General features: G+C 36.4%; 2 protein-coding genes and 1 non-coding gene across 4 annotated transcripts in view; 1 reads left to right on the forward strand and 2 right to left on the reverse strand.

Moving 5' to 3' along the window:
- Window positions 1-15199: 15199 nt before the first annotated feature.
- LOC149414151 (uncharacterized) lies at window positions 15200-48963 on the reverse strand. Of its 2 annotated transcripts, none has more exons than XM_089644050.1 (3): window positions 48558-48963; window positions 17999-18073; window positions 15200-15488 (listed from the first exon to the last, which is right to left on the reverse strand). In XM_089644050.1, the coding sequence occupies exons 1-3, from the start codon at window positions 48640-48642 to the stop codon at window positions 15343-15345; spliced, it is 306 nt and encodes a 101-aa protein (XP_089500176.1). In that variant the 5' UTR covers window positions 48643-48963; the 3' UTR covers window positions 15200-15342. The 2 variants fall into 2 exon arrangements, with proteins under 2 accessions (XP_089500176.1, XP_089500177.1); XM_089644051.1 differs by lacking the exon at window positions 48558-48963 and adding an exon at window positions 22725-22855.
- A 7513-nt stretch (window positions 48964-56476) lies between these two features.
- TRNAK-CUU (transfer RNA lysine (anticodon CUU)) lies at window positions 56477-56549 on the forward strand. The gene has a single exon. It is a non-coding gene; the product is annotated as a tRNA-Lys (tRNA).
- Window positions 56550-59023: 2474 nt separating this feature from the next.
- The window catches only part of LOC149414153 (pickpocket protein 11-like), a 17268-nt gene continuing 4202 nt past the window's right edge, over window positions 59024-72089 (reverse strand). The window contains exons 4-10 of the mRNA XM_089644112.1: window positions 70815-71093; window positions 69868-70012; window positions 66609-66797; window positions 64106-64196; window positions 61781-61931; window positions 59754-59866; window positions 59024-59193 (exon numbers count right to left, since the gene is read on the reverse strand). Of these exons, the coding sequence (XP_089500238.1) occupies window positions 59024-59193; window positions 59754-59866; window positions 61781-61931; window positions 64106-64196; window positions 66609-66797; window positions 69868-70012; window positions 70815-71093 (1138 nt within the window). The remainder of the gene's footprint in view (window positions 59194-59753; window positions 59867-61780; window positions 61932-64105; window positions 64197-66608; window positions 66798-69867; window positions 70013-70814; window positions 71094-72089) is intronic.

Here is a 72089-nt window from a genome sequence, read left to right on the forward strand (position 1 = left end):
GGCTTATTTATTCGTGTGTCGTCATGTAGCTCTTGAGGTGCTAGCAAAATATATAATTTGTACGAATACACGAGTGCATTAAAAAAAGTTTAAGCTTACCGAATTGATATGCATCAGCAGAAATAGTCAAAACCAGCAAACTAACTATTTTATACATTTTTGGATGGTTCTAGAAAGAAAAAATAAAATAATTTAACATTATTGGTTGTAAATTAAACATAGGCAAGCTGAGGTCAACATGTTTCTGTGGGCGAATGTGTTTGCACACTTCTGTGCGAAACTGTGTAGATGTGAAGGCGAAGCTTAATGCCAAATCACTATTTTGATTAAACTTTATAACGAATTGGTGCACATTATGAATACAAAAAAATATGCTTTAGATAGATTGTAGGCTTTCCTATCGCGTCGCTTGAGTAGAATACAAATAAATATATAAATTACTCAATAAAAAATATAAATGCAAACTACTAAAAAAAAAACTTTTCAATAGAAATGTATAAACGCGTAAAGGAAACAACTTTAAAAAAATACAGTATTATAGCTAAGATTATCTGTGACAGTTTCACTTGATTAAATCACTTAAATTCAGACTTAAAGTACCTACCTAATATTTAGAACAGAAAATGATTACAAATTCCATTTTCAAAATTGGAACTGAATTTACGAGAATTCATACTACCCCGTGATTTTAATAAAATTTAGCAGTATTTCGTGACCAGATCTGAATAGTCTAGTACTTTTCCCCATCCCACCCTCCTCTTTCAAATCTCCTTCACCTCCCAACTGCTTAACAACATACCCCAATTGTAATGCCATAGTCTCACTGGCTCCAGACGATTGGCAGTTGGGACTCTTATGCGATATTCACATAAAACGAATAAAAGTCAGTACCCTGGAATATTGAAAAAAAAACTGAGTTAATTTACGAACTTACCGATCTCGCTTAGGAACTATAAAAAGTGGGAATAACTTAGAATAACTTTCTCGATAATTTTCCGTCAAATTGGATATCGAATTTAATCGAACGGTATATAAAATAATATTTTACGACACTTTGAATAAATTACATTGAGAAATCGTAGTTTTGCGAGCAGCGCACAAAGGAACTAATCACAGCTTTATCTGGCCAAGAAATATATGTTAAAAACGAGGATTATTTAAAGTCGAGAGTAAAATAAAATAAATTTTATAGAGAAATTAAAAATTTAAGAATTTACCATAACAGATTAACGCCGATTTAAAAAAAAAATCAAAAATTCAGATGTGAGGATGTGTTTGATCCTCAAATTTGATAGTTTGGCATTTGATAGCAGCATCTTAAACATAACGCAAAATGTTATCGTTGGATTATTTTTTTAAAAACAATTTTTAATTGAACATCTAATAAATGTGTATGATTTGAGATTTCTAAAGTATTATAGTGATTTATTTTTGACCATCGACAGCAGTGCAGTGTCCATCGACAGCATTGCAGTGTCCATCAACAGCAGTGCAGTTTCCATCGACAGCATTGCAGTGTCCATCGACAGCAGTGCAGTTTCCATCGACAGCATTGCAGTGTCCATCGACAGCAGTGCAGTTTCCATCGACAGCATTGCAGTGTCCATCAACAGCAGTGCAGTTTCCATCGACAGCATTGCAGTGTCCATCGACAGCAGTGCAGTTTCCATCGACAGCATTGCAGTGTCCATCGACAGCAGTGCAGTTTCCATCGACAGCAGTGCAGTGTCCATCGACAGCATTGCAGTGTCCATCGACAGCAGTGCAGTGTCCATCGACAGCATTGCAGTGTCCATCGACAGCAGTGCAGTTTCCATCGACAGCATTGCAGTGTCCATTGACAGCAGTGCAGTTTCCATCGACAGCAGTGCAGTGTCCATCGACAGCATTGCAGTGTCCATCGACAGCAGTGCAGTGTCCATTTAATTTTAATTGAACATCTAATAAATGGGTATGATTTGAGATTGCCAAAAGTATTATAGTGATTTATTTTTGACCATCGACAGCAGTGCAGTGTCCATCGACAGCATTGCAGTGTCCATCGACAGCAGTGCAGTGTCCATCATCATGGCAGATGATGGACACTGCACTTCTAGCGCAACACGGCATAATACCCCAAAAACAAATCACTATAAATCTAAATGGTTTTCTTAGGAGACCGGATAACTCATCAAAATAACAATTCAACCCACTTTTAAAAAGTGATTAGAAGTGATGAAAAGTGTTGAAACAAAAACTAGATTATATTGGTTAGGTTTATATGTTTGTTTTTTCATCGCTTTTAATGATTTTATATCACTTTTTCAAAGGTTTGTTGAAATATCGTGAAACCGTTTCCTTGAAATGAACATTAAAAATATTATTTTCCCTTTAATTTATTATATTGTTGTGTAAACCTTACATATTTTTTTTTAAATATCGTGCACTAAATCAATTAAAATATATATATCTTGTAAAACACCACCAATAATTAATAAATAAATAAATAAAATTATCTTGCTGAGGTACCGTAAAAAATAACATATTCGAATATAAAATTGCTAACGCATGCAAATAATAATAAACTCCGTTCGAAAAGTACCACCAATTTCTAAACACCATGTATAAAAAATATGCACTTGCAACACTGAGTCTTAATAAAGTTTTTTTTAATATGAGTCCCAACTGCTCCCAAGCGTCTGGAGCAAGTGGGATCATGGCAGCCCCAATTTGGGTATGTTGCGAGGCTGGAGGTAGTAGGGAGGAGAAGGAGATGGGAAAGAGGAAGGTGAGGAAGTACCTGGCTGCTCAGATCTGGTCACCGAACGCGGCTGAGGCCATTTCAAGCAACGCTTTAATACTGAATGGTGGTCTTTCACTAGGGTGATACTGAGAGTATATTCCACTCTTGGACGTGTCGCAAACGATTTGAACCCTCGACCTCCGAATTGCCCTTCGCCACTTGCCACGGAGGCCGTCATATAATTTTTATCTTAAACCATCTGGGTGGTACTATTTTTTATGTTACTTGTCAAACATGTGAAAATTTTAATAACAATTGACAAAAATAGTGTTTTGGCCATCTCGTATTTAATTCGGAACGTATGTTTAAATGTTTAAATATATTTCTAAATTGACAACGTTCACATTACGCCGCACAACGCACCGCGCCGCTCAATTCGTGACATCGAAACCCACGTGACTGGTACACGGTTGGGCAGAGCTGTTTCTGAAGATATTCCCAATGACGTGACTGGTACACGGTTGGTCAGAGCTGTTTCAGAAGATATTTCCAATGACGTGACTGGTACACGGTTGGTCAGAGCTGTTTCAGAAGATATTTCCAATGACGTGACTGGTACACGGTTGGTCAGAGCTGTTTCAGAAGATATTTCCAATGACGTGACTGGTACACGGTTGGTCAGAGCTGTTTCTGAAGATATTCCGAATGACGTGACTGGTACACGGTTGGTCAGAGCTGTTTCTGAAGATATTCCCAATGACGTGACTGGTACACGGTTGGTCAAAGCTGTTTCTGAAGATATTCCCAATGACGTGACTGGCACACGGTTGGTCAGAGCTGTTTCTGAAGATATTCCCAATGACGTGACTGGTACACGGTTGGTCAGAGCTGTTTCTGAAGATATTCCCAATGACGTGATTGGTACACGGTTGGTCAGAGCTGTTTCTGAAGATATTCCCAATGACGTGACTGGTACACGGTTGATCAGAGCTGTTTCTGAAGATATTCCCAATGACGTGACTAGTACACGGTTAGTTAGAGCTGTTTCTGAAGATATTCCCAATGACGTGACTGGTACACGGTTAGTTAGAGCTGTTTTTGAAGATATTCCCAATGACGTGACTGGTACACGGTTAGTCAGAGCTGTTTCTGAAGATATTCCCAATGACGTGACTGGTACACGGTTGGTCAAAGCTGTTTCTGAAGATATTCCCAATGACGTGACTGGTACACGGTTGGTCAAAGCTGTTTCTGAAGATATTCCCAATGACGTGACTGGTACACGGTTGGTCTGAGCTGCTTCTGAAGATATTCCCAATGACGTGACTGGTACACGGTTGATCAGAGCTGTTTCTGAAGATATTCCCAATGACGTGACTGGTACACGGTTAGTTAGAGCTGTTTCTGAAGATATTCCAAATGACGTGACTGGTACACGGTTGGTCAGAGCTGTTTCTGAAGATATTCCCAATGACGTGGGAATTGTTCTTGCCGACGCGACTTAACAACAAATTGATAGCAGAGGCGAGAACCTTTCATAAACAATATCACCTAACCTCCACAGGTGGCACTAATGGTATCTAATTGATTCAGTATACTGCGATCAAAATAATACACTAAACACAACACCAGAAAAGACGAAGAAAAATTAAAAGGTAACGGTCTCAACTGGAAATCGAACCCAGGATCTCTGTATTACCAAAACAACGCCTTTAACCTTTCGGTTATTGGGACCTAATACACCATTTTTGTCGATTTCATATTTAAAATTCATAATTAACATTTTTTTTCATATTTTTGATAGCTTTATGAATAATTACAAAGTTTAAACCTAAATAGTGTCACATATAAATATATCCAGTTTGTTTTTATGTGTGACACCTATTGACCTTTTCTAAAAATTTAAAAGTTATTTTCTATTTTATATTACATTGATGGTAAAACATTATGATATTTTTGAGTGACACACTGTTAGCGAACAGGTGAAGCAATACGTCAAAACAATAATGAAAACAGAAAATCAACATTAAAAAGATACATCAGCTACTTCTGCACATGTTTACCAATGTCATGCAGTCTGGGCAGTAACTAGAAACTGAACGACACCGTTCTGGTTTAACATGCATTAGTAATGATTCAAGAGATATGCTTGCCTCCTTGATGCACATAGATGCACTACTTCTGCACATGTTTACCTATGTCATGCAGTCTGGGCAGAAACTAGCAACTGAACGACATCGTTCTGGTTTAAAATTCATTAGTAACTATTGATGCACGTACATGCATCCGCTACTTCTGCACATGTTTACCAATGTCATGCAGTCATTTTTTTGTGCAACAATCTCAGTAACACGCTATTAAATTGGCTCCAGTTTAAAACTAAACAAAAAAACATCCTTTTTGCGCAATAATAATACTATTATATACATGAAATTACAGCAATAGTGCAATTAACGAGTTATTCCAAAGTATCTGAGTTAACTTAAATCTCAATTTAAAAACCAGTTCTCTCTTCATTATAATTAATTATGTAACGTATGTGTGAAACCTCATGAATATATGGAGTCTGCAAAAAGGGCTGTAGATCAATTTATCAATTGTATTCATGATAAATCCAACTAGTTTAACAAGTAACAAATTCACTTAATAACAATTAAAATATATGGTATCATGTATTGGATGGGACAACAATGGAATACAGAAAAATAAGTGAAAACCGAAATATTATATTAAAAAATTTATTCAAATTATTTTTGACATCGAGCAAAATTGAGAACACATCAGATAATGTACAAAACAAAAATTAGCAGAAGACTAACTTACGTAAGGAAGGTGTTTAAGTGATCGGTCCTAATAAAACATCAAAAAACTGATTTCAAAGGACAAAGATGGAAACTGAAAATTCCAAACTTTATGTTCTTAGTTCAAAGATAAAGGCTCAGAGTTCAAAGATCAACTTTCAAATCTAAAAATCCCTAAGGACAAAGACGAAAGCTCAAATTTTAAAGCTTTATGCTATTCGCTCAGAGGTAAAAGCTAAGAGTTCAAAGATCAACTCTCAAATCTCAAATTCCAAAACTAAAAACTCAATGCTGAAAGGAATAAGCTCAAAGCTGAATGCTCAGAGCTCAAAGCTCAAAGCTAAAAGCTCAAAGCTCGACGCATTCAACTCAAAATACCTTAAAAACTCAGAGGTCGAAGCTTAGAGCTCATAGTCCAATGCCAAAAGCTTAAAGCGTAACGCTCAAAGTGATTTACGTGAACATGAAAAATCACAATAAGAACGTGAGAATGGTTTATCTTTATTATGAGTGCAAATATGTGTCATAAACCCTCGACCTCCAGCCTGCTAGTCAAAATTCTTACCCCTCGACAACGAAGGCCGTCAATTGCACATTCGTCATTGCTTCTGTGTTTACACGGAGTGACCTTCAGTATTTCACAGATTATGATTATTGCACAGAATGTCTTTCATTATTTTTTATGTTTGGACCTAATGTCCTTAATTGTTTCCTCATTTGCACGAAATGTCTTTAATTATTTTTTTTATGATTTTCAGTTTCTATGTTTGCACGAAATTTCCCACTGAATGTCCCTCATTGTTTTTATATTGCACTAAGTGTCATCAATCTTTCTGTCTGCACGGAAATGTCCATCGATTTTATGTTGATATTGAGTATCGTTAATTTGTATCTAATTTGGCGTTAAATATGTCCTTGATTCTATGTATATTTGCCCATTGTGTGCTTTATTTGGTTATGTTCGGCTGGATTGTTATTGGTCGTATTTGTTATTATTTGTTATCGATTGTTATTAGTTATTGGGAAGCATTTTATGAAAATATCCTTAATTTTTTCTATGTTAGCACAACATTGTTACCTTCATTTTAGGTATAGAACATATTTGCAAGCAATGTCTCTACTTTTGTAGGCATGTATTTACACACAGTATCCTTCATTTTCTATGTTTGCAAAGACGCCCTTCATCAATTACTGTGCCTATGTTTGAAAATGATGTGTGAATATTAAATTTTCTATACATTTGCAAGTACGTAATGTAGGCTATAGATATTTCCAAATAATATTCTTCCTTTTATTGTCCACGTCTTCACCTGTGCTGATCACATCCACGAGTCCGGTCTCCACCAACGCGGTGTCGACTCCCTGACCACCGTCTCGACAACTACATCGCCGTCTACACCTGGTGTCATCCTCATCGGTCCAGAGTCATCTCCCTGACTCAGAATAAATGCTGTGACACAACAACCATCATCTTTCATTGCCTCCTTACCTTACAACATGAACTCATGAATGAAAAGCCCATTTGTTCAAAAACAATAAAATATTCACATTTTATGTAAATTAGCGTACAAGAATTGATCTTAAAATATAGGCTATGATTAAGTCAAGTTACAGAGAGTTTATTTTTATTTAATTTTATTTTATTTTATTAGGAACATTAACAGGTTTATAACATAACATGCATAGAAAGAGAGAAAAAATAAGTAAAAGAATTAGGTTACAACCCAATAACCAATGTTCACATCATGCAATAAAGATAAAGAAGGTTAAAAAGCAAAAAACAAACAAAGAAAACAAAGAAAGGTTAAAAACAAAGAAATGTTAAAAACAAGGAAATAATAAGAGAAAATGTATATATATATATATATATACACGTATAAACACATACATACATATATATACATACACATGCATATACACTTATAAATACATACGTACACACATACATATACATAGTTGCATACATACATACGCATACGTTAATACGTTTAATTTTATTACTGATGGACTTTATATTACGCAAAATAAAAACACTCGACTTAAAGAAAAAGCGGGTCCTTTACAAAATTAGTCCTGCCTTTCTAATTAACTGTGCATCAATAATAGCCAATCCACTATGTCATATATTTAACCAATCATTAAATTCTGGCTGCTTCCCCGACCTATGGAAAAATTGCTATCTAACACCTGTATTTAAAAAAGGCGATATTCATGATGTCACTAATTACCGACCCATTTGCATGCTCTCAACTATCCCCAAACTGTTTGAAAAACTTATCCTCGATAAAATCTCCATACATATTAACAATATCATTGTAACTAATCAACATGGATTTATGCCAGGCAGATCCACACTAACAAATCTCTCCTTATATGAAAATTTTATAGCACGTTCACTCGAAAACAAAACCCAAGTCGACTCAATATATACAGACTTTGTAAAAGCGTTTGACAAAGTCGACCACAAAATTCTTCTCAATAAACTTAGTCAAATCGGAATTGAGGGTAAACTATTGGAATGGATAAATAGCTACTTAACAAATAGAAATCTTCAAGTAAAAAATAATTCTAACCTTTCACACAAATTCATAGCTACTAGCGGTGTACCCCAAGGGTCACATTTAGGCCCAATACTGTTTCTCCTTTTCATAAACGATATTGTTACTGTATTTGACAAAAATGTTGAAGTGCTACTTTTTGCCGATGACCTTAAACTATTTAAAATTATAAAAACAATAAATGACTGTATTCACATTCAAATAAATTTAAATAAACTTCAAGATTGGTGCAAAACTAACAAACTTTATCTCAATATTAGTAAATGCCACATTATAAGATTTTTCAGAACAAAACAACCCCTTAACTATCAATACAAAATTAACAATGTTTCTCTCGCCTCTGTAAGTGAAATTAACGATCTCGGCATTATTTTCGATTCAAAATTTAACTTTCTTTCACATGTAGAAACAGTCACCAACAAAGGATCAAAAATGCTCGGCTTCATTCTCCGAAATGGCAGAGACTTTAAAAATATTTCAACACTAAAAATCTTATATTCCTCACTTGTTCGAAGTCAAATCGAATATAATTCTCCTATTTGGTGTCCTTACTTTAAAATCCACTCCGATTCTATTGAAAAAATTCAGCATAAATTCCTAAGATACATTAACTATAAACTCGGTCTACCTATAGAATCAATAAATTACAATCACTTGATGAAAGAATTAAACTTACTTAAACTCTCAGATAGAAGACTTATTTCCGATTTGACTTTTATTTTTAAAATTGTCAATGGTATTATAGACAGCCCTGAAATATTAAGCCTAATTACCTTCCATATACCCACTAGAACCACTCGATCCAAAATTCTTTTTAATTTTAATAACAATATCAGGACTGCTTCATTTAGAAACTCCCTTATACCTAGATTGCATGCAGTTGGCAATGCTTTCTCAGAAGTAGTAGATGTGTTCAACTGCACGGAATATAGCTATAAGAAGGCTATAATAACATACCTCTGTCGTAATTATCAATGTTATTAGGCATAAAACCATTCTATTCATAAGTTATCACAGAACCTAAACTATGCACTTACATCAGATATCAGACAGAAGTGTGTTATCTAATAATTTTATATACTTAATTAAAACTATAATTTTTCCCAAAATTGTTATGAGATGTCTTACTGACAGCCCTGATTCAATAGAGCTAACTCTTAGTTCTCAGCAAATTCAACCAAATTCAATATTGAAGGTAAAAATAACCTCAATACTAAACTACTGTATGGATTAAAAATAAAAATGCTAATGTACCTATGTATACCAGATGTTATTTTTGTTTAATTTTCAACATAATTTCTCAGTAATTATTCTGTTTAACATAATACTGTTTCGCTCCTGTGAACCACTGTAAACATAAATCATGTATATTGTAAAAGCCTTTTACGGTGTCTAAATAAATAAATAAATATTAACATACGCAATTTAGTAAAGTTCGCAGGGCGATTGAATACTTCGATGGTGTGCTGTCGGATTCAGATTGACACCGAAATCAATCGTCAGACTTCTAGTGTGTTGCTACGAACGATACCGTTCTTGTAATTGTGGAATCCATCAAATTTGCTTCGTCACGCTTTTCAAAATACTCTGGACAGATTGGTTGACTAATCTAGACATTCTTCAAATTGTGCTTGATCAGTTTTTCTTAATCGTATTGAAAGAATAGCCCACTTTACCACATTAAAATTATCCCCCCCCCCCATTATTTTATATGTATTTATTTTTTTAATTATTTGTTTAACACTCATTATATATAAATCTTGTTTAACACTCATTATCTAATTATTTGTTTAACACTCATTATATCTAATTCTTTGCTTAACACTGATTATATCTAATTCATTAAGCATTTTCTGTATTGATTTATATTTATTACACTTCAAAATTAGTCTCATGGCTATATTCTGGATTATTTGTAGTATTTTTATGTGTGGTTTAACAATTAATTTATAAATTAGTTAATTTGTTTTTTAGTCGAAGTTTTTCCTAATTCTTCCAATGGAAGATACCTTCTTGGACATTTTTGTCAATAAAATCGACATTTTCTTTAAGAGATATCTTTTTAGTATGGAATTATTCCCAAGTACTTCATGTTATCAATCTTTTCCAAGTTTTTACCATCCATTATTACCCGGTGACGTTGACAAGGATTTTAATATTAATTTTAGGTTTGAAGTTGTGAAGTACTGAGTTGAATACATGAAACACTGAACGAAGTGTAAACAATATGTGAATCCCGCATTTTGAGTTAGTGTTGCATTGAAGGAGGTTTAATTTATGGTTTTGTCTGGTTTGTATTCGGGCATTCCCATCAAAGGACGAGCCCTTTTGACGACATAGCCTCTTAGTAAGCGTTCAATGATGCTTTTAAAGGGAGATGTGTAAATACGAATGTTAGAAGGAGCGCGTTAATATTAAAAAACGATAATAATTAAACGAAAATTTTGAAAATATTTAATAAAACACGACTCGTTTGAAATTGAGCAAAAACCTCTCGTCAAATACTTTAGTTGCATTGAAAGATACACAGTGATTTTTGTTATGCTTATAACATATTAGATAACAGAACAAAACGTGTTTTTATGATTTTCGGAGTTTACTTTGCGATTTTTTTTCTATCGAGGGAATTTCATATAATTAACATTTCGGCATAACAAATGTATAGATATTGTCTTAAAAAATAACATTTTTTTTTTTTTGGGATCTTAAAAACTTAAAGAGTTAACGGAAAACTTGTTATAAATCTTTGGGGATCATTGGTGAGGCATGAAAATAAAAAGCGTGTGTCGAAGGTCACTGCGTTTATTGAGTCAGTTGCCGTGACGAGAAGATGATGTAGGACAGATGTTTAATACTCCGGTTGCTGCGATGATGTGCTGGTCAGGCGCGGGTCAGTGAGTCTAGGCACTCGCACAGACTGTATGTTTCAGGAACCTTCGACAGCGCGGCAATTATGCATAGGCCGTAGACTCGAACTTTCTGGCGAGTTCTCGTAATGTGAAAGACGGACTTGCGATGTTATTGTCGTCGATAGCCAAGTAGGTGCTTGAAGTACGTAGGTTGCTCTGTTTACGATGCGATTTGGACTGCAGGTACATAATTCGGGAGTAGGTACTAAGTAGGTCGAGCGGTTTATTATTAATTAGTTAATCTAGATTTTTCTTGACGCTACAAATCGGTATAAATTGGGTATTACCGTCTGGGACGCCTGGCAGATATGAAATAACCAAATTGATTTTTATTGGAGGAAGTGAAAATGAAAGTAAACAAGTCTTTATACTGTGATAAGAAAGACAAGCCGACGTATCCGTAGTAAAAGCAATTCACAAATCCGAACACTTACTTATGTTGGAAGTGGCTCAGCGCGTTGTGTGGCCGTCGTGTGGACGTAGGCAATGAATGCAGAAAGTATTGTAAGTTTATTATGAATGAAGAAGATTGCCGGATATTTTGGGGGGCGGGTATGTGTACCCCAAGTGACAAGCTACGGCGTGATGCAGGGGTGAAATTTATCCAGGTCTTGGAGGTCGATGCGCCTTCCCAACAGCCGCGTGGCGGGTCGGATCGGAAGAGGACGATTGAAACACTTCGCCTGTAGACACTTTGAAGACACTGTGACCTCTCTTGCAGGACCCTTTGCCTTGCAACGCAGTGAGAGGGATTTATTCAAACGTCCGTCACTTCTGGACACACTGAATTTCTTCTTATTCCTTCCCAGAACTTCCTTTTTTCCCTTTCCTTAACCATCAAAAAGCATCCTCAAAGATGAAATAGTCCCTGAGAGAAATTATTTTCTTCTTACAATTAAAAAAAAACAACGAAATTATTTGAAACTAGCTGTACCCCACCACGCGTTGTCATGGCTCAGTTTGAGCAGATAGAGATACAATAGAGCGTCTTGCTTTCTACGTCCAACATATGGCACTGTTTAAAAAAGAACTTGCTTTCTTGACAAACTTGACATCTATATACTATACTATACAAAAACACACGCGAATTCGAATGCAACGTTGCGTCAAAATTTCAAGAACACTCAGAGATTTAAGATTTTGAACAAACGAACATTTTTCTTTATATAGAAGATAGATTATAGGTCAAACAGGAATATTTGATAACTTTACCGGACAGCAGATGGAGGTACCTAATAATTAAGAAAATGAATATTCTGATATCACACATTTTACGATGTCGAATCCTTTGAGGCTTATCTCGCACGATGAGTCATATTGATAAGATTTTAAATCACCTTACACCTGTCATATCGCTAGTTCAAGGATGAATTATTGACAAAACTGTGGGACCTTAGTAATTAATTCTCGGCGCTATGACGCATTATAATATTCTGTTTAGATATAAGAATAATTGCTCCACATTAACACGTGTAGAAACTGTATTTTAACCCAATAAATACGCAAACAACTGGCCCAACCAGTCAGTTGTCCGACGACATTCGCGAAGTTGTGTTTCCATGCAAATCCTTACCCAATGTACCCCCGAGAGGAAACCGGCATTTTACAGTCGATGTCACTAGCATTGGTGTCCAGTACAATAACATTATATTATTTTCTATGGGGTAAAAAAAAACGAAAAAACCAATTGCCATTTATTATCCCCTTTAAGAAGGGTGAAAATTATTAAATTTCTCAATTCCTAATATAACATTTTAATCAATATAATAAGCACAATTCTACAAAATTAACTTTTTTAGTTTGTAAATTCCATTGACAGCAACGAAATAAACATTTAAAACTTCTTTTTTTATGATAAACTAATGTTTAAAAGACAAGGTATTTATGCATAGCACAAATTATTATAAGCAATAATTAATCGCCTACAATATCAATGCAAATTGAAAACATCTGCCGAATAAATAAAAATATAATAATAAGCAGTAATTGTTGATTGATATATTGAATTAATAAACCGATGTGGCTCAGTGGTCCAAAGCGTCTGACCGGACATCTCAAGGTGCGGGTTCAATTCCCGTCGGTGGCATTAATTTTTAATTAGGAGATATTTTCAATTTGTATTGATATTGCAGGCGACTAATTATTGCTTATAATAATTTATTATTTAAAACTTAGCTGTAAACACTGTACACTGCAGTACACCTCAAGGTGGTCATAATCATCATATAGCTGGCCAACTACTCAAAAAAGTTACACAAATTCGTGATCTAGGTGTTATACTTGACAGTAAACTTACATTTGAGGCTCATATTGTTATGATTATTAAGAAAGTCTTAGAATGCTAGGATTCTTATTCCGTATTGGAAAAAAAATTAATAATATCATAACACTTAAAATATTGTATTTTTCTTATGTTCGCAGTCATCTTGAATTCGATTTTCCCATATGGAATCCTCAATTTAATATTTACATAAATCGCATTGAAGCCATCCAAAGAAAATTTCTCCATCATTAAAATTTCAAATTATATTCAAACCTTGACTTAAACAGCTTGATGGACCTTTATGGACTTAAGCCATTAAAAACTTGAAGATACTCCGCAGATATAATATTTGGGGATCAGGAGAGAGGCACGAAATGAAAGAAGGTGTTGAAGGTCACATGTGTTTTATTGATGAGTCAGGTAGCCGTGACGAGAGTTGGCGCTAGACAGAAGAATACACCGGATGCTGGCTGATGATGGCAGGTCAAGCGCGGGTCAGTGAGTCGACGCCGGGCGCTGGTGACCGGGACTCGATGGAGGTCAGGCACTGGCGAAGAACGTAGGTCTTCAGGCACTCCAGTGCTGACGAGACGGCCGAAGGTGCGGCGGACCTTGTAGACAGTTGAACGGGAACGGCGTGACCAGTGAGGATGCAGCGTGTCCTCGTGGTGGTCATGGTAGCGTGGAAGAAGCGCTGGTCAGAGATACTGGAACCAGGGCGCTTGTAATCCAAGCAGCGCTTGCCAGGAACGGCGACCTGGACAAGGCGCTAAGATGATGTCCCGATAGAGTCCATGGTAGTACGGGCGAAGCCGGGTATATGTCCCTTGCGCTAGTAAGAGTAGCGCGGGTTATCACTCGTTGATCCTTGTAGACTGACGGCGGAATGATGACTGACTGACTCGCTGCGTCGGGCTTATTTATACTACACGGCCGACGGCGGCAGTAGGTAGGTGGATGGCAACTAAATCCTAGGCACTCGCACAGACTGTATGTTTCAGGAACCTTCGATAGCGCGGCAATTATGCATAGGCGGCAGACTCGTTTCTTCTGGCGAGTTCTCGTATGTGTAAGACGGCTCGTGACGTATTGTCACCTGGTAGACAAGTAGGTGTTTGAAGTATGTAGGTTGTTCTGTTTACGTTGCGGTTTGGACTGCAGGTACATAATTCGGGAGTAGGTACTAAGTAGGTCGAGCGGTTTATTATTAATTATTTAATTTAGATTTTTCTCGACGCTACAAACACCCCCTTCCCAGCAGCTTGCTGAGGGCTGCGATAGAAGAAATAGCTCGGAGACAAACGTCTTTTATCTCCATAAAATGGCTTTATTGATCCCGAGCGTTAGAACTAGAGAAAAATCACTTTTTCATCTCCATAAATGTTCTACTAATATCAGTAAAATGCGTTTATATTCAGAGCCTGTAGTATATTTAATAAGAATTTTAATGATATGGAGATATTCACATGTAATTTAAGAACCTTTAAAAGATATGTAATAACTAACATTAAATAATTTTAAATATTCTACTGGAAGTTATCATGTTGTTGCTTTGAATCCTTTCCAGTTACTTACCTTCCAATTTATACTCATGTGTTCAATTTAGTTGTAGTTATACATTTATTATATTGTTATTATTGCTATTGTGTAGTGCTTTTATTGATTGCTGCTGTGTTGAAATTTTACAATACATTATGTTTTGAATGTTAGCTGGTTATTAGTATATCAGTCAACTTTGAATTTTTGAAATTATTAGTTATTAGTATATCAGTTAACTTTAAATTTTTATTTATTTGTGTTCTTACATCTTCTATTATTTTTATTTTTATTTATTGTTTACAATTTTGTATTTTTTGTAAATTTCTCAGGCCACGGGTACGGAACCCTTAGTTTTTTAAAATATTTTTTATCATTATTATAATTTTAAGTGAAAATCTGTTGTTGGATTTTATCTTTATTATTTAGTTTTTTCTTATGTATGTAAATAATCTGTTGATTTTCCCAAATAAATAAAATAAAATAAAAAATAATTTCTCTGTACTGCAAATGTAGCCAGCAAATGTATATGGGGTTAAAATGATCGGTGAAATTATGAGGCTGCTGGAGTTGCGGCGGGCGCCGGTGCGGGGGGAGCAGCAGCCATGGGATTAATAAGGGCGCCTTGAGACATGCCGAAGATATGCTCAGACATCCGGGCCATTGGCTTGAAGAACAAAGATGACATCATACTTTCATCTGCAAATCATCAAATTTAAAACAAAATGAAAAGGAAATACAGTCATTGAAGAAGAAGTTAAAACATGAAATAAAACAAGACACATAAAAAATATAACGTTCACAACTAGGAACGAACCCAGGATCTCTTGTCCCGGAAAGACAAGGAATTTTGTCAATATCAAGTGTGGCCGATTGTGGTGAAGTTTTGTACTTATGCATGTAGATGAGATATTTTTATATGAAACGACCAAAATAAGGCGACATTAAGGTAAATAATAAAAACATTTGTATAAATAAACGTATTTTCAGTAATTTTAATTACAAAAAACGTGAAGTGAACCATCATAATTTTTTTTTAATGTTTGAATTAAAAAATTTCACAACAAATTATTTTAAGGTGATGCACTACGTAGTAATGCAAAAAAACATGTTTTTGGTTAGAAAATTTGGTCGCCTAGAAATGTTTTAGATGCTTTAATTAAATACTGCGAGTAGAATACATCTTGACCTTTGAAATAATCGAGTATTTTTTAGATAAGTCTTTTTATGAGCCCAGAAAAAAATAATATATAAGGTCCATGAAAACTGTTTAAAGTTCAAAATCTCCTACTTACGAACCCATTTTCGGTTATGGTTTTATTGAATAATGTGGCAAATTAATTAATTTATAAAATGATAGAAAAAATTTAGTAAATATTGCCTGAACATCTACAAAATAAAATAAAAGGCACTTTTTGCCATGTTTTTTTCTTGCATAAATCAAAAAAGTTGGATGATGTTAAGCGGGAATTTAAGCCTTATCGCCATCTACATAAGGTGTTATTGATGGCGGCTCAATTCAAAATATTACACGAGGTAGTGCATCGCCTTAAGCATTAATTACTCGCCTGAAATATCCATACAAATTGAAAATATCTTCCGAATAAAAATAAATGCCGCTTACGGGAATTGAACCCGCTCCTTCTGATGTCTGGTCAGACACTCTGAACCACTGGCTTATATTATATTTGTACGGATATTTCAGGCTAGTAATTAATGATTATAATAATTTGCCATTCTTTGTGCTATGCATAAAAACCTTGTGTAGCGCGCGGTATTTCGTCCGATGCACGGATCCGAATACTTTCTCCCTCACACCATTTGACGGCCGGCATAGTTCAGTGGTAACGCTTTGGACTGCCATTCCGAAGGTCGCGGGTTCGAACCCGGCGTGCGCAAATAAATTTTATTTGATTAATTTGTGTTATTTCACAATTAATTAATTAAAATAATATATACAGTGGTGCCTCACACAACGAACGCCTCGCACAGCGAATGCTGCACACAACGAACTTCCTTTTCGTTCATTTCACGATTCATACAACGAACTTCGCTTCACACAACGAACTTCGCTTCACACAACGAAGTCGCCCGATCTTCTACGATCACTGCCGATTAATTGCATCCTCCCGCGCAGGCAGTCGTTAGACTCGTTAGTCACTGCGTAGTACGCTTAACTTACGCACGTATCGCAGCAATCGTTCTTCATTACGAATTAAATCGCACACGTATCACGGCAGTCATCCTTTTAAGATAAACTCAACATTTTTTTTATATGATGGGTTCTAAAAAAGCAGGAAGGTGATTTCTCTTGAAATGAAACAGGAAATAATTAGAAGGAGTGAATGTGGGGTAAAACAGTGTGACCTCGTCAAAGAGTTTGGCCTCAACAAGACCATCATTTTCACCATTTTGACAAACAAGGATGCAATAAAATCAGCCGGAAAATGGATGAAGATGTGCAAGATTCGATTATTTCTTAAAATTAAAAAATGTGTGTTTTTTTCATTATGTTTTTAGATGTATCTAAATAAAAATAATAACAAAAAAATTATCTTTTTTTTATGTCATCTTACCATATTTTATGCTACAGAACGAATTATTTTTTTTAACATATATTGTTCTGGGAAAACGCGTTTCACATAACGAACTTTTCGCATAACGAACTTGCTCCTGGAACGAATTAAGTTCATTGTGTGAGGCACCACTGTAGTATATTTGCGGCACGTTCCAGAGTGGAAGATACTACCAGTATCGCCCTGGTGTAAGACCACCATTCAGAATTGAAACGTTGCTCCAAATGGCTTTAGCCGTGTTTAGTGACTAGATCTGAATAGCCAGGTACTTCCCCACCTTCCTCTTTCCCTTCCCCACTTACCTTCAGCCTCACAACATCCCCCAATTGGGGATGCCATAGTCTCACTGGCTCCAGACGGGAGCAGTTGGGACTCTTGTGAGGTATTCACTATAAAAAAAAAATAAAAAAAATAGCGCCGTCTCGCTCGGCAACTTTCACACCCCATTGGACGAGCTACCCCCATTAAAACACCATTATGATCATAATTTTGACCATGATAGTAAGGGAGATTCAACGATTTCCATGAGACCATATGAGCTGTCCAAAAAAGCAAATAGACTTTACTGGTACTAGCTGTTGGTTAAACCGAAAAATTACCTTGAAGGTTAAAAAAAGGTCACAAAATACGAACCGATTGGTAACTGTGGTGCAGCGGCAACCAAACCAATAATCAGGAATAACACGAATATTGGTTTCATGTTGAAAACTGGAAAAAAAATTACAGGTTAATTTTTGTGATATGCACCCTTATCATTCGTCCAGACGGTGCGAGGCAGGTAAATACAATATTAAATACGTATGGCTAATCAAATCTGGCCACCTAACAAGCCTTGGTATGGCTAATCAAATCTGACCACCTAACAAGCCTTGGTATGGCTAATCAAATCTGGGCACTAAACAAGGCTTGGTCTGGCTAATCAAATCTGGGCACTTAACAATGCTTGGCCTGGCTAATCAAATCAGTAAACTAAACGTGGCTTGGTTTGGCTAATCAAATCTGGGCACTAAACAAGGCTTGGTCTGGCTAATCAACTCTGGGCACTTAACAAGGCTTGGCTTGGCTAATCAAATCTGGGCACCTAATAAGCCTTGGTATGGCTAATCAAATCTGGGGACTAAACAAGACCTGGCCTGGATAATCAAATCTGGGCACTTAACAAGGCTTGGCCTGGCTAATCAAATCTGTAAACTAAACGTAGCTTGGTCTGGCTAATCAAATCTGTAAACTAAACAAGGCTTGGTCTGTCTAATCAAATCTGTAAACTAAACGTAGCTTGGTCTGGCTAATCAAATCTGTAAACTAAACAAGGCTTGGTCTGGCTAATCAAATCTGTAAACTAAACGTAGCTTGGTCTGGCTAATCAAATCTGGGGACTAAACAAGACCTGGCCTGGATAATCAAATCTGGGCACCTAATAAGCCTTGGTATGGCTAATCAAATCTGGGGACTAAATAAGACCTGGCCTGGATAATCAAATCTGGGCACTTAACAAGGCTTGGCCTGGCTAATCAAATCTGTAAACTAAACAAGGCCTGGCTAATCAATTCTGGGCACTAAACAAGGCTTGGTGTGGCTAATCAAATCTGGACTTTTTGTTCTTTGAAATTGCCTACTAGCCGCCACAAGAGTTTTTCCTTTTTTTAAACAGAGGGTGATCGATTTGTTTCAAATTTGACCGAAACATTCCAATTATTGGACTCGATTTACTCAAAAACTAAAACTCAAAAAAAACAATTATTAAAAAAAATTATCACAAACATGTAATGTTGATTTCCAAGATTTATGCCACTACTTTCCGGACACCGTGCGTATGTAGGGGAGACCTAGGAGAGTTGTGACAGAGGAGAGTTGTGACAATGACGATTTCTCCCCACCTATAATAGTTAGCGAGATGGCAACAACGCTCGTTTGTCGCTCTAGAGAAGCGCTACTTCACTGAGTACACGCCGGTGGCGCACGAGAAGCGGTCGCGTAGTTACGACGTCTGCGTGTAAAAAAAAGCGAAAAGTAAGTTTTTATTCAAAATTTTGATTGTATTTATAGCATGTCTTATTACATATGCGTTGTTGTGTTATCTTTTCTTAAGTTGTATGGTTATTTAAGTCTCAAAGCGTTACATTGATATTTTGTGTTTGCATCGTGTTTAGAAAATATGAATCATTATTCGGACCAAGTCGGAATTTTGAGCACCTAGGAGGGTTGTGACAGCATGTCACAACTCTCCTATTTGACTTAATTTTTCTGCTGGGTTATTTCGACACTTTTTAATTAATTTGCGATGTCTGTATATGTGTTTGTGCATTAGTGTATTAAGGTCAAATCTTGCAAGTACAGTCCGCAATAAAATCATGTCTCTAAAAATTCATTTTCGATAAAAAAATATTTCGTCTTGTGGTGTGATATTGCATGCTAAATGACTACTTTTTTGTTACAGAATGCCTAATAACTACACACGAAAGACTGATAAAGGCACTGCTAGTGTCGAAATATACGAACTTGCCTTTGAAGAGGTTACGTTAAGAGGTAAAAGTCTAAGAGATGCCGCGTCCTCTTACAATCTGAACTACATGTCTTTATCAAGATATATTAAGAAGAAAGTTGATTATCAAGCAAACCCAGTAGGCGAGGCTCCATCTATGGGTTATACCAGTCCGACGATATTTACACAAGAGGAGGAGAATATATTAAGCAACTATTTGCTAACATGTGCAGCAGCTAATTATGGACTGACAACTAAAGAAACTAGAGTCATTGCATATAAGTTAGCCAAAAAATATAATAAAAAATTCCAAAGTCATGGGAGGAATATAAAAAGGCAGGAGAAGTGTGGCTTAAGCTATTTATGCAACGACACCCCAATTTATCTTTAAGATTGCCTCAATCTACTAGCATAGCTCGCGCTACCAGCTTCAATAAAACAAATGTGGCCACTTTTTTTGACAACTACACAGGGGTCTTAAGCAGATATAAACTTGATGCCAAAGATATTTGGAATTTCGATGAGACTGGAATAACTACCATCCAAAAGCCTGATAGGATAATTGCGCGACGCGGAGAAAAACAAGTCAGTGCCATGACATCGGCAGAAAGAGGGACCTTGGTCACACTGGCTTTAGCTGGAAATGCAATAGGTAATTACATACCACCTATGTTTATATTTCCTCGTAAACGATTCCAAGAGCATTTCATTCGGGACGGCCCAATTGGTTCAGTCGGAACAGCTAACGGATCAGGCTGGATGCAAGAGGATGATTTTCAAGTTTTCCTTGAGCATTTTAAAAATCATGTTAGACCATCAAAAGAGCAAAGAGCTCTGTTGCTCCTAGATAATCATGCCTCGCATACAGCTCTAAAAAACATTGAATTCTGCAGAGAAAATGGCATAATTTTGCTCACATTTCCCCCACACTGTACGCACAAGCTACAGCCACTGGATCGTGCCATTTTTGGACCCCTTAAAAAAGCAATTAATACAGCTTCTGACAATTGGATGCGAAGCAATGCCGGGAAAGTCATGACAATTTATGACATCCCATCTATAAAAAAGTCTGCATTTGATGTAGCAATCACTGCAAGGAATATCAGTGCTGGTTTTGCTGCAACTGGAACATGGCCGGTTAACACAAACATATTTGGAGAAGCCGATTTCCTGCCAAGTCAAGTCACTGATCGTCCCAACCCAGAACTAGAGCAATCCATTTCAGAAATTTTGGACAATCCAGCAGAAAAAACCATAACTCCAAATCTCAACACCGGCACAGTTGATAACGTTGAAGCAAGATCCATTAATACAGGTGCATCTATAGATCAGACCATGCCATCTAGCAATTCATCAGTTGTTAACAATAATGCCAATGAACCTGTTGCCTCCACGTCTACAGCCCATACTCCAGTTCTGAATAATAATGCCATTGAACCTATTACATCCACGTCTACAGCCTATAGCACAATTGTGAAGAATAATGCTCATGAATCTGTTGCCTCCACTTCTTCAGCACATAGCCCAGTCCTGAACAATGATGCTAATGAACCTGTTGCCTCCGCGTTTACAGTCCATAGTCCTCTTGCCACTGTTTCTAATGTGTTCTCGCCAGAATTAGTTAGGCCGTTGCCAAAAGCTCCGCCACGAAAAAACTGCCAACCAAACAGACGCAAAGTCAAATCTGCTGTGCTTACTGACACACCTAATAAGGATGAAATAGCTGCTATAGAAGCCAAAAGGAAGTCGAAGAATGTGAAAAAGCGTGTCTTAAGCGACGATAAGGAGAATCCTAAAAAAGCCATGAAGACTAATAAGAAGAAGAGAACAGGTGATGACGAAAGAAATGCCGAAGAAAATAATTGTGTTTGCTTGGTTTGCCTTGAAGCCTATGCAAACAGCAGATCGAATGAGGAGTGGGTGCAATGCCTAGAATGCAAAGGCTGGTCACACGTAGATTGTACTGGAGGTGAGCTGCAATACATTTGCCATAATTGCCTATCAGTTTAAATTAAGATTTTTGACTGTTTATAATATGATTGATCTCAAAGCCATGCCATAATTACTTATAAGATATAATTACTTGTTATGGTAATGCCATGTGTTGTTTTTGTTGGTACTGAATGTACTAAAATATGATTACATTACTTTTTGTAAAAAAAAAACATTTTTTATTTATTTATAATATGTGTAATGGTATTTTTTAATAACTTAAATAGTCTAAATACAAAGCTGTCACAACTTACCTCGGTACCTGTCACAACTTACCTCGGTGATAGGGGAGTTGTGACAGAGGGAGTAGTTTTTCTTTTTGTTGATTTTCTCGGAAACTGTAATACTTTTATTAATTTTGATAATTGTTTTGAAAAGGGAAGGAATGGTGCTACATTAATTCACAAAGGTCATAACTGTGAAACGTTTATTGAGCGAGATATATCCCTTAAATTGAAAATTGTCACAACTCTCCTAGGTCTCCCCTATAATATTTGCAGTACGCTCCAGCCCTGGTGAAAGAACACCTTTCAAAATCAAACCTTTGCTTGAAATGTCTATAGTTATATTTGGTGACCATATTTGAATAGCCAGGTCCTTTTCAACTTGCATTGTGCGCCTCTCCTACACAGAGAAAAATGATATTGCTAATTTATTAAAATCCTGTTAAAAACGTGACGGTCGCTTCTTGATAAAAATATGATGATTTTATGAACAACTGTTCAATAATACAATAATACTTTATAATAATTCATTCTTTTAGGGCCTGCAGCACGTTTTTAACAGGATTGCGTTAAGAGATATTTAATAAATTATGAATAAGTATTTAATATTTAGGTATTCAAAATTCACACGAAATAAAACATGTTTTTTTAACAAACTTACCGGAGAGAAGTGACTTCTGTATGCGATAGATTGGTCGACTGAGAACAACTCCGCAAATAACAATTGTTCTAAGAACTCTATACCAGATTATGAATGCTTTTAAAAGTTAATGGTCCTTGAAATTGAAAAAAATACCATTAAATTTCTTCACAATAAAAATTATTGTTTTAAAATTGAATTTTAAATTAACTTTGTTTTTTTTTAATTTGGGTTTGTGCTTAGAGAGTTCAAGTGATTTAGAATTTTTCTGAACAGATAAGCGGTGAGCGCAGACCGGATTCGGCAGTTTTAGTTAGAGCGTTGGTAGAGTTGGAGGTCACTTTGATGTGAAAAAGCTGAATTTATTTTTTCGCTTCACGTCTCATTTAAATATAATACAACAATGTGGCACTTCGGCATTCCCATTTATTTCATAAATGCCACCGACGGGAATTGAATCCGCACCTTCTGATGTCCGTTCAGGTGCTCTGTAGCACTGAGCCACTTCGGCTTATTTCTAACCCGCTAAATAATTCAATATGTACAAGTACTTCAATCTACAATTACTGCTTATTATATTTTTATTTTAAGGCGATGCACTACGTAGTAATGCAAAATCATTTGTTTTTAGTTTGAAAATTTGGTCGCCTAGAAATTTATCAGATGCCTTAATTAAATACTGCGAGTAGAATACATCTTGACCTTTGAAATAATCGAGTATTTTTTAGATAAGTCTTTTTATAAGCCCAGAAAAAAATAATGTATAAGGCCTATGAAAACTGATTTGAAGTTCAAAATCTCCTACTTACGAACCCATTTTCGGTTATGATTTTACTGTATAATGTGGAAAATTAAGTTATTTATAAAATGATTGGATAAAAAATAAATATTTATGCCTGAACATCGACAAAATAAAATGAAAGGCACTTTTTGGCCATGTTTTTTTATTGCATAAATCAAATCAGGCGGATGGTGTTAAGCGGGAATTTAAACCTTATCGCCATCTAAGTAAGGGTTGTTATTGATAACGTCTCGATTTAAAATATTACACGACGTAGTGCATCGCCTTAATAAAATTTACTAGCGTTATTATAATAATACTCTAATATACTTTTAATGTATTTTTAAATAAATATTTTATTTTGAATTAGAACTGATTTTCTGGAATTGGATTTCAATTTGCCGACATTGAAAGGAATGTCAAAGTCAAATTGCTACATCAGCTCCCTCTAGCGGCTAGAGTTGTTGATATTGCCACTATCTCACTGGAGTTGGACGTATTATTTGACCAAATTTCTAAGTTAATTTCAATTTTGGCCAAACTGTTATATACTTTTTATGTTTTTTTTTTAAATATATCTTAGTTTGAATTATATAACTAAGTTTCTATATTTGCTTTTTTTTACTCGCACACAATCTGTAAAAAAAAAACATAATGTATGTACGTGCATATGCGTAAAATTAAACATAAATATCATCAATTATACAGGGTGTCCGGGGGAAAAGTTCACAAACTTCGGGAAGTGATTATTTATTAACTTGTTTGTTTATTTATTTCAGAGGTTCCCAAACTTTTTTGCCCCGTAGACCACTTGACAATTTTTTTTCCGTAGACCCCCTGCCTGCCGAATATTGAATTTTCCTTAAACTATTAACGTCCCATGTGATAATCATTTATTTTTTTAGTAAAGAGATTCCCTTCCCTTGCCTGTCCAACAACCGGGTGGCGGTATAGTTCCTCTGTCTTTACATTGTGCAGACAGGGGCGCTCTTGTGAGGTATTACACCAAATGAAAATGAAGCAGGATAAGCAACGGGAATTTCTTTCTGTAGCTGGCCCTACAGAACTGCCCCTTAAGTTCTTTGTCAGTGCTTATTCCGGTCAGTTATTCTTGTCACATGATATCCGATTCTTCAACGTGCAATTTCCATAGTCAAAATGTCGACAAACTAAGTTTTGAAGTCTATGTGAAGTGCATTTAAATGTTGAACGTCATTATTACCCTGGACGTTTTTTCAAAAACAAGTTGGGGAACTAGGAAAATTCGCGGCTTTCAATGTGCAATGTTTTGCTTGAATATATTAATTCTGACGAGAAAAGGAACGTAGACTCTATTTATATACCTCAATAAACAACTTTACGATTTATAAAAATACAAATGTCAAATAAGTCATTCCTCAGTCTATTATATTTGTGTTAGTTCTATTGTGTCATTTACGGAACTCCTAAATGTTGACTTGAGGTAAATGGGGGTCCGCTCGTATGTACCCCCATTTGAAACTCGTGTGGACCCCCAAATTTTTTTCTCGCTGACATAGAACCCCAGCAAGCCGATATCGACACTTTGGGAACCTCTGATTTATTTGATAGAAGAAAAAATAAATGTTTTCGAATACAATAATGAAGAATATTAAGTTTTCCATACAAACAATTTACCTTTTTTTCTGTAAACTACCTTAAAACGTCAGAATTGCTATAAAAGTTTTTTTTTACTTGTACTATCATGTAGAATAACTTCTTGTAGTTTACTTTACCCTCGGACACTCTGTGTAATATGACACATAACTCAAATTAAATATTTGAAACGTTAATTATATGAAATTCCCTCGATAAAAAAAAATCGCAAAGTAAGCTCCGAAAATAGTGGTTATAAACAAAGTGATTGTTATATTTTCATCAATACGTCAAACCGCATAGTTACTGCTAAATACCAAAATATAAAAATATTAAAAATTATAATACTATTATCTGAATGATTTATATAGCGCCGTTTTTGTGCAAAATCACCTCAAGGGCTAAAAAAACACGTATTCATAAAGATCAACAAACGCTGATTTTAATACATAAGTATTATTATGTAAAATAACACGTAGAATTAATAAAGCATTATTTAAAAACGATCAAAACAGCGAGGCACTCAAACGCCCTGTGATTGGTCAGCGAGTTCTGACAGCTCACAGGTATTCGTGCCAAGTTTTCGCCACGTATACTCGCACACGGGTCATTACTGCGGTTTACAAATTATTTTGAAAGAATTCCTTTTTTCAGGAAATCTTGCTAAATATTTAAATTCCGACCCGAGTGGATTGACCTTACTGTTAACCGAGGTACATGTGACGTCACGCGTACCCCAGATTCAGATCCAGATCAGATCAGATTTAGATCGTTTTGAAGGGTTTTGAAAAATTCAAACTTTATAAATTATTTTAACCATGAAATAGACATTTGTAAAATATTTAAAAAAAATATAGATATATAAATTAGAAGATGTGAAGAAAAAAGATTTATATTTGATCAACTGAACTGAAAAAATTACCTAAGTACTTACCTGATGAATTTAGTTTGTTTACGTACCTATTATAGATATAGCGCGCTCCTTCTAACATTCGCATTTCTCGTTCGTATCTCGTATCTCCCTGATTCCTGATAAACTTTTAGTAGGTACATTTCGAATATACTATTACATGAAACACGGTATGAAAACTTTCACCCTCCTTTTTTTGGCTGCACTTAACGGAACTAATTTTCCATTAGCCTAATGGCTTCTTTTCAATACGAATCATTTACTGATTTATGTATTTTGAATTTATTTCAGAGTTCCGGAAATGATAATGTTTGGGATAATTATAACTTAGTGTTTACTTTACTTAATGGTTTATAAGCGATTGTACACAAGTAGTTCTGTGAACGGTATATCTCGTGAAAAAAACGATTTTTTCTCTTATTTAACCAACCGAAAACATTTTCATGTAAAAATATATTATTTCATGTAAACGGCCGGCCTAGTCTGCCTATTTGACGGTCGGCATAGTCCAGTGGCCATTCTGAAGGTCGCGGGTTCGAACCCGGCGTGAGCAAATAAATTTTATTTGATTAATTTGTGTTATTTCACAATTAATTAATTAAAATAATATATAGTATATTTGTGGCACGTTCCAGAGTGGAAGATACTACCAGTATCGCCCTGGTGTAAGACCACCATTCAGAATTGAAACGTTGCTCCAAATGGCTTTAGCCGTGTTTAGTGACTAGATCTGAATAGCCAGGTACTTCCCCACCTTCCTCTTCCCTTCCCCACTTACCTTCAGCCTCACAACATCCCCCAGTTGGGGATGCCATAGTCTCACTGGCTCCAGACGGGAGCAGTTGGGACTCTTGTGAGGTATTCACTATAAAAAATAAAAAAATAAAAAAAACATATTTAATTCATGTAAAAATATATTATTTCATTAAAAAATATGTTATTTCATGTAAAAATATTTAATTCATGTAAAAATATATTATTTCATTAAAAAATATATTATTTCATGTAAAAATATATTGTTTAATGTAAAAAATATATTATTTCATGTAAAAATATATTATTTTATTTCAAGTTTAAAATATATTATTTAATGTAAAAATATATTATTTCATTTAAAAATATATTCATCTAAAAATTTAAAATTTCAAATAAGGAATTACTTATACAAATTGTCGAAGAGAAACGTTACTATCTCAATAACAACATTTCTTTTACCACAATATTTAAAAGGTCAATAAGACTTGTTTGAGTAATAAATTTGAAATCAGAAACGGAACTTCCAGACAAATTTACATTCAGATGAAATGCCAAACGGTCGAGTTTAAAGATGATAATAGAAACAATGGAATATATGGCGTGGAAGCGTGCCGATGAAATGAATAGATTTTATCTTAAAAAATATATATTTATATATAGGTATGTTTTGGAAGTTAAAAACTTAAAGAATTAACGAGAAACTTGTTATAAATCGGTAGAAATTGGGTATGCAGGGTTTTAAAGGGGGAGAAAAGGGAATTCTTCTTCTTCTAATATGAAATATCGTATGGCGGGAACTTCTAGGACAGCGATCCAGTCTAGAGCCACAGGCGTCGCCCTGTGGACTTCATCGATCCCGCCAGGGAATGAATTCAGCGGGCATTCTTTTACCACATGTCCGGTGGTCTACACCGTAACGCATTCACACATCGCCGACTATTTAAGCCCCCGCATCCCGAATTTTTACCGATTTCTAACATAACACTTCAATATTTTAAGATCCTTGTAAAATATATGTTATTTTTTAAGATAATACATTTGTAAAACCGAAACACTATTTATATGAAATTCCTCAGTAGAAAAAAAAATCGCAAAGTAATCTTCGAATATTATTAAATAAACGTTTTTTCTGTTGTTTTATGTGTTACAGATTTAAATCGCTGTGTATCTTTAAATGCAACAAAAGCATTTTTTACTCTATTCGAAACGAGTCGTGATTTATTAATCTTAAGGGGCCTTAAGGTTCCATCTGTGCTTCATGTGGCAGTTACCAAAATCATTTTAAAGCAAATTATATACAACAAAGGCATTCACAGACACACACAGGCTGCCAAAAAAGGACAAAGCCAATACATAAAATTGTTTACTGTAAAAAGAAATACAGTATTATAATTCGCTGCTAGAAACCATAAAGTCTGCACCGATTGATGGATTGAAGCTACAATCAAAAGAAGATGCAATAAATAATACAAAATCTAAAACTAACTGACCGATTTCGTCAAAATTTCTAAATTTGTTCTTATTAGTGCTAGGGTTGCTTAGCGAGTAGTTTGAATTGTAGAAAAAGTCAGAGATCCCCGAGGAATACATGACATGATGAAGTAATGTGGCGTACGTGATAAACGAAGAAAGGGTGTAAAGAGAATGTATGACCTGAAATTGAATGATACAAGTCACGGACGTTTGTAATATGTTTTTAATTCTTTACAATAATATTATTTACACCTTAAAAATGTACCCAGTTTTCCAGAATACTAGAATTCACAACTTTACTCGAAATCATTCACAACCCCCTAGTAACTCCGGGTACACTTCAGCCAGTCAATAATAAATTAGACATTGGATGTAGAAATTCCAAAAATAAAAATAACTTAAAAGTTTTTGTTATTTGAGTCAACTTTTATTGTTCGAATGCGAGAATTCATAAATCGAAGCACTACTGTACAACAGTGGTCTGAACGTAAAAGCCTAATTTTCCGATAACGATTTTAAAATCACTGTAGTTTGTTGTTTCAGTTAGGTTTGATCAAAATCATAGTTGTTCCTTCAACAACCAAATATTGTGAACAAATCAACGAAATGTTTCGCAAGGAACCAGGTAAATTTGTGATATTTTCACTAAATTGAATTTGTACCATTTTTAAAACATTACAAAATGTCACATTTTAAGGCTTTTAAAAATAATGTTTTTTGGCTTTCACCCTGGTGTTCTAGGATATTATTTAAAATTATGGAGAGATGGAAGGTGAATTTAAAATATTTTTTTTTTTTTTTTTTTAATTGACAATATTGGAAAATTGGAGTCGTGTTCAGACTTAGAATCGATAATATCGACCACCATAACACGGGCATGTGCCTAGCATGGTGGTCGAAAAATCCTCAATGCATGTAATGAGATGAGATGTTCTACGAAGGGAATACAATTTTAGACAAGGCTTGATAGATAAAAAATATATAATGTATGCTATTTAAAACAATATAAATTAAAACATATTTCAACTGTTATTTTTTTAATGATAAACTATTGTTTATAAGACAAGGTTTTATGCATAGCATAAAGGATAACAGATAACAGATAACAGATAACAGATATAAGCAATAATTAGTAATAAATATCAATACAAATTGAAAATATCTCCCGAGTAAATATAAATGCCGCCAACGGGAATTGAACCCGTGCCTTCTGATGTCCGGTCAGGTGCTCTGTATCCACTGAGCTATGTCGGCTTATTTCCAACCCACCAAATAATTCAATATGCACTAGTACCTCAATCAACAATTATTGCTTATTATATTTTTTCCACCTGTAAACAACCAACTTTATTTTTGTAGGAAAGGCTTTGTTAGTGCTAAATTTCTCACTAGATGGCGTCGAGACATATTATATCTTCATTTATTGGTGAATTATTTTTGACTTGTCAAATATTATTATTTTTTAATGATAAACTTATGTTTATAAGGGTAACCGGATAAATCATCACAATGATAATTCATCACATTTTTATAAAGTTATATAAAGTCATGGAAAGTGATGAAACAAAAACTTTATTAACTGGGTTATATAGGTTAGGTTAGGTTAGGTAAAAAAAAAAATCATCTTTTCTAATGACTTTATATCACTTTTTCAAAGTGTGTTGAATTGTCACTGTGGTGAGTTATCATGGAACCGTTTATAAGACAAGGTTTTAAGCATAGCATAAAGGATAATAAATAATTATAAGCAATAATTAGTCTAATTTAAAAATAAGCCGACATAGCTCCGTGGATACAGTACATGTCCGGTCAGGTGACCGGACATCAGAAGGCGCGGGTTCAATTCCCGTTGGCGGCATTTATTTTTACTCGGAAGATATTTTCAATTTGTATTAATATTTCGGGTGACTAATAATTGCTTATAATTATTTTTTATATTTCCACTGCTTCTGGCTTTCACCCCTCAAGGGTGTTCTAGGCCATTATTCCAATTTATTTATTAATTTTGTTTCAATTATTTAGAAGGTTTAAGTCGATTTCAGACATAGAAGAGAAGAAATATTGAATTAGAGGGGAAGAAATTTTATATAAAGCTTGATAGAAGAGAGGATATTTTTTGTTTAGAGAGGTACAGCCAAAAATAGGTGATCTAAAGTTCCCGCTTCTAGAGCACAGAATGTACAATATGGGGAGTCAAGCACGTGAAGTTTATAAAGGTGACAAGGAAGGGAACAATGTCCAATCCCCATTCGAATAAGTGAGGAAATTTCAATTATGGAGAAATGTGGGAATTGTTGAAACCAAGGTTTGTGGGATAGTCCTTTGAGTTGAGGCATAGCAGGCTCTCTCAGATTGACTAGCATTATGCCAATACTCTGCCCAAACACTGCGGGATATATCTTTGACGATGGAAAAAAGGTCAGATAGGGGAAGGCTTTCATAAATCATTTTTAAACACAAAGCATAAAAAAAGATTTATAAATCAGATGTTTAAGTATACGTCCACGACTTACAGTGATATTCCACACGCTTAATTATAAAACAAATGCAGCATCTAATTCACCAATTAACCGAGCTCTTCATACTCTAAATAATATTTGTCTTCACTCTAACATTGACATTTTTTTCGGATTCACTGCCCAAATTCAAACGTGGCATCATGTCAATAATTTAAACTATTCAATGCGCACACATACAGACACACAAACACACACACACACACACACACACACCCTAACACTCACCCTTACATTCCATACACACCTATATACTACACACGTCACCTGGTAATTAAGGAATAAACATACCACTTAGCAGACATTACAATGAAACATATCATAGGTACCCAACATGAAGTATCTTATTCCTGTATATTGTTTCATCTCTGTAAATCATGTACTGTTTGATTCTATAATATGATCCTTTGACCTCTCCAGCCAGACTCTCGACCCTGGCGCCTTGCATCTTAGCGGGAGGGATGGATTCATATATTCATTCACTTCTCCAGATTCCTACCTACCCCTCATACCTTTTTCCTTCCCAGAACTTCTTCTCCATCCTTTCCTTACAAAAAAAACCTTCCACACAGCATCCCAAAGATGGCATAGGCTACAAGAGAAATGATTTTCCTCGGGGCCTCCTACGCGGAGTTTATTTTTACAAAAACACGAGTGTCGTATATGTGCCAAGCAATCTGGACGATGAGTCTCTTTTCGCTTTCAAACAATTTGGTTTTTATTTTACAAAACCAACATTTATAGTATTGTACAATGTGTAGTGAAATACGTACCATTATTATACCAAAAAGGAAAAGAGGAAGCATCTAGTCGGTGTTGACTAATATGTATTTGTTAAATTAGTCCAATTCACTGTATGAAATGTTAAACATACATGAAGCGGTATGAATGAATTTGTTTTGTTTTGAGTTCTCGTTCAATTGCGGGACGTTTAATGTGTGGTATTTTCTGATTTGTCTGAAGGGAACTTATTGGATAAAAGATACATTATACCATTGTTAATATTAAGAAATATATATTTCAGGTGCATCTTCCTCTACGAACCCTGAAACAAACTTCGTTTCTAAGGCCACCAAGTTTCCGCGTCTCTTCGGCCAGCGTGCTGAAGGGTCAAAGACTCCTAGTGCCCTCAGGGGTTGGCTCAAAGTCCGTCTGAGGACGCTGCTGGTCGGGTGGAAAGATATCGTGGTCAACTTCTGCCAGAACTCGACCATACATGGATTGAATCACGTGGTGGCACCGCGACTGCATCCGGTGGAAAGGTATTAATGGGATTACAGAATGTACTATAAGTTCATAGCGTTTTATGTAACTCCATATTGCTCGCCATACAATCCCATACAGACCTGTCACATCTAAAAGGATGATATGTTATAAGTGTGAGCGTGGCGACAATATCCGCAGTGATCTGCTAGCCAGGCTATATTTGAAAATTATTCTTCTACCTTAGGCAGGAGAAGGGTACAGAGCGCCGTAATTACGTGGCTGTCATCTGTCAAAGTGACAGATCCCATAGGACAATCGTCACTTTCCATGGAGGACCATCTTCGGACCATGCCGCGAGTTTCGCTTTTTGGCAAACGGGATGCCTCAATGATGAACATGGTCGTGACATGTCACCCTATCGCCCGTAAAATTCTAATTGACAGCGGGATGTGCTTCCTTAGCTGGAACGCCTGCCGTACTCGGGACTATACAGGTGCCACTCGCTGTTTCAAGTGCCAACAATACGGCCACATTTCAAAATTTCACAATCATGCACCCAAGAAAAAGAAACTTGTCGCCACTGTGCTACCCAAAGAGTATGGATACTAGAGAGACAGCACGTGAAGTGTGCCCGCGCGCTCCAAGTGTGAATTTTGGGGAATTTTACGGAGACGGCTGACATTAGTTTTTACACCTCGGTCGCGTATTGAGCTCCTAGTAAAACGTTGATAAAACATAGAAAAATGGTCAACTGCGCCGTAAAATTGTGTAAAAGCAATTCTGTGAAGAAAATTAAGAAGAAAGACGGTCTTACCTTTCACATGTAAGTATTTAAACACCGCTCAATTAGACATTTTATAGTTAATTTTTTGACGAGTTCATTTCAACCGCCATCACGCTAGCACGGCCATCTCGGAATCACGCGGCGGACGAATGTCAATGGGCCGAATCAGTCAACTTATTTTATAATAATTAAAAATTACCAACAAACCTTTATTTTTTATTAATTATAACACACGTTTATAATGAGTTGTCTTGTATGGTGACCTGATAAATCAACACATCGACGATTCAACACGAATTTTAAAAGTGGTATAAAGTCATGGAAAGTGATGAAACAAAAACTTTATTAACTGGGTTAAGTAGGTTAGGTTAGGTTTTTTTCCTTCGTTTTTAATGACTTTATAATGTACTTTTAAAATGTGTGTTGAATTGTCGATGTGTTGATTTATCGGGGAACCGTCTGTATATATATACCTAGGTCGTACTTTAAATCCTAGTTTTGTGAACAATCGCGCATGTGCGGGCGTCGGTACGACGAGATGTGTGTCACTATTTTAGGTTTTTGTATTTTTGTATTGACCAATTCTAAGCACTGCTTCACTAAATTAGCTCACTGCTCATCTGACACGCCGTTAAATATGATTACGAATACGATTCATGTGCAATTTTTTACTTTTTATCCCTAAGCGAATCTCCAATAAGTCGCTTGCATCACATTTTATTTTTTTTCCGGTGTAGATAAATATTCTAAGATATTCCGTGTTTTTTTATCGTATTTTTGAAACCATGGCTTGATGTTTATATTTATTCGTATCATGCCAATAAATTGTGTTTATAACATTATATTTTTATTTGTGATTTGTATTCATAAAACTTTTCCATTATTTTTTTTATCTGGAGGAAGGATGTTGTCAAGTTTTGTTACAAAATAAATTAAGTTTCTTCATCGCAATATGGGTTTATAACTTGCAATGTTTTCTGTCTTTTTGATTCGTCTAGTGTGATGGATAAGTTTTAAGTTTTTTCTTATATTATTAACGACAACTCCTTTCCTAAAAGTCAAGCACCAGCTTACATTAGGAAATAATATAATAATGCACAAAATTGTACTCTGAAAATCTGTTGATCATTAAAAATAATTCTACCTAATAAAGAAAAAAAATCTATTCAAACTGATGAAATACGCAATATTAGCACCAAAGAATGGCGCTGCGAGTTTCAGCAAGTTCATAACATTAGTTTTTTACCCAATTGTACTTGTTAGATACATTCCCTGAAAATTGATACCGATTTATTTGGACGCGCACTACATGATTCGATCATAATCTTGATTTGGCAAAAAAAGAGTTACGTGAAATCAGATTTAGGTAATTTACAATAACATGTATGGTACAATAAATAAATAAACAATATGTATGTCTTTTGTTACTTCCCTTTCCGCACTAGTTAATTTTATATTTTTACCACCATGCTTTGTTTGGCAAATAATGCGTAATGCGCTGTGTGCCCAAAATGTGATAAAAAATTACGGATGTTTTTTTAATAAAAATAAAATAAAATAATGTGCAGCCCGTTACCGCTCTTCCCCGTCTCTATCCCCTCCCACAAGGGCGTTGACAATTATGGGAGTTCATTGGTTTTGCGTATTCTAATACATCTCGACAAATTATGCTGCTTCCATTGAATCCTAGTTCCATGGTGCTACCCTTGGACACGACCACGAGGATTGCCCTAAGAAAGCACTACCCGCTTTCTGTGCCACCTGCACGCGTTTCAAAAAACCAGCCAACCACCCTACCGGTGACAGGGACCGGTGACCGGTGACTTGCCCTGCCCAGACTGCTGCGGTCAATGCCCAAGTCTGTATGACCGACTATGGCTCGGCCTAATCTCCTCTCTCTAGGTCAGATCAACTTGCAGCGATCCCGGATGGCCACCCTGGAGGTGCCGCAGGTCATGTCTGACCTTAATATTGACATTATTCTCATACAGGAGCAGTACACCTGGGAAGGTAAGACCCCCATTGACTTTCCGGGAGCGGTGCTCGAGGTCGGCTCCTCACCAGGTGCGGGTGTTCTGATCAACACTTCATTGATCAGCCCCCTCCTTCTGGCCGGGCTGTCTAATGAGTACCAAACCTAGATCTATTTGATCTCAGTTTATTTTAAATGGGGGAACCCGGTAGGACCACATATCCTGAGTCTGACACGCGCCCTAAACGTGCTTAAAGGTCATTACATAGTTATCGAGGTGACTTTAATGCTCGCTCTCCACTATGGTTTGACAATAATAAAATTCATTCTGTACGATCACGGACTGATGCCGTCGAAGACCTGATTGCTGCGCAATGCCTTTGTATCGTCAACGAACGGAGTTCGTTTTTCACTTTTTCAAACCATATGGGAGAGAGCAACATTGATTTAACTCTATGCTCTAAATCAGTTGCGACCAGGATATCGAAATAGATGGTCCACGAATGCGCAATGAATTCGGATCACAGACTTATCACATTTACGATTGGTGTCAAGAAAACCGAAGCTCCAAAATACTCCTGGAATTTCAACACCACTAGGGCGAACTGGGATAACTTTGGGGAAGCTCTACGAGATACATTAAGGAATTTTCACCACGTAGCAGCTACTGATCCAGATAATTTGGGGAATTTCTTTAACTCGGCTGTAGTATCAGCGGCCAACTCATCTCTGGGCAGAACAAACCTAAAAACGAGTATTAGAACGCCGTGGTGGTCACCTGAGCTGACTTCGCTTAAAGGGGCATATAAGAGAGCCTATAGGGACCTGGGTTTGTCCAGGAGGGGTGGTTGCATGGAGGCGGAGACAGTTCCTCTCTTGGCCAAACTCAGAAAGTCCAGGGCGACCTTCAAATATGCGGTACTTTCTGCGAAACGAGCTGCTTGGCACGATTGGGTTAAAGATGTGGGCAACGCCAACCCGTGGGAAATCCACAGCGCAATTAAAAAATTCGGGAAAGGATCGGATCGGTACTTATCTAGTCTCATTGGGAATACAGACGGTAGGAACGCTGAGACGATAGACGTGGCCTCTACTCTCAACACACTTTTGGGCAAGTTAGTTCCTGTAGATTCAGTAATCGGGGAAAGTGACCACCATAAACAGGTTAGACACCTGGCACGGCTTCTTCCAAGAGACCTCGCCCAAGAGGATAGACTCATTCCAGTCACTAGAGCAGAACTTGATGGAATAATTAAGGGTTTGGGTCCTAAGAAGGCACCAGGGCATGACAGGCTCAACGGTGTGATAGCGAAGCAAGTATGGATCCACGCTAGGGAGGAGCTCTTCCAAGTGACGGACACGAGTCTGAGAAGAGGAGTTTTCCCTTCTAAATGGAAGAGAGGCGTGCTAAGGGTCATACCAAAGGGGAATGGCAAGCCACTAACCGATTTCAAAGCCTATCGGCCTATCACCTTACTTCCAGTGCTTGGCAAGATCCTGGAAAAACTTATCCGGCATAGACTACGTCAATCACTCTCACCGTCCAGTGATCTCCAATTTGGCTTCGTCCCCGGTAGATCCACTGTGCACGCCATGTCGTTTGCGCTTAACTGGGTGAAGGTTTGCACTAAGAGGTATGTAGTTGCAATCTTTCTTGATATCACTGGTGCCTTCGACTACGCATGGTGGGACATGATACGCATCAAGGGTTAAAATAGGAATTGCCCGAAACTCTTATTTAAATCAGTGGACAATTACTTGTAGTGAGGCACCATCAGTATATCACTTGGAGACTTCACTATTGAACGCGAATCCGATATGGGTTGCCCTCAAGGCTCCATTCTAGGTTCCGAGTTTTGGAATATATCCTTCGATTACTCCTCTAGGTTACCCTTGCGTGAAGGATGTATCATGATCGACTATGCGGATGATAACATGTTTCTTGTCTCTGTGGACAGTAGAAAGGGAGTTGAACGTAAAGCTGGTGAAGGTTTGGATACCCTCCTTAAATGGGGGGAGAGGAATAAAATGACCTTCGCTCCCCAGAAGACAATGGGTCTCCTGATGAAGGGTTCTCTCAGTAAGGAAAGAAACCCTACCATCCGTATGGGAGACTCTAATATCAAATTTGTGGATAAGGTCAAATACTTAGGTGTCACATTAGATCGATCGTCCTCCTTTCTGACTCATGTAAAAGATGTATCCAGCAGGGCACAGGCGCTCTTCCTGAAGCTTAGAAGAATCTCCACGGCGAAGTGGGGACTTCGCAGACCAGCTCTTCATGCTCTCTACAGGGGAGTATATGTTGCGCAAGTCTCATATGCTGCCTCTGTTTGGGAGCATCGCCTGGATAACTGCTTAATACTTCTAGCTCTCACTAGGGGTCAGCGTACTCCCCTTCTGGCACTATCTGGTGCATACCGAACCGTTGCCTCGGACGCTTTGCCAATTTTGGCCGCTGTACTACCAATCGATCTAGAGATTAGGGAAGTGTTAGCGAAGCAGAAATTAATCCGAGGGTCCCCGGCTAACCACCTTGGTGTCGTTCTGACACCGGGTGGACCAGGAACTCTCCCTGGACTGCTCCGAACGATGAGGGATCTGTCACTCAAAGAGTGGCAGGTCCATTGGGATAGGTCAAGCATGGGAAGATGGACTTTTTCCTTCTTTCCATTAGTTAAAAGCAGAATGGAAGGAGTCTTTCTTAACCTGGACCATCACATCACCCAGCTTCTCTCAGGACATTGGGAATTCAAGGGGAGGCTTTATAGCCTCGCCCTGTCTAACCATCCAAATTGTGCCTGTGGAAACACGTACCAGTCGGCTGAGCACATTCTGTGGCACTGTGAGATCATGATGGATGCAAAAGAGGAAATGCTCGATGGTTTGGATGTCATCATAAGACCTGAGGGTTGAGAGATGGTCTGAGCTTAGAGTCGCCGACTAATTGCAAACTCAGGAACCCTTGTGTACTGCTCCTGTACTACCACGGACACCGCTCACTCTATTTTACTTTACAAATTTGTATATTTTTTCTTTATTTCTTTGTTTGTCTTTCCTTTTTCATCTCTCTTTTTTTTCGCTTTAATTCTTATGAATCTCTCTCGTTTTTCACGACTATTATATTACTTTTTCTTATGTTCTTTATATGTTTTTTTACACTCTTTATCTCTTTCTCTTTTTGTATTCCTGTTTTCAGGAAAAAAAAATTCTACCTAGTTAGATAATTTTATTTTTTCTACTTTTGCAATGTATTTCAGGTGATTACTGAACTCCGTTGTTTGTCTGTGCTGTTTTTCTTTTTTCCCCAATTTGAACCTTGCCAAACATCTGCGCCACCCCTGAGGAGGGATGGTGGTCAGAGGGACGACTGTACGGGTCTTGGTGCCTTCCGCCCTGCCTCCGGCTACCCGACGCTTTTTTTCCCTAGGGTCTTTAGGGTATTATCGCTACCATCCCACAATCTTCTTCGGGGCACCACCGGGAGGTCGGCTTAGGGGCGCGGCATCCGGACCCGTCTCAGTCTTCCCAACCACCACTAATCCCCCAACAGGACAGCCAGCTGCGAGGCGCTGAACCACCTTCCTTTTCTTTTTTCTTCTTATTTTGTTTTGCTTACAGGTCATCTGCTACCCAGTGACCACACGATATTCGTGATGGTTGCTGAATATGTCCTTTTTTATCTTTCTATTATCATTATCTTTTTATTTTTTTGCATTGTAACAATATGCTTCTTATCTCTTTTTTTCATTCCAGTGGTGATACATCTACACTTTACTCTTTTAATTTTTTTTCTTCTTGATTTTGTCAAGTGATTGCGAATTCTACGTTCTCCAAAATGTCCACCTTTTTTTTCTTATTTCTGTTTTGTTGTTATCTTTCTTGGTTAAGAGATATTTGTTGCTTACCTGTAAGCGCTCGCATACCGCTTCCTAACACTGTATGCGGGGAAATTGAAGGTCTAGATTCTTTCTTATATTTTGTAGAGTCGTTTACACAAAAAAATTAGATTCTTGCGAGAGCTCCGAAGGGGTGACCATAAGTCACCTATACCGGGGTGGGACAGCGGTGGGTCACTTCAAAAAAAGATCCCATACAAAAAAAAAATATTCCGCGGCAGTCCCCCAATCGATCTCACCCCCTCTCCTGAGGAAGATTATAGCGTAATGTGTCACCTCAACATATAATACGTACATTTTATGCGCGCGCGCGGCTGTTGGTGCGTGGGTAATGTGAAATATTCCAGCGTAAATTAAAAAAAAAATTGAAACTAGGTAGGTACTTATCACCAGCATTATATGATTTTAAATTAATAATTATTTATTTGAAACGTGTATTTGTTGAACAAATTATTATAAGTATTAATTACTCGCCTGAAATATCCATACAAATTAAAAATATCTCCCGAGTAAAAATTAATGCCACCGACCTGAGGTCCGGTCATAATAAAGACGATTTTTTGTTTGCGCCATATATACGTAATACGAATATGAATAAATACATGGTTTTCCAATAAGGGGTGAAATTTTGAATAGCCCGCTATTTCAGTAGATGTTACTTTTGAAGCTGTCATTTTTTGACATTTGACAAGTAGAAACTACACCATTGATAAAAATGGAACGGTAAACGCTTCAACAACGCATTGAAATTATTAAAATTCACTTGTGAATCAAATTCAAATCATCTTGAGTGATGAGGCCCATTTCCACCTCGGTGGCTTCGACAACAAGCAAAATTGTCGAATCTGGGGCTCTAAAAACCCAAGGGTTATTGTTAAAAAAGCCTCTTTATCCTCAACGTGTGACTGTTTGGTGCGGTTTATGGTCCGGCGGAGTCATTGGGCCTTACTTTTTCGAAAATGAGGCTGGAGCAACAGTTACGGTGAATGGATTGCGCTATCGAGAGATAATTAATGATTTTTTTATGGCTGGAAGAGGATGGTATTGATCTGGACAACGTTTACTTTCAACAAGACGGCGCTACGTGCCACACAAGCAACGAAACTCAAAATAACACCTCTTATTGGAAAACCCTGTTGTTCTTTTCTGTATACAAACTCAATTCTTCCTAGAAAGGCATACAAATACAATATATTAGCGGTGATTAAATCCAATATTGTATTTGTATGCCTTTCTAGGAAGAATTGATTTGTAGCGAGAAAATAATTCAGATTGTCTCGATAATTGTAAACAACACGACCTACCTATCTACTTGCGAGTGATTACCTACTCGCAACGTCTAGAGCTACCTACGACAATACGTTGCAAGTTGATCTGGCACATTACGCCAACTCACGAGAAGGTTCTAGCCTGTTGCCTAGGAATAATAGCAGCGCCAACGAAAGTTCCAGTAGGACCCAGACTGAGCGATTGTCTCCGTTTTACTTGCGATCTTGCCTACCTACTGTTTCCGTCGGCCGTTCTGTATAAATGGGCCCAACGCAGCGAGCAGTCAGTCAGTCATCAATCAGCCGTCATTTAACAAGGCACAACGAGTGATAGGACCACATTCCCGGCTCCGCTCGGTTCAACCATGGACTCCATCGGGATATATTAAAATAGTAAAAAAAAATATATATATATATATACATCATCATAGCGCCTTGGCCCCGGCCACCGTCCCTGGCCAGCGCTACATCCGGACATCCATGCACATAGACCACGCAGCATCCTCTCTGGTCTACGCACCTCCCGTACAACCGCCTACAAGGTCAACCGCACCTTTGGCTTTCCCGTCAGCACTGGAGTACCTGAAGACCCACGTTCTTCGCCAGTTCCTGACCGTCAACGAGTCCGGTCACCAGCAGCGGCGTCGACTCACTGACCCGCGCTTGACCAGCACATCACCGCCTGCATCCGGAGAGTACATCATCAGTCCTAAGTCAACTCTCATCACGGCTACCTGTCTCAAATACACCCTGTGACCTTTACCGCCGTCTTTCATCTGGCACCACCTAACCAGACTTTCAAAGAGTTTTCATACGGACAAAACTATTTATTTATATTCATATTACGTATGTATGGCGCAAACAAAAACAATCGTCTTTATTATGAAGCATGATTTGCAAGAACCGTATTTTAATCAAATAATTAAGTTAACGCCATCTGTGAACACGTAGATTATAACGAACGTCACGATTAACCTTGAGCTTAAAAGGTAAATTTCTTTGAAGAAAGTGGTAGGGGTAGGGGAGGGTTCTTTTAGGGTTATGAGGCATATATATTTATTAATAAATGTTGTCAGTTTCACAAATCTTACGAATATAATAACCCATGATTTTTCTCCTTCTTTAGCCTACGTTTCGGACTGCGTTACGGTGTCAATTGTCCACCATCAGTGCAAATGTGTATATAGATTGTGGTGAAGTGTGTGTTTATGTATGGGCCGGTATTTAAGTATAATACTTAGTGAGATTAATGTGGTTATCGGCGTTTAGTTTTAGCGTTACCGCCAAGTACTATATACCAAAAACCATTAAGCTTATCCCCGTCGTCCCAACCAATATTAAAGAATTTCTAGCGGATTTCAATTTCCGTCATAATTAGGCGTGCTCGATGCTTTTTGGGTCTTCCAGGACTTGAATCGGCAAATTATTGCTGATTGATCCGGATAAATCGGCATTTTATCGCCGAGTACTTAATTGAAATATATAATAAGTCATTGTTGCACGCTCGAGGTGTTCTCAGATCCATCTGTCACTTTCGAGCGCGCAAACTCGACCATCCGGACAAATCCACAAAAAGACCCTCCACACAGCATCCCCAAAGATGACATAGGCCCTGAGGGAAATTATTTTCTTCAGGGCCTCCTGTGTGGAGTAAATATAAAAATAAAAAAAAATTCGGCAATTGTCGAGCACTTAAATGAAATTAATATTATGCCGCAGTTGAGTTTTTTTCTGTAACTATAATAATGGTGTGTTTGAATTGGCAGGCTGTTCTGGGTGGTGTCTATGGTGGTGGCCACCTACAGCGCGGGCTTGTTGTGCAAGGCGCAGCTGAACCGGTACACCCTCAACCCCACCGTGGTGTCCATCAAGAAGAACTTTCGCGAGTGGTCCACCACATTCCCGGCGGTCACCGTCTGCCTGACTGACCGCGTGGACGAGACCCTGGCCGAGGACTACATCAAACTGTAATTATTACTCCGTGTCAGAAATAATTACTGCGCGTTGCTTTCACTTTGTTTTTTGTTCTAAATTCTTTGTTCTTTCTTATTTATTCATTTTTTGTTATTTATTCTGTAGCGATGCTACGAGAATATTCTGGAACGCTCACCAATGCAAAACGCACTGTAGCGGGAACACTCTAGACGCAATGCGAACGTTCGGCGTTCCTACCTACATGTCTGAAATTTTCTCGGCGCACCGGGTGGCTATATAATGAGGTTCGCGAGATGTACTTAGTCAGTCATTAATTAGCAGTTTTTCGAGTGTCCAATCGCGAGCTCAGTGATCGCTTGCTGCGTACTGAGCCGCGCACCGCGCCGCTACAGGATCTAGTTAACCTACACCCGGCTCTGCACGGACTACGAATCAATATAGACTCCTAGTGATCACGTCAGCGCCCTGGTCCCGGCTATCATTCCTGGATAGCGCTGACCTCACGCGCCTAGACCCTGCGAAACCTTTGCCGATCTGTGCCTCGGCCCCGCGGCATCGTCTGCCGACCAGGTCCATCGCACCATCGGCTACCTTATTCACACTGGAGTACCCGGAAGACTCCACGTTATCGACTCACTGCGCAACTCTACTGACTCAGAATAAATGCTGTAACACAACACAAAATTTATCTTTCATTGTCTCCTTACCAGATCCCCAAAGTTCTTTCTTCTATGTTATATTGTTTATTTTTCTTTGTTCTTGCTATTTGTTTATTGTTTCTTTATATTTTTACTTTTTTTGCTAATTGTTTTTTGCTCTTTATTCTCTGTTTTATGTGCTATGTTAAATATCCAATTGTTCTTTGTTAATTGTTATTCGTTCTTTACTCTATGTATGTTATTTGTTTTTTCTGTTCATTTTGAATTGACAGATTTTTTTAACGATGCAAACACATTTTGAAACGGTATCCATTTTTTTACCATTAACCCCACACAAGAGGCCCTGAGGACAATAATTTCCCTCAGAGCCTATATCATCTTTGGGGATACTGTGTGTCTATTTAAGGAAAGGAAGTTTTAGAAAGGTAAAATGTGAAATCCACACTGTTTTTAAGACATTTCGATACGATCTAGAAGAAGTATAGGTTTATACAAGGAATCTAATAAGTAATAAAAAATTCAATTTATCCAGGACATGGAACGTGAGCCGCTCTGATGAGGACCGCTACGAGTATTACATTGGCTTTATCCGCCTGGTGGCTTCCGTCTCCTTCCGCGCCAACCTGCGTCTCTTCTGGAAGTACGAGAACGATGCCACTCTGAAGGGCGTGGAGCTCATGTCCGTGGCCGTGGCAGTGTCACCACCCACAGGACTCAGCGTCAGTCTGCACGAGCCCGGACACGTTGAGGTCTGGGTGCCAGTCATGACGGAGATGGGCATCTGCAGGACGTTCAACTCAGTCTTCTCAAGGTAAAATAAACCATAATTAAGAATCGAAACGTTTACTTAAGAGTAAAGAATTATTGCCTACTTTATTATGCTGTAAACGGTAGTTTATTTTAAGGTCAAGTACAGTTACTTATTTGTAACCCAGTTTATTTTTTATATTTATTTTTATTTTCTACCGTCAAAAGTCTTTCATTGAGGTTAAGGACAATTCCTTATCGTTTAATCTTGAAATTGTTAACATATTTTCCATTAACTGCGATTCCTTTTCTCGGATGACAAAAGATTTGTCCATAGCCATAAAATTAACGACTTTTTCGTTTACTGCGATTCCATGAGGCAATTTCCCGTTCTTTATCCTAATGCCAAAACTAAAACGAGAGGGAAAGGTACATTCCTTAGCTAAATATGAAGAACGGGAATTTGCCTCCAGTTCCCTAGGATAACAATGCAAAAGTAGTTAATTTGAAGATTAGGAACAGTTCCTTATCCTTAAGTAGAACCCTGTAGTAGAAAGAGGAATCGAATATTACATCCCAATTTTCCTCTTCCCCACACACCATCAGCCTCACAACATACGGCACGTGAGGATGCCATAGTCTCTTATCGTTTACCAACCTTAATAACTGTCAATAATGAGTATTTTCCAGATACCAGAGCGTGGAGACTTGGCAACTGCAGCAGAACACGCCTAACGCCTTCTCCAGCGTTTTCCCAGAAGAGAGTCTGTTTTCGTGCCATTACATGGGCCGCCAGTGTTCCGCCAAACTGAGTATCGATAACTCCACCGGGACGGTAAGTTATCCATAATCCTTAAACTTACTTGATTTTAGATAGACCCCTGAGGGGCGATTCCAGTTCTACTTGGAAGGATTTGTCCTTAACCTTAAAAATCCAGTATTCCAGACATACTGTACGAGCTTTTACTCTACCAAACAATGGACAAGGTATACACAAGGCGTTATGAACACACTCAGAGTACAGTACGACCACGCATGCAGGGCGTTTTTCGTTCCCTTAGCGATGCAGTGCCTCACAGATGTTTGCAGAGGGGTGCATGGGATTGCTGGCTTGATGCGCCACAGAGTATTGATCGGAAAATACTCTTGTCCAGGCCGTCGCCCAATTGCAAGGCTCACCCCTCACCGTAGATGGAGAATTTCCCTCAAGCTACCGTAGTACAGATGCTAAATAGTCTAAAATAATGTCATATAATTTATCTAGATGTATGCTTTTATATGGCAGACAGAGTATTGCACTCACCGCTCTGTTTAGCTGAAATATTTTTGTGTTTTAAAACGCCAATTCTTTACAAAGAACGGGAACCGCAGTTAACGAAAAAGTCATTAATAATTTTAGGGTAAACGACAATTCCTTATCCTTAGCAAAACTGGAATCCCCTCTAAAAATTGCAGCAGGAGAAACGTTGTCCATATTCTGGTGTCCTACTCGAAGAGAGACTTCCCTCATTTAAAAAAATTAAATCCACACACTTAACTCTGAGAAAAAACATTTTGTCCATGCCCTACGTCATTGGTTCAGCACCATAACAATAATTATAAACAATATTCACAATATTTTTAACATATCTTAAGGATTTTTCCACTATTTAAATGAGCACTAAATTGCTTAGTACTTGCAAGAACGCATAATGTATGGTGGTGAAAAGTTCCTTTAGACAAAGAAATTGAAAATCATTATCGTTACATGAATTTCAAAAACCTGCTATTTCATTGTGAATTTGGTTTTCGTTTGTCATCATTCCAAGGCATCACTTTCAGGATAGTGAATCTTTCTATTAACAGTTGGGCAATTTATTGTCACAACGCTTTAGATAGAAATACGCCGCGTGCATAAATTACTTTTATTATTTACTAAGGGTAGAAAACCTTCATTGTTTGGGCCATTTAAACGCCTCAGCTTAAATATTCATATTTGGGGATTATTTAATATGTTTCATGGAGGGATATTTAATTGAGGCTATTTTGCTGTCTTACAGGGTTCATATTAGTTTTAGCAGCACCATATGAATACCAAATATAATATTAATATGTTTTGTTTCCAGTATTACGTTCACTCTCCGTGGGAGATAGCTGAGACCACCAGCGCGTCCCTGGGCCCGGTGGAGGGGGGTCAGGAGGTGGAAGGGGTGTTCCGGGCTCTGCAGGTCCGCTCGGGCAGCGCTGTCAGAGGCCTGGCGAGGTCGCAGCGTGGCTGCCGCTATCCCTCGGAGAAAATATCGTCTACCATACCGGTGAGGAAACTAGATTTCAATACGATCTTGAATCTGAGGAGATTAATGTATTCCGTCCATTATACAAGAAATCAATGTCCTAGGCATACCTAACCTACAATACTCTCTTGATTAGAAATGCACAGACCGGGGTGGGATGATTTTGTTTTAAATTTATGTACAGCCACATTAATAAAACCATATTATTTATTACAAATAATTTGTAAAAGCCCCTAAAAAGGGTAAGTTAAAGTAATCGGGTGGAACCTACTGGAACATGTCCTCGAGCGAGAGAGAAGAATAATTTGGTCTAGTGGTAAAATAAACATTGATTTCTCTGTCCTTTAATAGGCCTACAACAATGATAAACATTGATTTCTTTCTCCTTTAATAGGCCTACAGCAATGCCCTCTGCCAGATAGACTGCAGAAGTAGGATGTCCATAGTCTTCTGCGGTTGTAGACCCTTTTTCTACATTGTCGGCGGTAAGTCTCTTTCCATTTATTTTTTAAGAAAGACAAACAATCCCGGGTTACAAATAACCTGACAATATTCAAAAATCTCTTACCACCATCACAGTAAGCGGAAAATGTTGCTTGTGTCGTGATGGAGGACTTAGCCAGCCGAGGAATTTAATGCACTACGGCTGGGTGGAACCACACGTGATGCCAACTTAGCCACTGATTGGTGACTTTATAATGAACATAACACACTAGCTGAAGTCCCCGGAGTTGCACCGGTTTTTAAAAATCAGATAAGACCAAAAATTTATTCTTATTTTTAACCAAACATAAAATGCAGAAAAGAATTTAAACCGGCTGAATTAAACTTATGTTAGTGTAAATTTGATTGCCGGAACACTGAAATTGCCTGTGCTTAATCCATCAGGTCTCCGGCACATTGAACATTGAACAAAATTCTGACGTTGTCAGAAGGTAAAAAAATCGAGTGTATTTCCGCTTTGCAATAAAATTCAAAAAAATTAAATTATTTTTTACTTAACCACAAACTAACAACTATTTTTGAAAGGTGCAGAAATAAATTTTATTTTATTAAGATTTTTAACGCGAAAACAATTTTTTTTTAAATGGCTCACCTTACGTTTTGTCGTCTAAACACTGAACAAAAATCACGAATAACGAAAATAAAACAAACACTTTAGTAAACAAATGTATTATAAACATTACCGTTACCTTACTTTTTTATCGTTTCATCTAAAAATTATTTATGAAAAATTCACAAAGTTTTTTTTCTTTTCTCAAATTTCGGTCTCAAATCGGAATCTTCGGTTTAAGAGAAGGCCACATTGAGATTATTATAAAATTAACTTCTAGATTTGAATATAAAGTGTAGTGTTTTCTCTTTCTAGCACCGTTTAGATAATATTTCTCACTATGACTGTAAGGTAGACACAACGATTTCTAAGATACCATATATGAGCTGTTCCTAAAAACAAATAAATTGACTCGGGAATAGCAGTTTGTTTGCAAAACCGAACAAATTAGCTTGACGGGTTGATGAATGAACACCTATGCGAGTTTCTCCCGGGGGAAGAATGGGAGAGAGGGGGGCTCTAAGTTGACCCCCCCGGATAGGTACCTGAGACTGAGAGAACTAATTGACCCCTAACCAATTGATTGCAGATGGAAAGCCGTGCGATGCAAAGGGCATGGCGTGTTTAGGACGCAGCATGGAGATACTCATCAACCTGCCCTCCAACTTGGCCAAGTGCGCGTGTGTACCGCAATGCACGGAGATCAACTATGTGCCGCACGATAAGCGCACCAATCTCTGGTCAGTCAACCATCCAACCTAATTACTAAGGGCTAATATCCTTAAATATTAATAATACGCCCAACACCAGTAAAATATTGGCAGCTGCTTGCTACCCAATTACTATTTAAAAAGAACTGTATTTAAATGAAAAAGAGAAGATCAATCAATCGTGTTTCTATCAAAAGGAAATACGAGGATTGAGAAAAAGAAGCCTTTACCTGACGATTATGATTTTTCGTTTGGAGTCTTGTTGGTTTCTCGAACATTCCGTGGGTCAATTATAGTTGATCAATTGGGGAACTGCTGCGGAATACATTTTTTTTTGTACTGGATCTGTCACTTTGACAGATGACAGCCGCGTAATTATGGCGCTCCGTAAATTGTTCCGAAACTGCCGTAGGTAGAAGAGGGGGTTGCATAATTTTCAATCATGGCCTGGCTAGCAGATCACAGGGCATATCGTCACCACGTCCACACGTATAACACATCATCTTTTAAGGTGTGACAGGTCTGAATAACGAGCAATTTGGAGATATATAAAACGCTATAGCGTAATCTGCCTTTGTGAGGTATTAAACCAAATGAAAATGAAGCAGGATAAGGAACGGGGATTTCTTTCTGTAGCTGGCCCTACAAAACTGCCCCTTACGTTCTTTGTTACCGCTTATTCCGATCAGTTCTTCTTGTCATATGATATCCGGTTCTTCAACATTCCATTTCCACAATCAAAATGTCCTCAAACTTAGTTTTGAAGTCTGTGTGAAGTACATCTAAATATTGTACGTCATTATTACCCTGGACGTTTTTCGAAAACATGTTGAGGAACTAGGAAAATTCGCGGCTTCCAATGTGTAATGTTTTGCTTCAATGTATTAATTCTGACGAGAAAAGGAACGTAGACTCTATCTATATACTGCTATGTATTTGTTAAAACCCATCTTGGAATTGAACCAGGGTGTAGTGTAATTTGCTAGCTCAGTGTAAAAAGTAGAACAGATGAGGACTCGAATCCATCAGGGGTGGGGAACTTTCCAGCTCATTTCTTCGTCCATCGGTCAGGGATTGGGAAGGTCAATTCAATTATTACTCATAAATATAAAAGGACACAGGTATATTTAAACTCTCTAAAGAAACACACGGTAAAATAGAATCTCTCACTCTCTAACATCGTTAAAATTAACTCTCTCCCTCTCTAAAGAAACGACAGGGTGAAACAGGGAATTTTACATGAATTTACCGTCTTGAACACAAAAGATGCTAAATACTAAATACTAAAGATGCTTACTGAATCGCCAAGGCAGGATGTTCGCTCGTGAATATAACCGAGGTACGGGTCCGACGGGCGAGTTTAAATAATGAATCCAAAACATGTTGAGACTGGTATTGCATAATATTAATTACAACAATTATGAGTTTGTTAAAAATACGTAAACTACGCGTGACTTTGTTTTTAGCGTCATGCTGAGAGCTTTAATAAGTGTTCGGCACGGGGCACAGCTCGCACGACGGCGGGTGGCTCCCGACTGTTTTCGAAGCGCGGAGAATTCCAGTGTTGCCAAGTTAGCATATTATATGCTAAATTTGGCATAATTACTCCATGTTTAGCATAACTATTATGCTTTTAGCATATAGCATATTTATTTAGCTTATTTTTACAGAAAAATGGAAATAATAAAAACCAATTTTTTAACTAACAAAAATGATATCGATAACTTTGTCGGTCTCCCCACCTCACTTGCACTATGGACAGCACTTTTTCGGGCGATAAAGATAAAGATACTTTAAAAGTAGTAAAACCATCCATTGTAAAAATAGCCCAAGAGTTCTGATAAAATGAACCTACGATTGAAAAGCTGGTGTCTCAAAAGAGAAACATAGTTCACATTAAATGGGAATCCTTGACTTCCACTGTAGAGTTTTGGAATGAAGTCATGCAATATAAAGATGCAGCTAATAATAACCCTTTTGGTGATTTATGTCAGTTTAAAATGTCTATTTTAACATTACCGCATTCAAATGCGGACATTGAACGTGTATTTAGCCAAATGAGTCTAGTCAAATAAAACTCCGAAATCGTTTGGCGGTGAGAACCCTGAATGTCATTTTGTACGTGAGATTTGGCCTAAAGAGATCAGGAAAGTGCTGTTATTCTTACACTGTTCCTGACGAAGTACTACGCTGCATTGGGACCAAAGAAAGTTACGACTCCGTCTCTCAGCCTTCCACATCAGCTGCTGTTAATGAAGAAGAAGAAGATGAAGATATTGATATTTTATTTCACTGATTTTATTTCTAAGTTAAATTTATGTTAGCTTTTTTTGGCATTTTTTAAAGGAATTTAGCATATTTCTGGCATATTTTTCCCATCACTCTAGCATATTTTGAAGTAGTTGAGTTGGCAACACTGGAGAATTCTGACTCTCGCGGCTCGGGCGATTGTCCACGTGTTTGACCATCTGGGCGCTTGGTCTGCCGGAGTGGGGTGACAAATGTTGCTACAGGGTGATTGTACCTTTTAATGTATAGAGTGATTGTATTTCGTAACAATACCTCAATTAACAACTTTACGATATATAAACATACAAATATCAAATAAGTAATTTCTCAGTCTATTATTAGTATTACGTAAACTGTGTTATTTGTGTTAGGTGTATTGTGTCATTTACGGAACTCCTAAATATTGAGTTGAGATAAATGGGGGTCCGCTCGTATGTACCCCCATTTGAATCTCGTGGACCCTCAAATTTTTTTCTAGCTGACATAGACCCCCAAAATTTGTTCATCGCCCTTGATGTGATTTTTCACGGAAACGGTGCCATTTAAATTAGCCAAATATTATTATACTTTACCTTTATTACCCTTTTTCGTATATACTTTACCATTATTACCTTTTTGTATATACTTTATCATTATTACCTTTTTGTATATACTTTATCATTATTACCTTTTTGTATATAGTTTATCATTTTAACCTTTTTTGTATATATTTTATCTTTATTACCTTTATTAGTATATAGTTTATCTTTATTACCTTTGTTTGTATATAGTTTATCTTTATTTCCTTTGTTGTATAAAGTTTATCTTTATAACCTTTATTTGTATATAGTTTATCTTTATTAGCATTTTTGTATATAGTTTATCTTTATTATCTATTTGGTATATAGTTTATCTTTATTATCTATTTGGTATTTAGTTTATCATTATTACCTTTCTTTGTATATAGTTTATCTTTATTACCTTACTTTGCTTATAGTTTATCTTTCTTACCTTTTTGTTTATAGTTTATCTTTATTACCTTTTTCTGTATATATTTATCTACATAGAAAAATAAAAATACAGAGCTTCAAGGAACAATTAAAAAAATTCGGAAAACCACAAAAAAACACAGCACATTTCTAAGTTTAATTTTTATGTTTATTAAATCTACATGACTGCATTTGAAGACAAAATAAGAAATACTTTGTATCCTAATTAAATATATTTATTTATAACTTGGACTAATAGAAAATATTAAAAAAAGTATATGCCCAAATTTTAATTTCGAGGGTGTCAAATTACCATGAAAACATAATATATGTACAGCACGGCACACCGGCGGTATTAAATGGCTGACTATAAAGTTACAATAGATTATGCTCACTATTTTACAAAGAGCCATCATTTCCTTTTTCATTAAGGTATTTTTTTTATATTTTTCTGTTTATTTATGTAATTAAAGTACATATAATAACCCACTCACTAAAAAAGTGTTTAATTTAACACAAATGATAAAATATGATATTCCATTCATTAATGGTGATTTATCAGATGGGCAAAATTTAAAACATGTTCATTAGTAAGGTCCCATGTAGTGAAAAGAAAAGAAAACTGAACTTAATGAAACAATTAAGACAAAAATAGAATAAAAGAAAAATATGTAGATGTTCATTAATGTAAGTAATTAAATATGTAGATGTTAATAAATGTAAGTAATTAAATATGTCGATGTAAATAAAATAAAGTAATTAAATATGTAGATGTTAATAAAATAAAGTAATCAAATATGTAGATGTTATTAAATGGTAAGTAATTAAAAAGATTACCATATTTATATACCTACAGTAATAATTTCTCAGTAGTAACTGCTCCTAACCGCCTGGAGCCAGTGAGACTATGGCACCTCCAATTGGGGTGTGTTGTTGAAGATAGTGGGGAGAGATAGAAGATGTGCCTGGCTATTCAGATCTGATCACCAAATCTAGCTAAAGCCATTTCAATCAACGTCTCGGATTGCTAGCCGAGAGTATTTGATTCTGTCACACATTTTTAGTGTTTTACACTTAATTCTTTCAATGTTACACAAAACAACGTTTAATTCTGTCAATGTTTGCTCGAAGCTCACATTTTAATTAACTCCATAGAATTCGTAACGATAATGTATACATTTTTTAGACCGATATCCACGTATGAAATATATTTTTATTTAAGATTAATTAAAACAGTACCTTGCCATGAAAATATTTAATGTAAAACGGTTTGAAAATTTTATAAAACGTTTTTCAACTTTAAAATTAACGAGAGGCGTCAGATTTAAATTTTCTGGACGGTGAGTCTGAGGGATCACTCTAAAAATATTTGAGATTTTAGTAATTCGTTCATCAGAAATAATTCAAATAAACGCCACGGAAAGATCAATTTTCTACGCCTGCTAAGGCAAAGTCGACCGTAGGTCCGTCCATTACGCCAGACCGCGCGCTGAATATTATTTTACACGACTTCTTCACTTACGTCGTAAAGATTCTGACTTTAATTCTGTCAATGTAACTTTACAGGAATTCTTCGTACAGATCAATCTTCGATAGGCGCGCCTCTGTGCGATTGTCGCTACAGATGCCGAAAGTAATCATGCACAAAGACCTCATTTTCACATTCGAAGATCTCATTGGTAAGTATACTCTGACAAATAATTGTAGAAAATACAATCAAACGTAACTTTTTTTGGTTTGACTGGGGATTGACATTGACACGGCTTGAATGCTATTCGGAAATTATCTCGGCCTTAATAAATACATTTAATCTATATAAATAAAAATATTAATGTTCGTTTGTTCAAAATCTTAAATCTCCGAAAGTTTTTCATCGATGGCTTTGAATTTTTGTCACAACGTTGCATTCGAATACGCTTGTGCTTTTATACACTGATATTATATAGATATATTGAAAAACAGCACCATCTGTTGGTCAAACATGCTTTTTATTTTAAAAAAACAGCGCCATCTGTTGGACGTAAATGCAATACGCGCTATTGTTTCTGTATCTACACAGCAGACCGAGCCAAAGCAACGCGTAGCGGGGTACGTCTAGATCATAAATTAAGTCAGTTTTTGTTGCCCTGTACAGCTGTTGGATTAGGTTATATCTCACAGTCGCTAAAACTGGTCTTTTTGCATTTTTCCAGGTTCCTTTGGAGGAGTCAGCGCTCTGTGTCTTGGTGTAAGCGTCATCTCTTCTGTGGAGATCCTCACTTGTCTCCTCAAACCCATTCTCCGCCTCTTCTCACGGAGGAGGAAGAACGTCATATTGGACTATGCCAACTGAACTCCACCTCATACATGTGATCCCCACCTACCCTCGTAGTACAGCCAAACTGGTTGTGTAAATTATCGTCTTTTTTAAAAATTATCCGTGATGCCCGTTGACTCAAAATATGCCATCAAGTCGAAAAATGTGTCTCTTGTTACAACTTGACTTCACTCGACTCAAACTATATTGTCTCTTGTTTTTTTTTTGTTTACATACTTGTTGTTTTACGTTAACATAATATATGTTTGATCACCGTTGGGACGGTTGGGATTTATTCTTAGTATTTTTTTATGTTGGAGAAGCAGTAGACTTAAAATTAGTTTGAAATAAAATTTTAAAATTAAAATTAAAAATAGTGGACAGGATAGACATCTCTGGTCAGTTTTGAATAGATTTTGCTCCACAGGTGATAAAGTGATAATGAAATACAGTCATCTCTGCATTAAGCAGCTGGATTCATCTGAATTATATTGTTTGACAAAAGAGGGCACCACTATTCCTGTTTGGTCGATTTAAGACTAAAAGATTAAAATATTTTTATCACAAGAAAGCGGCAGTACTTTTAGAATTACAATGTGTTAATTCAATTTTATTCTAAATTCCACTCTCTTGAGAGCTGGTCGTGACAGATTATTTTTTCATGGTGCGAATGCAAGTTTTATGGTGCTGATTGCCGTCCGCTGCCGAATTTGGAGATTAACCTTGAGAATAAGGAATCGCTGCCAATCTCAATGCGAGTGATAAATTCGGTGAGTTCTCTGTTTTTTGTATTTGGTGGCTGGATGATAACTTGTTACGCTTCTTGCAGAGTGAATTTTGTAATCAACCCATTTTTTTATAGGGTAATTATTATTCCCTGATGATCTGTGTGGCTTACAAGCCAGACCATCACCATATAATAACCCCCTGTCTGTTTTGTACAGTAATATATAGAATTGGACAGTAAGGCTTGGTGCATACCTTGTGGTACAATCGTACCCGCATTAGGTTCTTGCCAATGGCAATACGTGAAAGAAAGTTTTTTTTAATAACACATCTGCCCTGATGATGGACACTGCAATACTGTCCGAAACGTTGGCTAAAGAAGGAGTTAGCGCAACATGGCAAACACCAAAAAAACAAATAACAAAAATACTTTTGGCCTTGAAAATCTTAAATCATATTTTATCCGTTTGTAATATTAAAATATAAAAGATGATTTCATCTGCTTTGAAAAATAGTATTTTATTTTGGGATATATTCAAAAACAGCAAACATATGTGAAATTGAATGTCAAGTGGGGATATTTTTAAATAAAACTATAATCTGAAAAAGATTTTTATAACTGACATGAAACCATAATATTTATAATGCTATTAAGTATAAAGAGAACAAGTAAAAAAAAACAACTTTTCAGGAGAGCAATTTCAAACTTATATTTATTTATTTATGTCTATTCTTTAATTCACATTTTACAAATGATTACAGTGGTTTATATTGAAGTACAGAAAAAAGGTATAAAAAATAAAGAACATAGATTGATATAGGTAAAACTGTGTGTGGGTGATATTGTATGTTACGTGAACACCTCACTGGGAGAATTTTTTTTTTTCGCAGACATATATTGAAACATGAAAACACACATTTATATGTTGGTGCATGTATTTTTGGATAATTCTTGAAAAACGTGTATAATATTTAATTTTACTTATTATATTTTGGTTATATTTGGTTTGGAATTATAATCTTTTGAATAAATTGAATATCTTGATTTTTTATCCAGTTTACGATATATGTTTTTTGAGAAAGTTTGTAGATGTATTTGAAGTCATTAATTTTTGTAAAGTAATGGGCATAGTGTTAAAGAGTTTGGTTGCGTAGTATTGAAAGTGTCTTTGTCCGTGTGTGGTGTGCGTTATCGGAATGTTCAGTGTTTTATTTGTTGAGGACCTGGCTGTTATTATGGCTTTTGGTTGATTTGTAATATGAAGATTATTATGGATGAGGTGTAGGAGAGCAGTTTTGGCGTAAAGTTGTCTTATTGACATGACGTCTAGTGTTTTGAAGATTTTGTTTGAGTCTGTGTAGAATGGTACTTGCAATATGAGTTTTATTATTGCCTTTCGAACTTTTTGAATTGGGTCAATTATTGTGTTTATAGCGCTTGCCCAAGCTATAAGTGGCAATGGATTGACCCAGTGCAAAATATATTGATCTGAGTATTGATAGTGGAAAAATGTTTTTAATTGATTTTATTAGGTGCAAGACTCGTTTTAGTTTATTAGTGATGAAAGTAATGTGTTCAGTCAATTGTAAGTGTGTATCAATAATAACTCCTAAGTATTTTATTTGTTTTACCCTTTCGATGTGTTCGCATTGGCAATTGGATGATGTTTGTTTACAGTCATACAAAAACAAGTCCAAATTAGAAGGAGGTTGGCCTCTTTGCTAATACTATTTGTGATGTATTTTGTTTTGACTGTGTTAACGTTAAAAGAGTATTTCTGTAGGGCCATTTTATGACAATTGACAAAATTTTTTCAGCTGTTATGAATAACTCTTTCCATGTGGCTGCTTGACACAGAAGAACTGTATCATCAGCGAAGGTCACGATTTTACCATCAATTTCAATGTCACATAATTCGTTTATGTATATGAGGAATATTAGTGGGCCAAGTACACTCCCCTGTGGGACTCCGTACGTGATTAAAAGTGGTTCACATGTCTTATTGTCAATTTTAACTTGTTGTGTTCTGTCAGACATGAAACTTTTCACTAATTAAAATTCTACTCCATTAATGCCAATGTTTTTTAGCTTCTTAAAAGTTGTTTGTGCGAAATTGTATCGAAGGCTTTAGATAAGCTCAAATAGATTGAAATAACTTTTTTCTGGCATCTAAATTATGTGTAATAAACTCGGTTACCGTGGCAATTGTGTTTTCTGTGATGCTATTTTTTCTAAAGCCATGTTGGTTAACTGAGAGTATTTGCATGTTTTCCAGATAATGTTGCAGCTGTTCTTTTATTGCTTTTTCAAGAATTTTTGACAATGTGTTTAATAGTATAATGGGTCTGAAGTTGTTAACATTATTTGTAGGTCCTGATTTATGAATAGGAATAACCAGACCCTTTTTTAGGATGCTCGGAAAAATTCCTTCTTTCAGGCTAAGATTAATAACGTAAGTTAGTGGAGTAATATATAACCTGTGATTACTTTTAGTGGATGATTAAATAAAATACAAAAAAAAAATTTTTTCAACAAATTACTTTATTAAATAGTTATTTCGAGCGATTGGCGTCATATATATAAACTTACCATATTATTTAATAAATATGGAAACATATGACACTGCTTATTGTGCTTATCTTACCTTACCGCTGTTTAAATCCAATGAATCCACCGTTTATCCCAAATTTACAGATTCTATAAATGTGGCACACTACGACAAGCTATCCAAGAATCGCTTAAAACGTTTTTGCAAACTTGGCATAATATGACAAGTTTCCAAAAACGTTTTGTGCGATTCTTGGCATATTTTGCCAAGTTTGCAAAAACGTTTTGACTGATTCTTAACATATTATACCAAGTTTGCAAAAACGTTTTGAGTGATTCTTAACATATTATACCAAGTTTGCAAAAACGTTTTGAGTGATTCTTGGCATGCCCGGCTAGCTCAGTTGGTAGAGCATGAGACTCTTAATCTCAGGGTCGTGGGTTCGGGCCCCACGTTGGGCGCCATTTGTAACAAGTAATCTTACCTGTATTTAATACTTCTCTAAAAGGAACTCAAGATATATGTGGGTAGATTAAATGCTTGCACCAGTAATAAAACTCTTATAGCAAATATAAGATTTATTTTATAAAATGCGGTTTCTAAACACATAGCTCTAGGAAATAATAAAAGAAACAAGAGACTCAATATAAAGGTTATATATCAAAGCGTGTCGAGACAGAAATTCTCGATAGTTAAAAATGCAAGTCATGTCAGTTGAAGATTTTACAAAGAATAAATGATGCTATAAGAATTAAATGGGCGCCAGCTCAGAATTAGATAATTCTGAACAAATTTATAAATTATCAGTGTAATCCCTAAGAAACTAAAAATATATCAATCTCAATTTAAAGGGCCTCTTACGTAAATTCAGGGTCCGCCAAGGTCAGCAAGTCTATCAGAACCTCTCGTGCCACCGGGACTCGAACCACAACTGTCGAACCAAATCCAAATGATGCGCACTTCAGACTCGATCGCCAAACAAGACGGCAACTTGAGAATGCTGAATGTCAGTGCGGTAGGTACTTTAACGGGCGAGACTGCTACAAAGTGCCGTACTGCAGTCTTACGAGGAACGACTGCAATACTTTACGACCCTGGATAAAAGAAGACAATTTGCTGACTTAATATATCTACACAAAATTATTCATGACAAGCTTGAAGCAACTCATTGTGTGAGCAATATTCTTATTAAAGTTCCTAATGGACGTAATCTAAGGAATCAGAATATATTTCATCTAAAATTATTTAAAAACAATATTGCACACTTCAATCCATTGTCTAGAATTTGTCGTCTGTACAATTCTATTGAGTGTAACTACATAGATATACATATATGCAAATAGTCTCGCTTATTTTAAAAAGCAAATTAGCAATAGATTGTGAATTTTTTTTTTTTTTAATTAACTTCATTTGTTTTCTGTTTTATTTTTGTTTCTTTTGTTTTTTGGATCATATATTTATCTGTATGTTTTGTTTTTGATATCTCTTTTTTTTGCCTTTGCTCACGTTTAGCTGTTTATATTTTTTTGTTAATACGTAGTGTATAATGACACTTAAACTGTGCATGATGTGAACATTTTTAAGTGGACTGTTGATATGCACGTTTTTTTGCAGCGCTTATCTAATGATTTTTTTTTTCATGTTAATAGTCTGTAAATGTTCCTAAACAATAAATAAATGCCAAGTTTGCAAAAAGGTTTTGAGCGATCGCTTACCATAATGTGCCACATTTATAGAATCTGAAAATATGGGATAAACGGTGGATTCATTTGCTTTAAACGGCATCATTTTATTTGCAAAACAGTATAAACCAGTACATTGCAATATCGGTAATTAAAAATTACAAAAAAAGTGAATGACAAATACAATTTACAAGAGGGACAAAAAAATGTAGATTTACAATGTTAAGTCTTGAATAATAATATTTCACGTTTAAATACGTTGTAGTACATGTGAAAAATATCATTAACCTTGTGATTCTTCCTAAGGGTATCAACATTGGTAAGTTAGTTCTGCACCTAGGAAGAATCAAAAGCCTGTGTTGGCGGCCTCGCGCAAAATTATCCGGGACATAAAATCCTATTTTAGCCAGAATATCTGGTATTGAGACTAAACCGTTTAGAAGCTTATACGCCATCAGGAGTAATGCAACATCCCTTCTGGAACTAAGGCTGCATACACACAGCATTCCCGAGGTAAATGCTCTTGGAAACGGGTAATAACCAAACTCTCTCATGTAGAGGTATCTTAAAAATTCCTTTTTAAATACAGCATGCATCAACTATCAGAAGTCAGCCAACTATTCCTGGGATTATTTAAAGTAAAAGTGTAGAATGTAGTGTCTGACTGAGTCTGGCGCTAGCAAAAACCTCGAGGGCTCTGGATCATCAGCGCCTTGACTTATTAAGTTATTGACGTCAAGTCATACAAAAATATGTAAACAAAAAATACAAGAGCCAAATAGTTTGAGTCGGGTGAAGTCAAGTTGTAACAAGAGATTCAAGAAATTTAGAGATCAAAATTTAATTTGGTTGCTATACACGGTGTCCGGAAACTCGTAGTACATGCGCGAAAATGGTGAATTAAAGAAGCATCTTGGAAAAAATATATGAAAACTGTAAACAAAAAAAATTATTATATCCCTGATCAAACGCTATGAATTAAAAAAAAAATCTGAATTTGTTTGAACATTTGTTTTTTTAAACATTTTTAACATTTTAAAACGGTGAGCGGATCAAAATTACAATTCAAAAGTGATATAAAGTCACGAAAAGTAATGAACCGAAAACTCAATTAAATAGATTAGGTTTATATGTTAGTTTTAATCTTCGTTTTTAATGACTTTATATCACTTTTTAAAGGCGTGTTGAATTGTCATTGTGTTAAGTTATGATGGAACGTTTATAAAATTAAATATTTTTTGCTAAGAATCGTTTTAGACTCTATTAGTGCTGCTGGTGGGAAAGGAGTTGGCATAGTCCAAAATGGGGTTCTTCCTCCTCCGTGAGAAGAGGCGGAGAATGGGTTTGAGGAGACAAGTGAGAATCTCTACAGAAGAGATGACGCTTACACCAAGACACAGAGCGCTGACTCCTCCAAAGGAACCTAGAAAAGAAGACAAGTTTTAGCGTCTGTGAGATATAACCTATCCTAACAACTGTATAGAGCAACAAAAACCCAACCATTAATCAGTCGAAACTGACTTAATTTATTTACTATATGTACCCCGCCACGCTTTGCATTGGCTCGGTATGCTGTGCAGATACAGAATCAATAGCGCGTATTGCATTTACGTCCAACAGATGGCGCTGTTTTTTAAAACAAATAAGCATGTTTGTCCAACAGATGGTGCTCTTTTTTAGTATATCTATATAATATCAGTGTATAAAAGCACACACGTACTCGAATGCAACATTGTGCCAAAAAATTCAAAGCCATAGATGAAAAACTTTCAGAGATTTATGATTTTGAACAAACGAACATTAACATTTTTATTAATATGGATTAAATGTATTTATTAAAGCCGAGATAATTTCCGAATAGCACTCAAGCCGTGTCAATGCCAATCCCCAGTCAAACTAAAAAAAAGTTACGTTTGAATGTGAATTTATTTAAAAGTTAAGTTTGAATGTACTTTCTACAGTTATTTGTCAGAGTATACTTACCAATGAGATCTTCGAATGTGAAAACGAGGTCTTTGTGCATGATTACTTTCGGCAACTGTAGCGACAATCGCACAGAGGCGCGCCTATCGAAGATTGATCTGTACGAAGAATTCCTGTAAAGTTACATTGACAGAATTAAAGTCAGACTCTTAATGACGCAAGTGAAGACGTCATGCTCAAAAATATGTATTGGACAGACCTACGGTTGAATTTGCCATGGCATATCTTTAAAATAAAGTGGTAATCTTAACGACGTAAGTGAAGAAGTCATGTAAAATAATATTCAGCGCGCGGTCTGGCGTAAAAGACGGACCTACGGTCGACTTTGCCTTAGCAGGCCTAGAACATTGATCTTTCCGTTGGGTTTATTTTAATTATTTCTGATGAACGTACTACTAAAATCTCAAATGTTTCTAGAGTGATCCCTCAGACTCACCGTCCAGAAAATTTAAATTTGACGGCACTCGTTAATTTTAAAGTTGAAAAACGTTTTATAAAATTTTCAACCCGTTTTAATTAATCTTAAATGTCAACATCTTTCATACGTGGATATCGGTCTAAAAATTTATACATTATCGTTACGAATTCTATGGAATTAATTAAAATTTAAATCTTTCCCGAACTGTCCAAAACAACCATTGTTCCACACACGACGAACGTGTTAAATGAAAAACCGACGTATGTTTATGTCACCATATCTTTAAAACATATAATAAAATAAACCTAAGCGTCCCTAAGCTTTCTTCGGTACCTAATTTTTACTTAGATAATGAAAGACATAGTGCCATCTCGTTTATTATTTAAAAGGAGTGGTACAATGCAGCGTAATGATAGGCTTGTCATTTGGTCTGGGAGACCAGATACGAGGAGGGCTTGTGAGGGTATTGTAACGTTACTGTCTCCCAGAATGATTGAATGTATGTTGCAGTATGAATGTGTAAGTCCGAGAATAATGTGGATCAGATTCAATATCGGTTTGACATAGGTCTTGTTGTTTGCTATGCCCCTGTTAATTCTGAAAAAGACGAAGAGAAAAATGATGGTTTTTGGACTGGTATGAATGATGTAATGGGTCTAAAAAATATTAATGAAGTAATTATAATGGGTGGGTAGAAATTAGACGTAACGGATTTGAATCGGCCTTAGGTATGTTTGGGCATAAAAGAACGAATGACAACTGAACAGAATACTTGAAGCATGTTTGAAGTGGAACCTGTTTGTGTCGAATTCTTTCTTCGATCATAAATGTATCCACCATTAAACGTGAGAAAGAGAGGTCAATTATTGATTTTGTATTAATTGACTCTAGGTTGAGAGCCGTTACCGAGGAAACAAGAGTTTTCAAATTACATTTTTTTGTAACATCTCGGAATCAGTCCTGCCTAGATCCAACAACCATTTTGTCACTCTTGGACCGAAGGATGACAATTCACACAGTTTCAGCTGAGAGGGGATTTTATTATTTATTTTAGGACCGAGATATGAGAATATTTTTTGATAAACCGCTCTGTTGCTTGTTGGAACGGAAAGGTCATTCCTTCCCTTACTTCTGGTTTGATGTGCGATTGATTGCGTTTGATTGCGTCTCTGTATGAGGGAAGTGTTGCATGTATTAGGGTGAACGGTGGTTTTACGGGTTGGTTGGCAGTTAGTTTCGGAATAATTTACGGGGCACCGTAATTACGCGGCTGTCATCTGTCAAAGTGACAGATCCAGTACAAAAAGTAATTATATTCCGCAGTGGTTCCCCAATTGATCAACTATAAGTGACCCACGGAATGTTCGAGAAACCAACAAGACTCCAAAAGAAAACATCATCATCGTCAGGTAAAGGCTTCTTTTTCTCAATCCTCGTATTTCCTTTTGATAGAAACACGATTGATTGATCTTCTCTTTTTCATTTAAATACAGTTCATTTTGAATAGTAATTGGGTAGCAAGCAGCTGCCAATATTTTACTGGAGTTGAGCGTATTATTAATATTTAAGGATATTTGCCCTTAGTAATTAGGTTGGATGGTTGACTGACCAGAGATTGGTGCGCTTATCGTGCGGCACATAGTTGATCTCCGTGCACTGCGGTACACACGCGCACTTGGCCAAGCTGGAGGGCAGATTGATTAGTATCTCCATGTTGAGTGCTAAACACGCCATGCCCTTTGCATCGCACGGCTTTCCATCTGCAATCAATTCATCAATGTCATGCGATCAATCGGTTAGTCGTCAATTAGTTCTCAGTTACTTATCCGGGGGGGTCAACCTAGAGCACCCTTCTCTTCCCTTCTTCCCCCTGGAGAAAATCGCATAGGAGTTCACTCATTAACCCCTCAAGCTAATTAGTTCGGTTTTGCGAACAAACAGCTATTACCCGTAGAGTTAATTTATTTGTTTTTCGAAACAGCTCATATATGGTATTTTAGTAATCGTTGCGTCTATGTTATCATCATAGTAAGAAATATTATCTCAACGATGTTAGAAAGAAAAAACACTACACTTTATATTCAAATCTAGAAGTTAACTACAGAAGAATCTCGATGTGCACGTCTATTAAACCGAAGATTCCGATTTGAGACCGCAAATTGAGAAAAAAATTATATTATTTAAATCGAATTTTTATTGAGTGAATTTTTATACACGGTGTCCGGAAACTCGTAGTACAAGCGGGAAACTGGAGAATCTACACCACATGGGGAACCCAAAAAAACATAAAGTTTTTTGATTTGAGCATTTTCAAAAAAAAAAAAAAAAAACCAAAAAAAAATATTTTTTGGCTATTTTAGGGCTAAAGTTTTTTCTGGTGTTTAGGGTTGAATAACAGATGTTTTAACCCCGCAGAGCAGAAATATTTTATGATTACACCGGGTTAAATGAAGGGTGATTTCAAAATAATGCTTCAAATCCGAGTTTCTTCATTTGTTTTACTTTCAAATAGTTTTAATTAGTTGGGTACTTTGATCTTCAGTAATAATTTATAAGAATTTGATTAAAAAAAAAATTAAAAAAAAAAAAAAAAAATCAACTTCAAATTCGATTTACTCGATAACGAAAGCTCAAATAAAAAAAAAGTATACTACAAAATCGACTCCAAATGTGATGTAGATTCACCAGTTTCCCGCTTGTACTACGAGTTTCCGGACACCCTGTATATTATTTTTTTATGAAACGATAAAAATTAAGGTAATGGTATTGTTTATAATACATTTGTTTAATAGAATGTTTGTTTTATTTTCGTTATCCGTTTTTTTGTTCAGTGTTTAGACGACAAAACGTAAGGTGAGCCATTTTTTAAACATTTATATGTTTGCGTTAAAAATCTTAATACAATGAAATTTAAAAGCTTAATTCTGCACATTTCTAAAACAGTTTTTAGTTTTTGGATACGTTAAAATTAATTTCACTTATACTTATATTCACTTCTTTTGCACAACACCATTATACTCACCAAGGAAAATTCTTTTTCAATAACCTACCAATAGAAATCAGAAGCATTAGGAACAAAATTCAATTGTTGAACTCCATCAAAAAGTATTTTAGAGAATGTCACACTAAAAATCTTACTTGTTTTTCTTCTTACTGAATACATATATATTTACATATTTTAGTTAACGGGTCTGATTGCCATGTGTCTATATTACCTACACATACATATATATTGAAATACATGATTATAGTAAATAGTAATTGTAATTATATAAAATGTATTAACTGTATCAACTGCATTGTATTAACTGTACACGTGACTTTATTTGTACATAATATGTGAAATGTCAACTCTTCTTCCATCCACAAGCTAAGGCTTTTAATGGAAGACCAGTAAAATTATAATAATAAATTGTTTCTGCAATGAATTTTATCGCACTGCGGAAATATATTCGAATTCTTTGACCTTATGATAGCGTCTTCAAGAATTTTTTCAATGTTCAATGAGCCAGAGGCCTGAGGGATTAAGCACAGGCAACATGTCACGCGACATTCAGTGTTCTGGAAATCAAATTTACAGTGACATAAGTTAAATTCTGCCGGTTCAAATTCTTTTCTGCATTTTATGTTTGGTTAAAAATAAGAATAAAATCTTTGTCTAGTCTGATTTTTAAAAACCGTGGCAACTCCGGGGACTTTACCTAGTGTGTTATGTACATTATAAAGTCACCGATCAGTGGCTAAGTTGGCATCGCATTTGGGTCCCACCCAGCCGTAGTGTGTTTAATTCCTCGGCTGGCTAAGTCCTTCTTCAAGACAAAAGCAACATTTTCCGCTTACAGTGATGGTGGTAGGAGATTTTCGAATATTGTCAGGTTATTCGTAACCCGGGAATGTTTGTTTACCTTAAAAAAATAAATGGAAAGAGACTTACCGCCGACAATGTAGAAAAAGGGTCTACAACCGCAGAAGACTATGGACATCCTACTTCTGCAGTCTATCTGGCAGAGGGCATTGCTGTAGGCCTATTAAAGGACAGATATCAATGTTTATCATTGCTGTAGGCCTATTAAATTACAGAAATATCAATGTTTATCATTGCTGTAGGCCTATTAAAGGACAGAGATATAAATGTTTATCATTGTTGTAGGCCTATTAAAGGACAGAGATATCAATGTTTATCATTTCTGTACGCCTATTAAAGGACAGATATATCAATGTTTATTATTGCTGTAGGCCTATTTAAGGACAGATATATCAATGTTTATCATTGCTGTAGGCATATTAAAGGACAGAGATATCAATGTTTATCATTGCTGTAGGCCTATTAAAGGACAGAGATATCAATGTTTATCATTGCTGTAGGCCTATTAAAGGACAGAGATATCAATGTTTATCATTGCTGTAGGCCTATTAAAGGATAGAGATATCAATGTGTATCATTGCTGTAGGCCTATTAAAGGACAGAGATATCAATGTGTATCATTGCTGTAGGCCTATTAAAGGACAGAGATATCAATGTTTATCATTGCTGTAGGCCTATTAAAGGACAGAGATATCAATGTTTATCACTTCTGTAGGCCTATTAAAGGACAGATATATCAATGTTTATTATTATTGTAGGCCCATTAAAGGGCAGAGATATTAATGTTTACCATTGCTGTAAGCCTATTAAAGAACAGAGATATCAATGTTTATCATTGCTGTAGGCCTATTAAAGGACAGAGATATCAATGTTTATCACTTCTGTAGGCCAATTAAAGGACAGATATATCAATGTTTATTATTACTGTAGGCCTATTAAAGGACAGATATATCAATGTTTATCATTGCTGTAGGCCTATTAAAGAACAGAGATATCAATGTTTATCATTGCTGTAGGCCTATTAAAGGACAGAGATATCAATGTGTATCATTGCTGTAGGCCTATTAAAGGACAGATATATCAATGTTTATCATTGCTGTAGGCCTATTAAAGGACAGAGATATCAATGTTTATCACTTATGTAGGCCTATTAAAGGACAGATATATCAATGTTTATCATTGCTGTAGGCCTATTAAAGGACAGAGATATCAATGTGTATCATTGCTGTAGGCCTATTAAAGGACAGATATATCAATGTTTATCATTGCTGTAGGCCTATTAAAGGACAGAGATATCAATGTTTATCACTTATGTAGGCCTATTAAAGGACAGATATATCAATGTTTATTATTACTGTAGGCCCATTAAAGGGCAGAGATATTAATGTTTACCATTGCTGTAAGCCTTTTAAAGAACAGAGATATCAATGTTTATCATTGCTGTAGGCCTATTAAACGGCAGAGATATCAATGTTAATCATTACTGTAGGCCTATTAAAGGACAGAGATATCAATGTTTATCATTGCTGTAGGCCTATTAAAGGACAGAGATATAAATGTTTATCATTGCTGTAGGCCTATTAAAGGACAGAGATATCAATGTTTATCATTTCTGTACGCCTATTAAAGGACAGATATATCAATGTTTATCATTGCTGTAGGCCTATTAAAGGACAGAGATATCAATGTTTATTATTACTGTAGGCCTATTAATGGACAGAGATATCAATGTTTATCATTGCTGTAGGCCTATTAAAGGACAGAGATATCAATGTCTATCATTGCTGTAGACCTATTAAATGACAGATATATCAATGTTTATCATTGCTGTAGGCCTATTAAATGAAAGAGATATCAATGTTTATCATTGCTGTAGGTCTATTAAATGACAGAGATATCAATGTTTATCATTGCTGTAGGCCTATTAAATGACAGAGATATCAATGTTTATCATTGCTGTAGGTCTATTTAATGACAGAGGTGTCAATGTCTATCATTTCTGTAGGCATATTAAAGGACAGAGATATCAATGTTTATTTCACCACTAGATCAAATTATTCTTCTCTCTCGCTCGAGGACATGTTCGAGTAGGTTCCATCCGATACTTTAAGTAGCCCTTTTTAGGGGATTTTACAAATTATTTGTAATAAAAAAATATGGTTTTATAAATATGGTTGTTCATAAATTTTAAACTGAATCATCCCACCGAGAAATCTTTCTAGTGGGATGCAAATCTTTGCAAATCTACATACGAAATAATTTTTTTTAACTCAAGCTTTAACATATTCAATTATACAAAGGTGTCATAAAAGTTACTGTCACTTCACTTTTTTGTTTTTTATAAAATTTTACTAAAAAATTTGCAAATCTTGAAAAATAATTTTCAAATTTAAATGTTGTTTCTTTGTATCATAGAATTATTGTCTGAGGTAAAATTGCCGGCGCCGGCGTACCGCCGTTTGTGCATTCCTAATGTAGAGTGTAGTGTAGGTTAGGTATACCTAGGACATTGCTTTACGGAGTAAATTAATCTCCTCAGATACAAGATCGTATTGAAATCTAGTTTCCTCACCGGTACAGTAGACGATATTTTCTCCGAGGGATAGCGGCAGCCACGCTGCGACCTCGCCAGGCCTCTGACAGCGCTGCCTGAGCGGACCTGCAGAACTCGGAATACTCCTTCCACCTCCTGACCCCCCTCCACCGGGCCCAAGGACGTGCTGGTGTCCTCAGCTATCTCCCACGGGGAATGAACGTAATACTGGAAACAAAACATATTCATTTTATATTTCCTATTCATATGGTATGATTGGTTGGGATGTGCTGCAATTCAACATGGATTTATTAAAGGAAGATCAACGCTTTCCAATTTAATATTATACACTAATGATATCGTTAATGGCTTTATCACATCATATCAAACTGACTCCATATATACTGACTTCAGTAAAGCATTTGATAAAGTTAACCACAGAATCTTAATACGTAAATTAAAATTGTTGGGAGTGAGAGGGAGCATTTTTGAATGGTTTAAGAGTTATTTGTTGGGAAGGTACTTAGCGGTAAAGGTTGATTCATTCACTTCTTACAAATTTGCGGCATCAAGTGGAGTACCGCAGGGATCTCATCTGGGCCCAATATTATTTTGTTTGTTCATCAATGACATAGTAAATATTTTTAGCAAAGTCAAAGTTCTGTTATTTGCCGATGATTTGAAGATCTAAAGAATAATTAAAGATGATAATGATCGCGCTATTTTGCAGTCGAATCTGAATAAACTATTTGCTTGGTGTTCAGAAAATGATTTGCAACTAAATATTAGTAAATGCCAGATTATTAGTTTTTACAAAGGTAAAAATCCTCTTCATTTTTCTTATTTCATTAATGGCGCTAATCTTCTTCGAGTTTCACAGATTCTAGATCTCGGTATCTTATTCCACGAAAGTCTACAGTTTAACTTAAACATCGATGAAACTACTAGCGATGCAATGAGAATGCTCGGTTTTATTTTGAGAATGGGGGCAAAGTTTAAAAATGTGTTAACTTTAAAACATTTATATTGCTCATTAGTACGAAGTAAATTAGAATATAATTCAACAGTATGGTCACCGTTCTACAAAGTCCATTCTCAAGCCTTAGAAAAGGTACAAAATAAATTTCTTTGGTACATCAATTTTAAAATGAATATTTCCATCGAATTTATAAATTATAATAACTTACATACCGAAACCAGACTTCTCAAACTATCGAATAGAAGAGTTCTAACTGATATATTATTTTTATTCAAAATTATCAAATCTCTCATTGACAGCCCTGAATTATTGGAATTCATTTATATGAATGTACCTGCCAGACAAACTCGAAGCATAGATACTTTTAAATGTAACAATAACCTCAATACTAACTACTCTATGTATTCACCAATTCCAAGAATTCATCACCTTGCAAACAAAAATTGTAAACTTATCGATATATTTGGTGTTAATAACTTTGAGAGTTTCAAAAGGCAACTAATTTCAGACCTATTTGCTAGTTATTAACTTGTAATTTTTATTAGCTTTAAAAAAAGGTCTTGCCTTCATACTTTGATTTACTTTACCATATTATTTTCTAATTATATTTAGCTATTTTATCCATGTACATGTTACACTTATATACATATACTGTCAACTTACTATGTAAAAGCCCAATAGGGCGTTCATAAATAATAAATAATAAATAAATAAAACTAATATGAACCCTGTAAGACAGCACAAATAGTCTCAATTAAATATCTCTTTAAGACCCATATTAACTAATCCCTAATTCTACCCTTAATAAATAATTTACGCACGCGGCGTATTTTTACTTTAAGGGTTGTGATAAGAAATTGCCTAAATGTCTATAGAAAGATTGACTATACTGAAATTTATGCTTTGGCATGATGACGAATGAATCCATTAGCACAATGGGCACCTTGCATAATTGTTACATTTTTTTTTAATAATTCGGACCTTCAACAGACCCGATGAATGATTTTGAATTTTTATTTTTCGGAATAACTTTATTGAGTAAAACCTCAAATTGTAATATTTAATTATTGAAGGCAATATTAGTGATTTCTAAACGAAAATCTCAAACACAAAAATCAGAAAAGGATACGGTCACATCTAGGACTCGAACCCAGGACCCTTGACTTGCCGGGGCACCGCTCTACCACTGAGCTAATGGGACCCTAACCCCCTCCGGTCACTTTTAACTGTATCATACTTCGAATAAGAACTACCAACATTGTCTTCATTTTTTCACGGCACATTTTTATTGGCAACTATCTTTATGTATGTGTCCCGGCAAGAAAAGGGTCCTGGGTTCGAGTCCTAGATGTGACCGTATACTTTTCTGATTTTTTCTGTTTCAGATTTTCGTTTAGAAATCACTAATATTGCCTTCAATAATTAGATTTTGAATTTCTTTGTCCAAAGAAACTCTGCACCGCCAAATATTATGCGTTTTTGGAAGCACTAAGCAATTTAGTTCTCCTTTAAACAGTGGCATGAAACAATCCTTGAGGTATCTTAAAATTACTGTACATGTTGTTACATATTGTTTATAATTATTATTACGGTGCTGAACCAATGACGTAGGCCATGAACGAAGTGTTTTTTTTTAGGGCAGTCTCTCTTCGAGTAGGACACCAGAATATGCACCACGTTTTTCCTACTGCAATTTCCAGAGGGGATTCCAGTTTTGCTTTAGGATAAGGAATTGTCGTTTACTTAAAAATTATTAATGAATTTTTCGTTAACTGCGGTTCCCGTTCCTCGTAAAGATTGGCATTTTAAAAAACAAAAATATATATTTCAGCTGAACAGAGCGGTGAGTGCAATACTCCGTCTGATAAATTACATGACATTATTTTGAAAATAAAATAAAATGGTAGACATATTTAGCATCTGAACTACGGTAGCTGAGGGAAATTCTCCATCTACGGTGAGGGGTGAGCCTTGCAATCAGGCGACGGCCTGGACAAGAGTATTTTCCAAGCTACTCCCGACTACCCTGTGACGCAACAAGCCAGCGAACCCATGCACCCCTCTGCAAAAATCTGTGAGGCGCTGCATCGCCAAGGCAGGCTGAACAATGCCCTGCATGCGTGGTCGTACTGTACTCTAAGTGTGTCCATTAGAGTAAAAGCTCATGCAGTATGTCTGAAATAGTTGCTTTTTAAGGTTAAAGACATGTCAAGGTTAAGTAATGTTAAGGTTAAGGACAAATCCTTACAAGTAGAACTGGAATCGCCCCTCAGGGCTCTATCTAAAGTCAAGTACGCATAAGGATTATGGATAGCTTACCGTCCCGGTGGAGTTATCGATACTCAGTTTGGCGGAACACTGGCGGCCCATGTAATGGCAGGAAAGCAGACTCTCTTCTGGGAAGACGCTGGAGAAGGCGTTAGGCGTGTTCTGCTGCAGTTGCCAAGTCTCCACGCTCTGGTATCTGGAAAATAATCATTATTGACAGCTATGAAGGTTGGTAAACGATATGCGACTATGGCATCCTCACGTGCAATATGTTGTGAGGCTGATGGGGTGTGGGGGAAGAGGAAGATTGGGAATTAACTGACTAATCGATTCCTCTTTCTACTTAAGGATAAGGAATTGTCCCTAATCTTCAAATTAACTACTTTTTCGCTTTTATCTGAGAGAACCGGAGGCGGATTCTAGTTCATCATACTTAGCTAAGGAATGTACCTATCCCTCTCGTTTTAGTTTTGGCATTAGGATAAATAACGGGAAATCGCCTCGTGGAATCGCAGTTAACGAAACAGTCGTTAATTTTAAGGCTAAGGACAAATCTGCTGTTATCCTGTCACATCATTATGTTAATGCCATCACTGTTATTATTGTCAAGTGTCTATAGTGAATCTTTGTGTGTATTGTCAGCGAGCAAGCTGGCCTCTCTAAAATGTCTCCTGTATAAAAAGTCTAAATAAAGTAATTAAACAGTGCCAAGTGTTTAATAAAAAGACCAAAGATCACATGAAACAATCCGTGAAAAGGAATCGCAGTTAATGGAAAAGATGTTTTCAATTTTAAGATTAAACGATAAGGAATTGTCCTTAACCTCAATGAAAGACTTTTGACAGTGGAAAACAAATAAAAATAAATAAACTGGGTTAAAAATTAAGGAACTGTACTCAACCTTAAAATTAACTACCGCTTACACTGTTTACAGCATAATAAAGTAGGTTAAAGACAATAATTCTTTATTCTTACTTAAAATTGGTGGTTTATTTTACCTTGAGAAGACCGAGTTGAATGTCCTGCAGATGCCCATCTCCGTCATGACTGGCACCCAGACCTCAACGTGTCCGGGCTCGTTCAGACTAACGCTGAGTCCTGTGGAGGGTGACACTGCCACGGCCACAGACATGAGCTCTACGCCCGCCAGAGTGGCATCGTGCTCGTACTTCACGAAGTGACGGATGTTTGTGCGGAAGGAGACGGAAGCGACCAGGCGGATGAAACCATAATAATACTCGTAGCGTTCCTCATCAGAGCGGCTCACGTTCCATTTTCTGGATAAAATATTTTTTTTATATTTGATTAGATTCCTTGTATAAACCTATACTTCTTCTAGATCGTATCGAAATGTCTTGAAAAAAGTGTGGATTTCACTTATTTCCTTTTTAGAACTTTTTCTCCTTCCTTTCCTTAAAAAGAACCTTCACACAGCATCCCCAAAGATGACGAAGGCCCTGAGGGAAATTTTTTTGCTCAGTGGGGTTAATGTAAAACAATTTAATTTTATCGTTAAAAAAATGTGTTTTTTTAATAATGAACAGAAAAAAACAAATAACACAGAGTAAAGAACGAATAACAATTAACAAAACAATTGAAAATATAACATAGCACATAGAAAAGAGAATAAAGAGCAAAAAACAATGAACAAATATTTGTGGCGAGAGATTAATCCAGATTGTCTCGCTAATTGTAAACAACACGACCTACCTATCTACTTACTGGCTACCTATCTACTTACTACCTACTGGCGACGTCTAGAGCTACCTACGACAATACGTTGCGAGTTGGTCTGGCACATTACGCTGACTCACTAGAAGGTTCTAGCCTATTGCCTATGCGTAATAGCAGCGCCAACGAAAGTTCCAGTAGGACCCAGACTGAGCGAGTGTCTCCGTTTTACCTGCGATCTCGCTTACCTACTGATGCCGTCGGCCGGTCTGTATAAACGGGCCCAACGCAGTGAGCAGTCAGTCAGTCATCAATCAGCCGTAAATTAACAAAGCTCAACGAGTGATAACCCGCGCACCTCTATCCCTGCGTAGGACAACATTCCCGGCTCTGCTCGGTTCAACCATCGACTCCATCGGGATATCATCATAGCGCCTTGGCCCCGGCCATCGTCCCTGGCCAGCGCTACACCGGATCACAGTGCCCTGGTTCCACCGCATCTGACCAGCGCTTCATCCACCTAGACCACGCATCATCCTCCCTGGTCTATGCACCTCCCGTACAACCGCCTACAAGGTCCATCGCACCTTCGGCTTTCCTGT

Source organism: Hesperophylax consimilis, chromosome 20, assembly GCF_061612785.1.
Source record: "Hesperophylax consimilis isolate HC1 chromosome 20, BYU_Hcon_1.0, whole genome shotgun sequence".
Lineage (NCBI taxonomy): Eukaryota > Metazoa > Arthropoda > Insecta > Trichoptera > Limnephilidae > Hesperophylax > Hesperophylax consimilis.

What these genes read in the sequence shown, in the direction of transcription:
- LOC149414151 (XM_089644050.1), bottom strand. Translation starts at nt 48,642, where the DNA reads ATGTTTTGGATTCATTATTTAAACTCGCCCGTCGGACCCGTACCTCGG. An exon ending in CATCCTGCCTTGGCGATTCA is followed by an intron (nt 18,074 to 48,557) that starts GTAAGCATCTTT and finishes TTTTTTTTCCAG; the next exon opens with TTTTCAACATGAAACCAATA. An exon ending in TGCACCACAGTTACCAATCG is followed by an intron (nt 15,489 to 17,998) that starts GTTCGTATTTTG and finishes GATGATTTGCAG; the next exon opens with ATGAAAGTATGATGTCATCT.